This window comes from Nanorana parkeri, unplaced genomic scaffold (assembly GCF_000935625.1).
Source record: "Nanorana parkeri isolate BGI_ZX_2015 unplaced genomic scaffold, ASM93562v1 scaffold1080, whole genome shotgun sequence".
NCBI classification, from domain to species: Eukaryota; Metazoa; Chordata; class Amphibia; order Anura; family Dicroglossidae; genus Nanorana; species Nanorana parkeri.
In genome coordinates, this window is record NW_017307348.1 from 1 (window position 1) to 60,368 (window position 60,368).

At 41.7% G+C, this 60,368-nt stretch overlaps 1 protein-coding gene across 1 annotated transcript; it reads right to left on the reverse strand.

The window, feature by feature from the left end:
- Nucleotides 1-31,908: 31,908 nt before the first annotated feature.
- SCLY (selenocysteine lyase) lies at nt 31,909-56,293 on the reverse strand. Its single transcript, XM_018567657.1, has 12 exons — nt 56,231-56,293; nt 55,551-55,663; nt 50,404-50,504; nt 47,507-47,669; nt 46,462-46,589; nt 45,022-45,186; nt 42,373-42,479; nt 40,821-40,857; nt 40,478-40,561; nt 38,936-39,035; nt 37,156-37,231; nt 31,909-32,148 (listed from the first exon to the last, which is right to left on the reverse strand). The coding sequence occupies exons 1-12, from the start codon at nt 56,284-56,286 to the stop codon at nt 31,968-31,970; spliced, it is 1,311 nt and encodes a 436-aa protein (XP_018423159.1). The 5' UTR covers nt 56,287-56,293; the 3' UTR covers nt 31,909-31,967.
- Nucleotides 56,294-60,368: the final 4,075 nt, after the last annotated feature.

The following is a 60,368-nucleotide window of genomic DNA, read 5'->3' on the forward strand; positions in this document are numbered from 1 at the left end:
CCCCTTTAAAATTCCTACCAGACCTTAAGGGTCTGGTATGGATTTTGGGGGGAACCCCACGCACTTTTTTTGTGTTATAAGGGGGGGGGGGTCCCTCCTAACATTCCTACCAGACCTAAAGGGTCTGGTATGAATTGGGGGGAAACCTCACGCTTTTTTTTTTCATTTTCTGCAGTCTGTAAAAAAAAAAAAATTAATTTTGCTGCAACGGAATTCGTCCAATAGCAAAATGAGAAATTACATTTAGGTCAATAGGAGAATGCCAATTCAAAAGCAAAGAAAAAAAAATCTTTATCCCCTACCTTACCCGGGACTAGAACCTGCAACCTTAACAATGGCAAACCTGTCCCCTACCCTCTACGCTATTGCTTCTGTACTTTAACCAAGGAACTGTTGGAGAAGGTGCCTGTTGTATTTTTTTTCCCCTAATGTTGTTTTGCTGCAACGAAATTCGTTTAATAACGAATTTCGGGAAATCGGGAATTTCGGATTCGTTTGCATTCATCTTAGCTTTAATTCGGAATTCGGATGCATCCGAATCTCCGAATTTCTGAAAATTTATCCAAAACGAATTTTGCAACGAACCGAATCGCACATGTCTAATTACATGTGTGTAATTGAATTCAAGATACATAGTATAATAGAGAATATGGTCTCCTAAAACAGTAACATGGATAAGCTAGCATTGAAGTGTATCTGAAAATCATATGAATATGGTTACAACTATACAACACACACAATCAGAATAACAGAAGTTTACATGAATATGCACACATATTTATTACAATATGTGTGATAAATACAGTTATTAGAGTTTGAAGAATAGTACCATGACCCCACTCACATTAAATGGAAATGACAGAACGTCATTGGGCTCCCATGTGCGAAATTAAGCCAACCACCTCCAGGCTGTGGTTGACTTGGAATTAACCGGTTGCAAACCAAGCTTCCTTGCCAATTCACAACAAGAGGCAAATGATGAGGTTGTCCACTTTCTCTGGCAAAGTACTGTATAAAATCTCGTTCATGAGAGAAATATTCCATTGTTTTCTTCCTTCTGAAAATGTTAGTTTGCTGGCTCAAAGGGCAAGTCAGGATTCCTTATTTGCATACCTGTTCTGGGTCGGTGTCTGAAGGTACTGAAGCAAAAGGGTCAGCATGATAGCCAGTCAATCAGCATGTTCAGAATGGTATGTCAGTAATGGCAACTTCCATATATCAAATGAAAGCTCTTAGCATGCATTTCCATCAACTTTCTATGTGTATAATAAATTGCATATAGCTGTACAGTTCATTCACATTGCTGAGAATACTGTGCTTAACCAAACAATAACCAGGGCTGTCTTTAACGCAGGGCAAAAGGGGCTGTTACCCCGTGCCAATTCAATGTTGCTGGGCCCAAAGCAGCTGCCCCTTGAGCCCCAAAAGATACACCTGTGGCACCAGGACCGGCTCTAATGTAAGGCTGCATAGACAGCCTGTTCCTGCATCGAGCCACGCTCAGCCGCCGCCTCTCTTGCTCTGATCCGGGAGAAGTTCGGGGAGAGTCCCTGCCATATTTGCTCGCATCATACCTGGATTGACAGCTGTGGCGCCTGGCTGATCCCCCTCCCCTTTCCCGGTTTCCCTCTGTGTCCAGTTCGTCCCTGGCTGGGAGTGTTTTTGTGAGTGGGGAAGTAACAAGATGATGGTGCCTGTGTACTGAATCTGTCGCCCGCCCTACGACATGACCCACTTCATGATCGAGTGTGACGCCTGCAAGGACTGGTTCCATGGCAGGTAAATAGGGAATGGCAGGTGTGTGATTGGGCCTCTCTGTACAGGCTTAACCCGGGAGTGGGGAGCTCCTTGTTACCCCCGTGACAGTCATCTGCTGTCTATTGTGTGAGTGGGGTGCCTGGTCTGTCTGCAGAGAAGTTGATGGGTCCCTCAAATTGCCCTTAGGGAGCTACCCCACTTATTGACCTAAATACCTCGATCTGCCTTCCCGTGCTCTGATCAGATTGAGAATCCCATTTATTGGGTGGCGGCATAGTGTTAACCCTGTGTGTCCTGGGGCCAGTCCAGTGTTACTAGGTAATTCCAAGTCGGTTCGTGTCACTGGTCGCTCCCCCATTGCCATCCAACTGCCCCTTGTGCTCATCTAGTGCATTCACTAATGTTATATGTTGTCTGGGAGCACTTAGTGTCACTGGATGGCTCCACTACACCCAATGTGACATTTTCTGCGACTTCTGCACCATGTTACTTGTTTTTATTATTATTGCCTATAGTTCAACCACCCCACCACCGCCTCCGTGACCTCTTCTGGTCCTTCTCCCCGAAGTTTCTCTGCTTGCTGTGACTCTCTAGGGGGAATCAGGCAGAAACTTGAATGGTGTGCACACACAACTGTGTGGACAGCAAGTGTTGAAAAAGTAGACAAAGCTGTTTATAGTCTTGCTGTCTTCAGGGCCAGTGCTAGCGTAAAGCTGCATAGACAGCCGCCTGAGTGCGCAGGCGATGGTGGAAAAATGCACCTTCGCCTGTGTAGGCAAAAATCCTTGCATTGGCCCTGCACAGCACTGTCCTGCTTACTACGTGATCGGCATTGCATAGTGTTGCTCCGCCCCTGCCATAAACCACGCAGCGTGACCGTGACCACGTTACATCTCACGTAGGGTCACATCTCCTTCTATCAGCTCTGTAGGAGGAGGCGGCTTCTGTCATGTCATACACGTCAATCAGAGAGAGAAGTGACATCTAGATTGAACGACTGATACATCACCAGTGCAGAGGCAGATGAGCTGGGGTGGGCTGCTGGGGCATTTTGTTTGTTTTTATTTTTGGGTGGAGAGTGAAATTGCCGGGCGGGGCGGACAGTGGTTGGGTGGAGAGGGGGTTGGGTGTGGTGGGGGGTGATTGGACCAAGAAAATGTTTGCCCAGGGTCCAATAAATATTAAAGACGGGCCTGGCAATAACTGAAGTGCTTTGACATTGCAATTCATGCTCCAGTAAACAACTACCCTGGGTGAGCTCCCATCCTTGCCTTGCCACCCCTCCAACCTCCTTCAATATAAAAAATATAATCATAAGCAAGTCGAGTACTCTTTATACTTGCCATGGAACATCTCTGTGACCTCAAATATCCTTTATAGTGTTAAGTGGAATATTTCTCTTAATGCGTCTCATTTTCTAACATACGTGGCTTGTGATATGTTATCCAGTAACAGTTATGTATATGATCATAAGTGGGTATAAGTATGGGAATGGGACTTATGTAAAGTCATTGCACTAGTTCCCAGATATATTTTAACAGGTGTGATATCATTGCCTTCCAGATATGGTATATTTTTATAGTTGTCTCCATATATAAACAATTACATAATCACTCACCAAAGGATAGTGCATAGATATATACATACTTATATTCATACTGATATATTTATTGTATACACTGCATATGATTTTAAACTTAGTTCACAACACATGAATTGTTGGCTAGATTATGATGAAAAATAAATCTATTTACAAAAAAGTGTACTTAGTGGTATGACCACTTACATAAGGTGTACCAGTGGCCACAAAGAAGTAAATTACTTAGCTAATGTCTGATTTTAAATAGCTTTAGTCCTGTGAAAGACGGATTTTGAATTACAATATGCTATATTACCCTTTAATTATGATTCATCGTCAAAGATTTCAGCCTCCTTATCTTTCCAGAATGAAAAGCTTCTCTCAATACACTGACATATGTCATTGCCATCAGATGGCTTGGCAGTTTTGTCTACTTTAGATGCTTGATTTTCTGTCGTGTCCGTGCCTTTCCCAAAAAATCTGACTTTAATGTCCTCAAAGCCATCAGACCAAGTCCGTTTCCCTGTGGCTATCTCCTGTAAAACAGTACAATGAAATTCTCTAGCAGTTGGCCAACCATGGCGTCCTAGTTGGTCAAATACTTCAAAGCATAGCAGGTGCCTCATTCGTCTTTCTTCTTCTGGCAAGTCCTGCTCAAGTAGTCTGAAGTAGCCCAGCATGAACAAGTCCAAGGTAAGACTGTCATGGTTAGCAGGAGTTTGCTTTTGAGTCGACAGAAAGTGCTCAGGAGACTGAACTGTGGGGGGATTTTCAGTAGAATGAGTATCATTTGAATGAATAGATTTCCAGCTTCCAATAAGACGCTGAACAGTGGATCTTTGCTTTAGCAGTTGTTCCAGAAAAATGCCTACATGTGGGGAAACTTCCTGTTGTAAATCATGCCCGTTGCTTATTTCTTCATTGTCCTTAACAATGTCTTGAGTCATCAAGCCATTTCCTTCAATGCTTAACATTATTTGCTGACAACCTCCTCTTGGTTCAGTTTTAGTAGGTTCCCTGTTTGAAATTTCAGCATCACATTTGTACTCCGTTTTTGCCTTGACATCATCTGTCCTTTGGCTTATATTATGAGCACTATTGGAATTATCTGAATGGTATTGAGATTTGTCTGACACAGTTTCCTGTGAGTCTATGCTCTCTCTAGCTCCTAATGTAGTATGGAGGGAGTAGGTGGACCTCTTCCAGTGGCTTAGAAATAGAAGGACAATGCGTTCTTTCCTTAGTGTCCGAGGGGGAATAGGGGATACCCTAAGAGATGTGGAGCCGTCTGAACTTACTCCAGAATCACTGGCATCTTCTGCCTGTCTCTTTAGTTTTGATGACCTGACAGGAGACCTCCCTTGTGGCTGCTGCTTCTCAAACTGAACTCTAAGTCTTTTCACTGATACCCCACACTGTACAAGCTCTCTCATTTGAGAAGATGTTGAAGAACAATTGCTTCTTGCTTTGATTACCTTAGTTGCAGAGTCTGAAGTTCCATTAGTGGTGGAAAGAAGGTTAGACATACTGTCAATCACATTTGACATGCATGTACACCATTCAGGGTCCTCTTTCTGATCAAGAAGCTCCCTATTGATGCTGACATTAACCATAGGTGAAGGAAGAAGAGCTTGCAGTTGTTTCACTTGCCTTCTTAGTTGCCTCTCATACTGCTGACACTCTCTGCGTCGTCGAAGTTCTTCCATTTGTCCATCAAAAACACAAAGTTCCTGCTCAGTAATTAGTTCCCCATAGGGACCCAGCAGGGCACTCCTGGCACGAGAATACCTCCATTCACTCTGTGAGAACAATAAACCAAACAGAGTCATATTTACTTAGGAATCTGCAACTTATGATAATTAAGATGCTAAGTAATGATCAGAGTGATACAAATTAGGAATGCCTACTTGTTATTCCTAGTCATACCAGTTACAATCCCTCAGAAAAGCAAGGTTTACTTACTGCAGTATCAAAAATGGTATTACAATGGTGTTTCAGTTAATGAGTAAAGTAAAGAATCGGTCCACTTACAATTTCTTTTTTCACAAAACCAACCCACTTCCATGTTTAACTTTTCTACCATGACCTGTCTTGGGTTTTTAATGACACATAGATCTGACAATTGAGTAAGGTAAATCAAAAATGTTATTGAATGGGCTAGTGGTTCATCAGAGTTCTCTCTATACTGATCCATTGAATTGTGAGAATCCAATCTGAGGACAGCAATCCACATTGTGATGGAGACTAATAAAGGGTTTGTGCATAAAGACACTATGGTGCCGATTTACTAAAGTCAAACAGGCTGTTCACTTGGCAAGGAAATTTGCACTGTGCAAAGGGAATTTTCCCTTAGCCCAGTGAATGTGGTGCAAATTCACTTTGCAACGAATAAACAGTATTTTTGCTTGCAAATGATTGAATAATGGAAGTCAGCAGAGCTTCACCTCATTCACCAAGCTAAGGGAACATTTCCTTGCAAAGTGCAATTTCCCTTGCAAAGTGAACATCTTATTTCCTTTTAGTAAATCAACCCTATGAGTCATTTCAATTGACAGACTGGCACTTGGCTGCCATGTAGAATTATTGTAATCCTATGTGGACTGTGTTATGTAATATGTTCAATGAATTTGACATAAATTAGCAAATGAGACCCAATCAAGCATTGGTGAATATAATATGGGCATGTGTGTAGATAAACTCAGAGGCAGACATCTCAAAGACCTTAAAAGGATGACCATCACTGACCATAAAAAAATGACCTACTAATATAATACAAAAGCCATCTTCAAAAACATATATATGTATCCAGAAACATGAGCTAGCATGAGGATTACAGAATTATATTTATATGCTGTGCATATTCTAAGTATATGAAGTATTACTTGTGTACTTTCATGTATGCATGGTAATAATGAGGTGTGACAAATGTTGTTCCTAGATGGCTGAAAGGTTAATAACATTAAACTACCTGGTCCTTATACAGTATCAGAGCCTGCTTATTTAGTTAGCTAGTATTTACTCTAAGGAAAGACTTGTAGTGCAATTTAATCTAGTCAGGAACAGAATCTGCAAAATAAAGAGTTCAAATTTTGAAAATCAGTAAAGAACTCCATCCACTATAAATCTTGTTTTCCATGGAGGCTACTGGGATAGCCTGTGTGCAATCTTACACTTACCTTTTTAGCTCCATTATTCAAATTCTGCTCCATGAAGACTCGCTTTCTTTCTCATCCTGTTATGATGCTCCTGTCTACCTCATATTGGAGGAATCCCTACTAATGTCAACAGAGCAACAGCAACACTAAAATGTGCCACAAATTCTCAATAAACACTAGAAAGGCAGATCGGATTGGGGGATTCATAGGGTTGGATCAAAATCCTGGGTCTCTGCAACCTATAGACCTAGTTGTACAATTAAGGGAGTATGAGAAACTTAGTATCCCCTACTGTATTATTATGGGGGTATGTGGCTTTCAGTAGCCTTTATTGTACCATATACAGAGAATGTCGCCCTCGGTAGCCCTTAATGTTGCATGTATGGAGTATGTGTACTTCAGTAACTCTCAATGTACCAAGTATATGGACTTTAGTAGCACTTACTATATAATGTAGGGAGTATGTGGCTCTCACCTTCTTGGTCTATGTAGTGAGTATGCAGTGGTTTAGAAAATAGAGTACATTAGGTTAAGTTTTCTAAGCTATCACAATTATTTACCAGAAAAAAACATTATTTTCAGCAATGACAGTCCATGATAGTTCCACATAACAGTTACATGGCTGAAAATGATAATTGTAATGGCAAATGGCCCATGTGTTATAGCTTAATAAATTGAGCCTACTGCCTGTTCTTCTGTTTCTTCACTTTAAATGAATTTATAGGATACACACATGCTTCCTTCAACATCCTACACCCACAGAAAAAAATAATAGTTTTGTTTGAAGTTGTATTTCAAAATTAGTCTTAACATGCACTTTAAGATACAGTATTCTGTGGCTACAATAAGAATAAACATATGCGTAACAATGCCTTGTACTTTTTTTACCTGTTTTGTCTCATCTTCCAGGTGAGCTTGCAGTCTTCTAACCATCACTTGCCTCTTCCATTCAGGTATTGTTCGGTCTTGTTCATCGTGAGTGGGCACTAAAGCATCCAAGTCTGTCGAGAAGCCTGAGTCAGACAGATCTTCTTCAACATTTTCTGCCTATAAAAGACAAAGAAATTGTGACCAAAATGTTGTTATACATATATTATTTGAAGCATGAATAGAGGCACTCATGGGTGTTGAGAAGTACATTAAAGGCAGGAGGTACTTACAGCTTGAAGGAAAATCCCTGTGATTCTAGCCTTTTGAACACATTGATTGAACCGTGATCGGTCTGAAAGTTGTATGACATCTTGTAGCTTTCCAGATGTTTCTCCACATGTATTTTTCTAAAATAAAAACACCAAATAGTAACACTTCAGGAATCTGTACAGGCTGCACAAGCAGAAAAACAGAAGGAGCTGTTTTACAATATATTGAACTTGATTAATCATAGAGCATACACATGAACTTTAGGTTAGTGAAAAAAATAAAGTGCCTCATCCATTTAATACAAACTCTTATGTCTTCCAGCCTTGATAAAAGTAGCATATTAAGTTGTGGAGACTAAAAAAATGGCAATTTATGTAAAATAAGCCAGAAAAAAAATAAGGTAAGGTAATAAAATAATTTTAATCTATACACAAGAATAGGATTTTCTAATTGCCTATTATTCCAAAATACATTTAAAAAAATGTTAGAGATGCGAAGATTTCATAGAAATGTCTTATATTGTAGCTTTGAAAAAGGTAAATTACTTATAGAAGGTGTGAATGACAGGGTTTCTAATTGGAGAAAATGGAAACAGGTGTGTATATAATATATATCAGTTTAGAAGGAAAAAGAGAACAGGTAAAATCTTGCATACGGTGTTAGTGAAGAGTGCTGTAATCTTGGCTTTGGAAAAATAGCGATGTCTTGTCCCCTGGTCAGTAATCACGGTCTTGTTAGAAATCTCCATGGTGACGCTGGAAGAGTACATCTAAGGACCCAAAGATCTCCTTAAAATCTCAAGCATCAATGTTAGTCCCATTCTTCCATAGTCAGTTTACGAACAGTGACATTATCATGTGCTTTTCTTCGCTCCTGTATAGGAATTGGTCTCTTCTCCTTTACGTAATCCCGTTCCTTACATACCTACCTGTAATGTAAATTATATCAGTCGTCTAGGCCCCACTCACTTTCACACATCATTAACCTAGTTGTATACCCTTCTTGCTTTGTCTCCCCCCTGTAACACCTGTCCCCACCAAGGCCTAGACAATGTGTCTGACTGACACCTATCCCTTCCCAAAAACCTGTCGAGTTCTGTCTCTCACAGCTGACCTGGCTGCTGTAGTAGACAGAGGAGGGGATCATATGGCAATAAAAACTAAGGTGTAGTGTGAGAGGAAGGCAGAGATCTTGGTGTAATGTATCCAGGAGGAGGGGGGCTCTATAGGCATGTGGGATATATTACCTGCACTTATTGTGCTACTGATTCGCTTAACTGCCTCCTCCATCCACTGCCACTTAGAAAAAGCCCCCTGGACCGGTGGATGAGGAGATCATGTAACTACAAGAAAAGATCCGTAGCACATCCGATTCATTAATGAAATGAGACACACGCTGAGCACCTTGGCCAAAGGTCAGTGAAAATAAAGGCTTTTAAAAGCTCCTGCTGAACTGACAGATGGATGGAACGACAGCCAGAGACAGGAGAAAAAAAGTCATAAAAAATGTGGCCTCTGTTTACAAATACCTACACACTTGGCACTTTTATACTATGTTGTATATTGACTTTTAAGATCCAGTACACCTATAATAGAAATGTATTAATAGTACTAGCAAAAGTGTGCTCATTTATTAAATGGCGGAAAAGTAGGAGGGACTAGGAAACAACTACCTATTAGTGAATAAGTTCATTAAATTGGACCTTTACCCCCTTTGGCTAAAAATCACATCAGCACACAGCTCTGCATGTTGATATAAAATCATCTTACATCCATTAGCTAAACAAACATATATTTATTTTACTTACAATTACTTTTTTCTACTTCCTGGTCCACTTTAGCACAAACTATGTAATACGCACGAGCGTTGCCTCCTGGGAAGGTTACATCAGCAGAGCATTGCTGGGAAATCTCATCTGTAATCTCAAGGGATCTCAGGAAAATGCATTTTCCTCCCCTGAGAGGATGTGCATGGTCACATGTCCTAGCCACATGTGACAGAGTCCCAGGAAGTAAAGGGAGATATATTAATCTGCCCTTAGTTAAAATGGCCACTGTCAGAGGAATGGGGAAGAAAGGAAAAATAAGGTATGTAAAAAATAAAGCCCGAATTCTAAACCACTGCCACAGGATACACTTTTTGAAGTGAAGCATTATTCAACCATCTAGCGCTGAGGGATTCGAGCAGGACTGTCTCTCCCAAAACCGCATGAGTTGTGAGTAACTTTGGATACTTTGTATCCGTATATGAAATACAGTGCATGTATCTATATTAATCAGGTCTTTGCTACACCAGCAGGCTTACAGATCCTCCGTGTTACTATTTACCACTGTTTGTTCAAGGGAAATTTTTTAATTGATTTTAGTGTTTTGTTATGGATGTATTATTTATTGTTTATTCCTGTTTCTTTACAATTAAATTAATTTTTTGATTAAATTTACATGTTATACCTGTTTACTAAACCAGCTCCGAGAAAGGGATTTCTTAAATTAGGGGATACTCCGATTTTTTGTTTTAAATTGGACTTTTCTCCACGTCTCACTGGGGACACTCCTATGTCTTAGTTTTAGACATGATATTGATTTATATATTTATTGTGAATATCAACTTTCTTGCATTTGTTCCTTTTTTCTATCTTGATTTTCTCCATATGCCGCAGTGCAAACAGGTACAGTATTTCCGTATACTAGTTTGAGTGTAGGAATTTGGACCTATGTTTGCATTTCTGATTAGGTTTATGGCTTTACTGTATTTTGTTTTTACTGTTGTTGTTCATTTAATGGCTTCCTTTTATATGGAGATTTGACTCATTTTGTATGAGCTTTTTTTTTAATAAGAATAGGGATGGATCCATAAAAGAAAGTCAGTCCATGGACATCTTGCTAAAGATTAAAGCGGAATTTACACTCAAAAATCTAATTCTACCAATGCATCCCTCTATGTATGATGATTAATAATAACATAGACATGTCAGGTGTAAAATGCTGTGATTATGAAATACTTATACTTGCAGAGCATTCACTTCCTGCTATGAAAGGGCAAAATGACTTCCGTTTGCTAAAGCAATGCACACTGGGATTGCCTTGTCATCAGCAGAGCATTTCTGGGAAATCTCATCCGTAATCTCAGGAGATCTCAGGGAGGGGTATTTTCCTCCCCTGAGATGATATGCATGGTCACATGCCCTAGTCTAGGGGTAGGCAACCTTGGCTCTCCAGCTGTGCTGAAACTACAAATCCCATAATGCATTGCAGGCCACTGGCATGACTCCCAGAGGCAGATGCATGATGGAATTTGTAGTTTCAGCACAGCTGGAGAGCCAAGGTTGCCTACCCCTGCCCTAGTCACATGTGCCAGAAATCCAGAAAGTAATAGGAGAGTTAGTAATCTGCCCTTAGTAAACATGGCCACTGTCAGAAGACTGGGGAATAAAATAGAAATAAGATATGCAAAGAATACAAAGCCGGCAATTATCTAGAAGTATGTGTTTGTAGATTGCCATTACTAAACATTTCTAAAGGTGCCTTTGTTGTTATTTTAAAGATATGGGTAAAGGTCAGCTTGAGGACCAGGATTAACCAAAATATGTTGTTTTTTATTATCTGACATGCTGCGATTAAAGCTTAAAGATTGGATTAAGTTTGGATACTGGCTTTTTTTTGGACCTGTAGTAAATGCACTTGGAGAAAGGGGAGAGCTGCCATAGAATGTATATTGTGGAGAGTAGGAACTTCCAGTAAGCAACAGGATAAGAAAGAGTATTTGCAGTTAGTGGTTAAGTCACTCTTCAAGTCCCAGATTCTAAGTAAATAATCTATAAAACAAAGACACAAACGCATCTATGGGACTGATTTCAAGAGCACAGGAAATTCCTATGCTCCCTAGCACCATCTAGCGGTAGTGGTGCCATGCAACCAAGTTATAAATCAGCCCAGTGAAGAGTTATAGATCAGACCTATAAGTATACCAGTTGCCTTCATCCAGAATTTGATAGTGAGAAAATGTTTATCTGGCATGTGGCTGAGTAGCACCATATTATATACAACACTTAGTAAAATTTTGTGCTAGCCATAGTTCATTTGGGTGATCTACTGCAGCTGGAGAAAGTTGTGCAAACACTGATAGAGTAGGGGAAAGGGGCTGTCAGAGAACATAGGGTTGAGAGGAATGCCAGACAATGTTGGGAGAGCTGTCACAGAAGCTAGTGCAGACACAGGAAAAAGTGGTACTAAGCAGCTTTACAGGAAATTATTTATTGTCGTGGACAGTGCTGAACAATGCATGATGGGAACGTAGATAATGATGAGAAAAAAAAACATTCTCTATCTGGGTGAGGCAATGTGTGTGTTGGGAACCTGAAAGTAATGCAATGGAAAACTTGGAGGCATCACTTCAGAGAAGGCAAATTGGCTTTCCTGCTGCATTCATACCTAGTGGCATAATCTTCCAGCAATAAAAGGGAAATGTAAAATATGTATTATTTTTCCATTTTGTCTTCTTCTGTTTCCATTAAGCAGCTGGTGAGAGCTGAAAACCATCATGTGCTGTGTGCAGCTGGACAGGACAGAGAACCAACATGTGCTCTGTGCAGCTGGACAGGACAGAGAACCATCATGTGCTGTGTGCAGCTGGACAGGACAGAGAATCATCATGTGCTGTGTGCAGCTGGACAGGACAGAGAATCATCATGTGTTGTGTGCAGCTGGACAGGACAGAGAATCATCATGTGCTGTGTGCAGCTGGACAGGACAGAGAATCATCATGCCAAACAGTGACTGCCTATATTATTGTAATACAGGATTTATATAATCCAAAAAATATATCAAAGCACTAGAGGTGTGGGTGGTATAAAGCTTGGTGCAACCAAGTAATACAGTGACAATAAGGGTTAAGCGATTTGGCCTATACCCAATAATAAACAATTCAAAAGAAATCCTGCATGTGATCTTGGAAAAAAGGAAGAACTAAATAACTCAATTGTATCAAAGGAACTGTGAAAAACAAGACAGCATTGAAACAACAAAGAAAATTAGCCACTATGTGAAAATCTATTATCTAGTGATAGTATCGAATGTTAATCAAATGTAATAAAATATTGCATTAAATGATCAAAAATTTTGTTTTAGAAAAACATGATGACCTATCAAAAAGGTCTATAGACAATATATAACAATATGTGAGCGATCCACACAAAAAAATATTAAAATAAAACATCGGAGTGCTGTGTTCAGTGGGAGATAAAAAAAAGCCATAGAAAACGTGTACTGTATAGGGAAAAAATTGTTGATGGTATATTTCAGCAGTAGTCCAACAGCCCCTCTTGGGTGGGTACTCACCAAATGGAGTTAGTAGGAGGCTTTTGGTTAGTGGCACTTGGGCTTACAATCACGCTTTCATTTTGGACCCGGTTGTTTCCACTCTGAGACCCAGCAGGGTGAGTGTTTGACCTTCTCCCTTGCAGCGCTAACGGTATCCCAGAAGCGCAAAGATGGATCTTCTCAGATGTGGTGTTAGCGAAACTCCTCGACGTGGTCCCATGATATTTTAGGAATGAAAAAAGGAGAGAGCCCTCATAGTGTAGCAATTAAAAATATATACATTTATTAAAAGTAGTAACTTACACAGGCAGTATAAAAAGTCCGGCCGGCACAGGCAGCTCAGGAACAGTTTTAAAAAACTCGTGTGCAAATCAAGCATCTACCCTCTTTGACGCGTTTCGTCATGTGACTTTTTCAAAAAGAAGGTACCTTTTCAAAAAGAAGATCACATGCAGGATTTCTTTTGAATTGTTTATTATTGGGTATAGGCCAAATTGCTTAACCCTTATTGTCACTGTATTACTTGGTTGCACCAAGCTTTATACCACCCACACCTCTAGCGCTTTGATATATTTTTTGGATCACTTAAAGGATTTTTAGCATTTCATAGCTGCTTTAGGCTTCAATTAATATTATATATTTATCCTAGCCTTTTTTCCAGAAGCGCAGATTATTTATTTTACATTAGGATTGATATAGCGCTGACAGTTTACTCAGCACTTTACAAAACTGAGGGAGACATTACAGTTAACAATACAATTTCAGTACAGGCGGTAGGAGGACCCTGCTCATGAGAGCTTACAATCTAGTAGGAGGGGCAAGTAATACATAAGTGAATAACTATTTGACTGGTGTCAGGCATAACAGGAAATGAGGACAAAATCTCTTTAAAAGGTACACAAACTGCAATTTACATATTCTTTCTAGTAAAGTGGAGAAGAATTTTTCCCAGGTTCATTTTGCTACATACTATATGTACCATATGGTGATATTTTCCCCCTTCCTGTCTAGTCTACAGTTGTCAATTATTTCTGCCTGTGTCCCTAATGGGGGGATTTTCTCATCACTTCTGCTCATAACAGGAAAGGACAGGAAATCTTAACAATGGAAACATAGAAACAAAAACTAATTTGTGTTTAGAACCTCTGACAATGTTTTTATTGCTATTGCTGTCTTTGCCTTTCTGTCTCTATGATGACCATACCCTCCATTTCTTGTATATTGTCCCAGGGACACAAACACAGACTGAATTACATACCAGAGAAAAATGTTAACTCTAACTTTACAAACTAAATTTTAAAAGTTAGACTTCATATCACATGAAATGCACAGAAGTGTGAACTCAGCCCCAGAAAGCATGAATCATTTTTTTTAAATTAATTGAGATGAGAAGATACAATGACCTGTTAAGGTGATTTACGGTTACCTTTTAATAGGATAATGGATTGCCAATATGACTTTTAAGCATATTAATCTGGGTCAGCCTTTCTCAAGCAGGGTTCCTCCAGAGGTTTATAGGGGTTCCTTGAGCAGTGGTGATTGACTGAGGTGACTAATTTCCTGCCTGATGGTGCCTGCCTAGTTTTGGCACTAATGCCATTGTTATAGCCAGCGACATGGGACCACTGGAGCTTCTTGTTTCTCAGGCAAATAACCACTAATACTAATGATCATGTTAGCTGTCTGTAAGGAGGGTAATATTGCCACAGACAATCACTGCAAGAGCAATCTTCTCACTGTTGCCCATTATAATGAGGCACTACACTGACCACCAATGTAAGGGGCATTATTCCCACTGACCATCAACATATCAGGACATTCTTTTGACTGACCAACAATGTAAAGGAGTCCTTCTCTCACTGAAGACCAATGTGTTGTGGTTAGTGCACATGAACTATAGATATAATAGTTTTTAGCAGGAGTCCCCTAAGACATTATTTCAAAGGTTCCTCTACAGCAGGGGTCTCAAAGTACCGAGCAGCAGGCCAACTCCGGCCCGCGAGCCGGTACTAAGTGGCCCGCAGCCAGCTGACAAGTCGGGCACACGGGAGCAGCTACACCATCTGCATCTCTGACGGATGCAGACAGTAGAGCTCTGTCAGATCTGAGCACCGGCCGAATGATGGATCATTAGTAAGATCTAGTGCAGACCTTACTAATGATCACCACTAGATAACCAGGGAATGATGACGTGCCTCCTCCCTGCATGGATTAAAACTGGGGGGCTTTGGAGGTAGGGGGAATTTTATTATGTGTGCTGGGGGGCATGCGGTGTGCAGGCCTTTACATGCAGCAGCTGACACCCGATCATTAATTTGAATGGGTGACAGTTGCCGCTTGTATACGCATGCAGACATTAAAACTGGTACCGTATATAGTAGCGGCCCCCACCGGACTAAAAAATGTGTCCAGTGGCCCCCGACTAAATTGAGTTTGAGACCCCTGCTCTACAGTATAAAGGTTGAGAAATGCTGGTCTAAACCAGCCTGGAGTGTCTTGTGCCTTCCCCAGGGGTGCCTCAAAATGTTTGCGTCATCTCTTTCTATGGTCCAGGCAAGCCAGGTCCCAGCACCATGGAACCAAATGAGGCTAATCTAGGGAGAGTGGGATCCATTTAGAGAAGGACAGAAGTTTGCCTCTGTCCAGGCATGCTCCACTAACCAGTCTCTGCGGCTCCTTTCTAGGTGTGATTGTAGGGCTCTGATGTGAAGGGGGCGTCCTAATGTGATAGGAAGGGGATTCTGATGTAAAGGGGCTCCTGATATAAAATAGGCTCTGATGTAAAAGAGGTTTCCTGATTTGAATGTCATAACCCAACTTTTTTATGCTTTTTTAATTTTAGAGGGTCCACACATTGTTTTTACATATACACTTTTTTCCATTTTAGACTGGGGCACCTTGAGATTTGCATACTTTTAAAGGCTGAGAAAAGCTGGTCTATGCATTGTATGCCCACTGACAGTTTCATGTCTAAAGAGGGGTAGAGAAGGCAAAAAATGTTGTCAAAGTGATACCATTTAGTGGCTAACTAACAATATTTTTTTTTAAATACAGCTCTAAAGCTCCTTGTTCAAGTATGATGACAGGTAGAATGCTGAATGTGTTGTAATGGGATGAAGTATGGGAAATATGAAATATAAATATTAGTCTAGGCATTGGGTGCCCATTTATAGCTCCATATGTAATGCAATATGAAATATAAGAATATTAGCCTGGGCACTGTGTACCCAAATCACAGATTCCTGTGAGTATTATGAAGTGATCACACAAGTAACAAATCACACTCTCCAGTAAATGGACAACACTCGATGAAGCTCACTGAATGACAGGCACAAGCCAACCAAGAGCAGTGATTTTGTTCTCATGAATATTTAACCTGGAAATTTGGCAGGTTCCCAGAAATCGGACCTCTTTATACCTGTGTGTGTCCTGCCATCTTAAACGCTGCAAAGAAGGAATAAGAAGTTAAAGGGTTCCAAAATGTTCTAGTTTTTTTTCTTGAGTTCCCTGAACCTTCTACATGTTTAGCACATACATGCCAGCAGCTTTTACAGTTATGTACATATTGACACATATTTACATGCATGGTACTGTAAGTAATGAGATTGAATAGACAGAGGTGAGGTCCTTAGCTTGAAGAGCATATGTTAATAGCTGATCAGTTAAAATAAACAATGTTGTATAAGGAGGAACATATGGATATGTATTGTGAAGTGGAACCATTTGACCATAAATCTCTCTGCCCTTTCTAATGAACAGTATATTGCATAACCATATCCATGTCATGGAACCTCTAACTGTATTATTAGATAGACACTTTTAGCTGGGTACCGAGAGTACACTTTGTTATGGCATGTCCTCATCTCTGTACACAGGGTGTGAAGACAAAAGTCTGAGAGAGAAGCTATGAAAATATGGGTCATATAAGCAACAGTAAGCGGAAGAGACCAACAAAAGAGATACAAAGATACTATTTATAAAATAAAACTATTCCGCAAGAACTCTGTATACATTTTTTTATTGAACTCCCAGTGCTATGCAGGAAATATATCACCATAAAAACCAGAAAATTCAAGTAGAACTGAAGCCAATCTTTTTTATATTCGGATAGAGTAGGGGAGGGTTACAACGGTCAGTGATAACGGTCACCAGGACAAGTAGAGAGGGTGAATCTCCCTAACTGGGACACACAGCAATACAAAACTGACAGGTGTTCTAAACCCTTTACACACTATCCAAAACTAAAAAAACCACTTTGGCTTCAATTGCACTTTAGTTTGGTTTATTGTAATTTGAGTTAGATTTAAATTTCTCATAAACCCGTGCAGTGAGATGAACAGGATAATGTTGGCGGTTATTTTGTGCTATGCAGTCTCCGTGCCTGAGAATGAAAGCTCTGTCTATAAAGTATAGTGGAAGAACATATAGTGAGTACATAACTATATCTGTGTCATATTATGCATAATTAGTAGGGTGGCCATATTAGGATTAATGCTGGTCCCATATTTTCAGGGAGATGAAGTTAAGATTTTGTAACTGCCTGGCCTAAGTGATTAGAGGCTTGGGAACAGCAAGTTCCAGAAAACTAACAGGGCTATTCACAAAAGGGTGAAGAGTTTGGAGAAGGCAGGAAAAGTGAACAATCTAGACAACATAGCTGACCTGGAAAGTGCGCTGCGAATAGCCCTTTTCTGAATTGCCCTATAGATTTCCATCAAACATAATGGTGTTACATTTTACTTTACATGCTGATCACTCCTTCCAAAGATGCTAGATGCCTGTCTATTATGGCGATCCAATGGCTTCTGTACTTTCTATCAATGAGTATGCAGTTTAGGAGTTCAGATATCAGGTTGCATGCTTGTTCTGAAAAAGACCGAAAATGATGTCTATGCCTACAGTTATGGCATCTGAATGCACAGAAGCTTAGAGTCATACTATTATATCATTTGTAGAATCTGGGGAAAGTGTTAGTTAATAAAGAGGAAATGTATTAATTTACAGTTTACTCATCTTATCTTGGTCAGGAGGAGACATCATTGCCTGTTTGTCCTGAGGTGTTGAAGGGAAGGTAGGAAGTGTCATCAGTGGTGTACATGGGGAGCCACATAACTGAGCTGGTGGCAAGAACAGCAAACCTCCTGCTAATCTAAGCCCCAATTTAAAGGGGTCAGAACTCAATAGTCATATTTAAATATTGGAGGGCATTAAATTAAATCAATTGCTACTTGAAAAGTCATACAACCTACTGTCAGTGATTATGCAGGTACAGAGTATGGGATAGCTAATGTCAAAATGTGCCAAGGAAAACCAGGCAGCTATGGATGCAGGCTCCATATATGAATAGACAGTGTTTTGTGAATACTTACTTTAGCCAGTTGTCACATATGTGGATCAACAAGAATGATCATCAAAGGAGGTGTGTTTCTTTGCTAGGGGCCCATTACAGTCTATTCCATGGGTTTTGACATTGCACATAACCACCTTGTTTTTGCAAATGAATAGCTTTTCTTTGTCCATAACAATGTAATCAGCTCTCTATATTAGTGCATCCCACAAACCATGAACTGGTGGCATGGCCAGGATTCAATACAGCAGCCTATCTATGCACAGATTATTGTAGAAAAGTGCTGCAACCACTGCACCGTGGATTGTCATTTAATAGGCAAGGTATCTGAGTGGATTCTCACAATCTCAGGGTGTTTATAAGCTGCCTTGCCAACGGATTGAAAACATTAGATAATGAATAGATGAGCCAATTGGCACCAAGGCTTCTGCCTTCACATTGCCTACTGCAGAACCTTCTGGTTTTCAGCATGTGCGGCTGTTCAGTGGTTTTTAGCTTACAATTTAAGATTATTGCGATGTACACAATGATATCTGGATAGGATTACATTATAAGAGGACAATCTGGGATATTTCACAAGAGGGTACAATGATTCTGCAAGAGGTTTACAACTGTAAGCACATTCCTGCATACCGCTGCTCCTGTATTTCATCAAACCACCACTTTCTTCTTCTCTTCACGCTATCTTATCAAGGAGTCATTTTTCACCTAAATATAAACCACTTGCCAAACATCAGTTTGCAATGGCACCTGACACTTGTAGGAAATGTTACACTTTGTGAGGCAGCACACACTAACAAAAAGCTTTTCCATGTGCTGCATAAAGCTAGGTCATTTTGGGCTTCTGTAATTTTGTGTGCAATTTTATGTAACCATGTGCAAGGGCTTCAGATCAGCCATAAGAAACAACGGTCAGGCCCTCTAATTAAACAAAACTGTCATATAACCTATAGGACTTGACCCATAATGACCTAATGACTGCCAATTACCTTTTTCTGAAAAATGACCCAGAGACTTCACGCAACATTTAAACCCTTTTGTTTGATGCTGCACTTTTAGCACAATTAGTTGTTATTAGTATTATACAGTATTAATATAGAGTCAACAGTTTGCGCAGCGCTTTACAAAATTGAAGGAGACAATACAATTAACAATACAATTACAGTACAGGAGGGTTAGGAGGGCCCTGCTCGTGAGAGCTTACAATATAGTAGGAGGGGCAAGTGATAGAAAAGGTAATAGTTGTGTAGGATGATTTAATGGAAGAATTGAAAGTACTGTCATATCGAGATGGAACAGGACTCACTAAAGAGATGAGTTTTCAAGGATCGCCTAAAGGTCGACAGAGTAGGTGATAAGCGGTAAGATCGGGGTAGGGAGTTCCAGAGAATGGGAGACACTTTGGAAAAGTCCTGGAGGCGAGCATGCGAGGAGGTGACAAAAGAGCAGGAGGTTTTGGGAAGAGCGAAGGGGTCGGTTTGCGTGATATTTTTAGATGAGGTGGATGATGTAGGGTGGGGCGGATTTGTAGATGGCTTTGTAGGTTACGGTTAGTATGTTGAATTTTATACATTGGGGAAGTGGGAGCCAGTGGAGCTATAGTTGAAATAAACATTCACTATAGGTTTTGCTGCAGCTCACAACACAACAAGCAGAAGCATGCACATAAAAGCATAAATATACCATGAAAGATGCATTGAACAGATATTGGGTAGCGCCTTACAAATGTAATAACACTCCATAAAAAAACATGCTAGCACTTGCCACTGGGACCTAGATGATTCTCAGGCCTTCTTTTTGTAGTTGCTATGTATGTCATAGTCAAGTATCTCAAATCCCCATAGGAAACTGTTTCCACAATAGATGCTGCTTCCACTGAGTTTCACTTGCGCCCAGGGCCGGATTTACTCTCCCTGCCGCCCCAAGGCCAGGTTCCACAATACGCCCCCCGCCGCCCCCTTCCGAGCAACCCTACTCCCGAGGCCGGGCCTCGGTGGCCTTGTGGGATATCAGGCCTGCTTGCGCCGACCACTCACATGCATGATTGTCCTTGGAAAATTTAATTGTCCTCATGTCCTTAGATGCTAACTATGGGGAAGGTATAAATTCAGACCCAGCTAAAAAGTGAAAAGTATAATAATCTGTTCAGCAAATACATATAACCTGATGCTTTTAGGGCTTATATTGACTGTAGTTCTCCTTTAAACACACTGGAAATGACTGTCACATGTTAAGATTTGTTTGTTTTGGAAAGTTTGTGTTTTATGTAGCATATAAAAGAGAGTGTTTTTCCTCATAGTTCTCTTTAGAGTCACGGGAGGACATAAACGAACCTCCTCTTGTGACCCAAAGCTCAGTATATAGCGGGCTATAGCCCTTAATATACTGAGAGCGCCGCAGCAGGGAAGGATCCCGACAATACTGCCAAGATCCAACCAGCTGCGTGAGTGACAGCTGGCTCTGCCTATTTAGAGGCAGCTTTGCCCGTTCCTCCACTCAGCGCTGGAGGATCGGAGAGGGGAGGGGAGAATCCCTGTGGGGAGTGGTGACTGACAGTCACCGCTCACTGCAGGGAGACTATCGGGAAGTGAGCCGATCGGCTGCATGTTTCTGCTCACTTCCTGATCTATAGAGCCCATCTGTGACAGCTTCTTTGTCACAGGTCGGCTCTAATTATGAGGATGAGTGTAAATCACTCACCTCATAATTCTCCTTTAACGAAACACATGGTATTCCAGTCTTTATGTAACAATCCTCTCCAAAGGGTACACTGAACGGATAAGTATCAAATAGTTATCAACAAAGACCAGCCATTACAAGCCATAACTGCCCACGTTTAAAAAAAAAAGTAAAGATAATTGAAAGTTTATGTAAACTCAAACGATGTCTCTCATTTGTGCTCTTTTGGTCCGTTAAATATAATCATAAAAAGTATTTTGTTACATCTGTATGATAAGACCACTAACCTAGCACTAGCACTAGACCTATTCATAATAATAGGATTTTTTTTACTCTGTGTAAAATCCTTTTCTTGGAGTATATTGAGGGACACGGGAAATGTATCTCATTAACTGCTGGGTTATACTGCCACCTTCAGGAGGATTGGACACTGGCAAACAAAAAACTGTAGGCCAGCCTAAGATACCCCTACTATTACCAGCATGCCTCAGTTTTGTAGCAAAGCAGTACCAAGAGCATGATTATAAACATACGCATGGGACCCTAATGAACTCCACTGAAAGGTTTATATAGTACAATAATCCTGTTTTACTTCTCATCCATAGACAATGGGAAGTCATTAACTGTTGGACATCCAACTGAGGGGTGAGCAACACAACAAAACAAAATGCTAATAGCTCCACTAGAAAACAACAGAACTGGAGACTGCGGTTCAAAGAGCGGTCTAAACAACCAGTGCCAGAAGCTGGCATCAGGTGAGGCCTGAACATTCACCTGGAAGCACTTGAAAAAGGTGTAAAAAGATGACGAGGTGGCAGCCTTGCAAATCTGAGAAACAGAAGCCTAATGCCATAATCCCAAGAGGCACTTGCAGATCTAATAGAGTGTACCTTCAGACAAAATTAGTTAGCGGTAGTCCGGCCGAAATTCTTTTATGGACGAAATTCGTTTTGGGGTGGAACCATCACGCTTTTTTTTTTTCAACGAACCGAATCGCACATGTCTATACGTTGCAACCACAAGGAGATAAGGCAGCAAAGCTCCTGGTACAAGGTACTTATAAACTCCACCACTGGTAGAAAGTGGTAGGTCAGACGGTTGTAGATGACCAAGTCACTGTAGGCAGGCTGCAAGAAAAGACTGAGGATAAGAGTTCCATGTGGCTCTTGAAAGCAGGTGCAGCAGTGGGCAGCTGCCTCCCCAAAGAAAACTGGCAGGAAAGAGTGCGTACGTACAATACTCCACCCAGTGAATGACATTAGTGCTCTATCCCTCAGTGTTAACCACTCCCCCTGTAAAAATTTTAAGGCAATCAGCGGTTCAAATAAGGAGGTAGCTTCTGGTGGCGAGTGTGATCGGCCTACTCACAAAAAAAGGCTTCAGAAACAGGGCAGGTGGTGAGGCAATGCAGATGTGCTCTGGAAAGTGCTCTGGAGCTAACTTGTTACCAGAATGGGGTCCAGAAAGTGCCTTATGTGGAACCCTGTGTCTGGAGGTCACTTCCACGCTAGCCCTGCAACATCCATTCAGGGTACAGCCCTCCACAGCCAATCTGAGTACAAAGAATCTTGGTTGCAGAGATAAAATTCTAGAAAAAAAATGTGAGACTTTTTTCAGCTGAGAAGGAAAGAAGTCAATCCTCCTAGGACATGCGCAAAAACTGAGGCATGCTGCAATTAGAAGGGGTTATCCTTGCTAGCCTATAGTTTTTTTGTTTGCTGCTGTCCAATCATCCTGTAGGTGGCAGTATAACCCAACAGTAAATGACTTCCCATGTCCCACAATAAACAAGAAAGAAATTCTGTTCTCATCAGCTTTCACTTCTCTCTAATCAATATGCAGAATAAAGTATGCGAGTGAGTCAAAAATGATCCGCACTCCGGTTATAATAAGACTTCTGTTGGCCGCACTGTCTCATCATTGCGGTCACCCCAGTCACTGCTGTGCAGGTGTAAACGTGTTTCATCAATTCACTTGTTACTGCGGTGCGAGAAAAAATGGATGCCCCACTTTTCATTTGCATGAAAGAATAGTAGGGCGCAGAAATTCGTATTTTGTGGTCTGAGAGTGTGCTCGGTGCCATTATTTTTCAAAGACTTTGTGTGCTTTATGGAGAAAGTGGTTTAGTCGCAAAGTGTGTATGGATAGAGAAGTTCAGGGAAGGTCGCACAAGTGCGAAAGTTTCCTAAAAGAGAATTATTACTGGTGACGAGACATGGATTCATCATTACGAGCAGGGCAGCCTTAAGAAATTTCGGGGCCCCTTACATGGCTTTAGGCCAGGACCCCCCCCCTCCCCGTCGCCACGCTGAGCCAGTCACGTTGTTATTATTATACATTTATATAGCTCTGACATATACCGCAGTGCTGTACAGAGAACAACACTGAGCCAGTCACATCAGTCTCTGTACAGAGGAGCTTACACTCTAATGTCCCCTCCCCCACAGTCACATCAGACTCTGTACAGAGGAGCTTACACTCTAATGTCCCCTCCCCCCACAGTCACATCAGTCTCTGTACATATTTCATGTTCCTATCGTTAAAACCTACTGCCAGTTAACTGTACGGCTGACGGCCGATATTCATGTAAGGTTCAAGGGCCCCTCACGCGGCCCGGGCCCCTTACTTGAATATCGGCCGTACCCCCCTGACGGCGGCCCTGATTACGAGTCTGAGAGTAAATGGCAGAGTAGAGGATGGAAACACCCTCAAGTTCCGACCAAGAAAAAGTTAAAAAAGTCAATCATAAGCTGGAAAATTGATGCTTACAGTTTTCTGGGATTTTCAAGGGCCAGTATTGAAACATTTTCAGGAAAAAGGTTCAACAATCAACAGTGCTTGTTAGTGAGATGCTCATTGAAGAGTTGAAGCCTAAACGCAAAGGACTGCTTTCCAAGGGCGTTGTGATCTTGCATGACAATACATGTCCGCACTAGTGATGAGCCGAACACCCCCGTGTTCGGTTCTAACTCGTACTTTCGAACATGGAAAAAGTTCTAACTCGAACTTAAGCACACCTCTGCCCACACTGTCGACACTCTGCAAAAACGTTGTTTTGAGGTGTTAAAGCATCCTCCCTATAGTCCTGATCTTGCTCCATCGGACTTTCACCTGTTTGGTCCCCTGAAAGCAGCCCTACGAGGACAAAGATTCACCTCCAATGAAGAAGTGAAGACAGCACTGCATTCGTGGCTCGCAGCTCAGCCTAAAACATTTTGTAATGAGGGAATACGAAAGCTTGTTGGCAAATGGACAAAGTGCAATAAAAAGCAAGATTATGTCGAAAAACTATGTATGCGCTTTTTCTAAAAGTTGGCTAAAATAAATTTTACAGCCTGAGTGTGGATCATTTTTGACTCACCGTCGTAGCATGCCCAATATTTACCACCATATTTACCATAACTACTATGTATGTAACCCACGGCAACATTGCAGAATGAATTATGTGTGGGTGGCATAGCTACTCCACTTTGCAATTTTATTTCTCTGAAAAAGCCTGCAAGTGTATAGTGCATGTATTTTCACATACATGACAGAACTAGCGTAACCATAATAATTAACATTATAGCCTAAAATACATTTTTATTCTACACTTACAAAACGGAATTAATATAATGAACAGAACAGGTAGGCTATAGTTTCCACAACCATAACTAGCCCCGGTGTTCAAGAAACAACAGAGAAATTGTAGCAACTCAGCAAGTGACAAAGTAGTTTATGTTCAGAGTCATTTTCTCAGGAAAGCGTATCTGTACAATACATACAAATGGAAGTGCTTAGCTTGCTGCATCACGGACATGTCTCAGTTACATGCATTACAGAAACATCTCATTGTTAACCAGCATAGCTGATTGGTGGATAGCTCTACTGTCCAGCCAGCACAGAGCTCTATCAAAAGACTCCCTAGTAATATTACCTTGTGTGATGTCCCCAGTTACCAGGGAATCAATATTGGTCAAGTAACCATTAATAATTAACCACACTTGCAGTGTCTGTTTCCTTTTATTGTCTGATGGCAGGCAGATAATATATACTCATTTAACTGGTTGAAGATCTGTAATGTACATTATTATACCTAAAGGTTTGGGTAAAAAAAGGCAATGTTTAAGGGTAGATTCAGAGACATGCACAATAAATAGGTTATGTTAAAACCTGTTTGCAACCTTCTTGTAGCTTTTTTTTGTGTTGCTTGAATGGTTCTGCTAAACAGATTTTCCCAGAGCAAAGCCCATCCCCAGAAATCCATTTCCTTCCACTGGGTTTCCAAGCTTGAGCTGCATCACCATAGACAAGTAACATGTAAGTTATTAGTAGCCTCAAAGCTGCTTAGCAGCGACATTCAAATGCCTAATCAGTAGGATTAGGAGTGGAGCATCTCCTGGTAGCCAGTACCAAGGGGAAGCAAATTCCACTATTGTTGTTATACTGACACTAAACTCAGGAATTCAATCTAAAAAATACATTCAAGTACCCTAACTATTAACACAAATGTAACTTATTTGTGTATCACTGGGCTGTAGATCCTCAAATTATGTTTGAATTGGTTCTGACACTGTCCTTCCTTCTGGAGGTCGGTTACTTTTGTTCCACATGATCCTTGTACAGTATATGTTGTTAAGTAGCCACTGCTCCAAGCTTGCTCCCCTGATGGACTATAATTTCAGTACAAATTAGTAAACAAAACGTGAGATTGTAGTCCATCACAGGAGTGAGCTTGGAGCAATGGCTTTACAACACACACAGGGACCATGGGGAACAAAAGTAGCCCCCCTCCAGAAGGAAGGACAGTGTCAGCACCAATTCAGAGATGATTTGAGGATCTACAGCCGAGTTATACACAAATAAGATACATTTTTGTTAATAGTTAAAGTTACTTGAATGTATTTTTAGGATTTATCCCGAGGTTAGCTTCACTTTAAAGGCTCATTCACATCAGACTCGTATGATTTTTCGATCTCCCTTTTATTATTTCTCTTGTCCTTACCCTCTTTTTATTTAGTTACATTGGCCTGCCATGTCTGCAGATGTTTTGGATCAAAAAGATATAGTGAAGTGTAAACAAGTAAAGATCACGATTCTAATATACGCTATACACCAGCAATCCGTTAAGATTTACTGTAAGCTGCATTCAGATATGCAAAGATGATGCGAGACACAACACTCCTGAACTCCTCAGCTAAATACATACTTGGAACAGTTATAGGAGAACAACTTTACCTACAAATGAATTCATAATCCTCTGCACCCAGCTTTGTGATTCAGACAATTCTGCCGACAGCACGACAAAGTCCATGACATCCAACTTCACCACAATTTGGTTAAGAACTCATCCCCAGCCTGTCGAATAATGTAGTATCTGAACAATGAGGTCAACTATCTGCTCTCTCTTCCTATCACCATGTTCCATTTTAGCCCATGTGCATGCAGCAGAGCATTACCAGCTACCAGTCCGCATTCTATAACTCAATTGCTATTTTTATATAAGTTTGGAATTTACCTTTGATAACAAGTTTAAATATTTGCATTTACTGGTATAAGACGGGCAAAATTGGCTTATGCGGCATTAATATGTAATAATAATATGCATCACATAAGAATATGGCCAATCAGAGCCTGTCTGATTTATACTTAGGCTTTTATACCTTGCGATCATCGGACGACACTTTTTGTCCGATGGTCGAACGATTTTCGTACGGCGGCCCAATCCTGCCCCGATTATCGCAAGGTTGGATCAGCGGTAATTAAAAGACAGCACGTGGATGAATTGCGGTAATCGACGTATTTTTGACTGCGCATGTGCAGTGTAAATCGTACGAATGTTGGCGTACGGAAACGCCACCAACCTTGTGAAAATTGTACGATCGACCAAAGTTTTCTAACCTGCTGGTTAGTCAAAAGTCGATCGATTGTACAGTATTACAATCTGCCCCCCGCGCCCGGTCGGCGCTTCCGTTTTTTTTTTTTCCCTGACCCCTCACCTTGATATGAACACTGGAGTAAATAAAACTGATGTATTCTGCATATAAAACTATGAGATTCAGGCTGTTATAGTGGAAGTCTAGGAATCTAAGAAAATACCCGATTGTATTGGACAAGGCAATTACTGTATATTTTTCTTATAAAGATTATTACTGTGCATTCCAAATTACTAGGGATGCACCGATACTGGAAAAACCGGAGTATGAGAGCTTCCTGATTAGCCGGGAAGCGTGTAATGACTCGCTGCCTGGCTTCCAGATCACCAGGTGACGAGGAAGCATGGATTCCGCTTTCTGGTCAATCAGCAAGCCGGGGGGCATGTAATGACTCGCCGCCTGCCTTCCCGATTGGCCAGCTTCCTGACCAATCAGGAAGGCGGGCGGCAAGTCATTACAGGGCGCCCAGCTTCCTTATTAGCCGGGAAGGCAGCTTCATGCTCTTTGGCGAGGATGGAGCATGGAGTCGGCTTCCTGATACCAGAAGTTCCGGTATCGGGATAGGCATTGGTATGGGTGAATCCCTGAAAATTACATAAAAAGAAACTCCAAACATAACCCATTAAACTGCCATTTCACATTCATTATCCTGAAATAAAGCAACAACAAAACCACAAATATGACAAAGTTTATTTAATAATTTACAGTAAATTTCAGAAGCTTAGCATCAGAAATATTTTCTTCAGCTGTCTGCTATGATGTCTTTAACATACAAACTGTCTGTGTACTACAAGGCAGCCATATGTCTTTACCTGAGAGAAAAGGGTCCAACAGGAATATGTCGGTGAAATCTGGACAAATACGTTCCAGCTGCTGTTACAGTATATGACATGTTGCTCATATCAACACAGGCTTTTATACAAAAGGTATGAGGATGTGAGCCTCTTAGCATTCTTGGATGAATCCAAGTATGTCCAACTTTTAAAATATACCTGTGCCTACAGAGATATAGGGCCTGCCATTGCTGCCCTTCTGAGAATACTAGGTGCCTGACTGTGTCTAGCTTCAATACTTTCTGAGTCCGTGACCTAGAACAGGCAGTTTTCAAAGTATGAAATCAGAACTTACTTGTTCTGGAAATACTGAAGACCCTGGATATGCATGACAGCTAGACAACTAAGATTCCAAGAATGAGAGGTCAGGGATGGCAGACTCCATATTCTTTCAATACAAGTTCCTCTTAGAAACTACAAGACTCAATATTACTGACAGACACAACATGATTTAGCATAGACTGCAACTCATCCGTGTCCTATGTACGAGTAGGATCTCACAAACTTTAACCCACTTTACTTCCTGAACATGCATAATGCTTAAAGACCAAAGCAATGTTTTTATTTTATCTATAAGCCTACTGATTCAACAATAACTGTCATTACAATCAAGTCAATAAAACATATGGAAATTAAAAAGCATATGCAAATATCCAACGAGTAAAAATAGCTCCTTTACTGAATACATACTGTATTAAAACCTTATGAGGAGCCCTAGCAGAGCCCCACACAATGTCCTATACATGTTTCAATGTATATCCTATTATACCAAAAATCCTTAATGATGCATGGTTTCAAATATGCTCCCTGGCATCTGCCTCTAATTTTTTTAGAACCCCCCCCCCCAAAAAAAAGGGGAATATTGCAGCTTATCAGTCCTTAGATCAGGATGCTGCATTAAATTGTTTTGTCTTTTTTTTTTACCTGGTGATGTTAAACACTTTAGTCACTTCTCTACTGTATTTATCAACTACTGTATCTATGCAAACATATCTGCCTTTGTTTAACTCCATTACATTGTGAATTCATTGGACTAGTAGTTTACACAATAAAGATTATGTTCTTAGTGCTTTTTTTTCACAGAAAGTCATAAGGGGTCTTTACTTGCTGAAAATGTTCTTGAAAAGTGAAAACTAAGGCGGCTACAATGTCTAAGTACCGATCAGCTGCTATATATTACATTTGTTTTAGGTACACCTCAATGTAGGACTGTCTTGCATTCAATCTTCCTGATTCACTAAACCTGTTTGCATGTGGAAAAAAAAATCCCTCAACTTTGAACACGCATTTGTTTCTTATTCAAGAGATCAATCAATATATTCCCAGATATTCACATCACACACCATCCTGGAGTTAACCTTGTTCACTGATATTGTAACCCCAAAAACGTGATTCAGTTGATGCTACATAAATCAAACTGTTTTTAGGGAATAAGGTGTGCTGGTGAAATATGTTGTTTTTAATTTAAGAGATCATTTGTGTGCACCAATATGAGCCAAAATTGTTTGAGTGAAAATGTTTTCCTATGTAAACTAGACTATGTGCACAGACTTTTTCATGGGTTGAAATGCCAGAAAGTGCACAAATTTAAGCAAACACAATGAAAGGGGGTATCTGACACTCCCAAAAGTAAGAGGAATTAATGTTATAATACAGGATTTATAAGCGGCAACAGTTTGTGAAGCGCTTTACAAAATAAAGGGCGATAGTACAGTTGCAATACAAGACAAGATGGTTAGGAGGCTCATGAGAGCTTACAATCTTAAAGGAAGGGGCAAGTAAAAACAAAGGACAAAAGTTGTGAGGGATGAGTTGATGGAGAATGTAATTTTAGTTGTTAGGTAGAGATGGAATAGGCTTGCCAGGAGAGATGATTTTTCAGGGATTGTCCAAATGCAGACAGGATGGGGTAAGCATATCCTGAGGATGGGAGAGGTTCTGGATAAATCCTGGAGGCAACCACAATGATCACAGTGATCACAATGTGATTACTAGTGATCACAATGTGATTACTTTTAATATTGAACACAGAAAAGGGAAGTGTACTGGAAGGACTAGAACCCTAAACTTCAGAAGGGCCAACTTTGATAAGCTGCGCAACTTAGTGGGGGAAATAAAAAGCAGTTAACGAGTAAGCGAGAAAGCAAGAAGTCACGAGGACGATTTGGGTGATATTATGAGACAAGGTTGGTGATGTAGCTCAGGAAAGAGTTGTGGATGGCTTTGTATGTTGCCGTTAGTATTCTGAATTTTTTTTGCTGGGCGAACAGAAGCTGCTGAAGGGATTGGCAGAGACGGGCAGTGGACAGAAAGCAGTTGATAAGGTGGCTGAGTCTGGCAGTAAAATTCATGATAGTGTGAAGGGGATACCCTTTTAGAGGTAGGCCAACCAAGGAGGAGTTGCAAAAGTTGAGGAAAGGAATAACAAGGAAGTAAAAAGCAGCCTGGTGGTGTCATTGGTTAAGAAGTGGTGAGTTTTGGAAATGTTAGGGAAGTGAAGGTGGCAAGATTATGGCAGTGACTGGATGTGGGGCCTGAAGGAGAGATCAGTGTTCAGGATTACATCTAGCACCCCGGCATTAGGGGAGGCAAGGATAGTTGTCCTATTTATCTCAATGGAACAGTTGGGGAAGGGGAAACATTACGATCTCAGTTCTGGAAAGGTTGAGTTTTAAGAAGTTGTGTGACATCCACACTGATATGTCAGTTAGTGGATCAGTAATGCATGAGGTATTTGCTGACCAATCATTAATGCAGCTTGACAAGTTGCCATGGTAAGCAGGGGTATCCTACATTACCTAATCAATTTAGGCACAATATTATAAAATCAAAGAACATTCAAATAACAATGACAGAAATAATCCAAAAGAAGTTTAAAACCTTTTCTAAAATGTTAAATTGAAATGCTTACCAAGTAAAGTCATAACATGTCCACGCTGCATGGCCAATATAGTTCCACTTGGAACATTTACACATATATTTAGAATAATACAGATACATTTTTATATAATAGTACCCATGTGTTGGAAACACAGACGAATGACCCAGACTCCTGACCGCTGAATCTCTTCCTAGAATTCCTAGGTTCTTCAGGCATAGCAGTGACGCCTTTCAAATAGTTTGATACAAATTTGCAAAAGTGAGTTGTAAGAATGAGTCTGTTATTTATTTGCTATACCCAGTTATAGTTTTGTCTTTTTATTGATAAAACCTTGACAGAGGAGAGGATAGATAAGATTAGAGCACTTTGCTAATCCATAGCAAAATACGAGCGCAGTATGCAGAAACAATGGTTCAACTTAGCTTGTAGCTACTCTTTAGCAACCTGTTAGAGGAACCTATATGGAGGCTGTCATCGCTGACCCTTCATAAAATGCCAATTGCCTGGGTACCATGCTGATCCAATGGCTTTTGGTACATTCTGAGGTACTGACCATAAACATTTTTTGAAGATTAGGCATTCTGACTATACCCTATCTAATCTTAATGCTTGTTTTGGGGAATCGGAAAGCATGAAAACCAGAGGCAGCTAATATTCTTCGAAGCAGGTTAGAAATTGTAGCTTCCACATTTCTCTCAGCACAGGTTTCCTTTATTTTATTGCTTTGTGAGTTCCTACTCACCAAGGCTCCATCTTCTCTATACTGTATTGCTTTACTATTTACTGTACTATCCACCAAGCAGCACAAATGCCATTTACTTGATCAAAAATCATAACAAGCAGTGTTCAATATTAGGAATGTTCTATTTGTGGAAACTACATAAATTTTATTAAGATATGGTGCAGAATTTTCAAAGAAATGTGTTGCTAGTCTTCATGTAAAGATGACTTATCAGCTAATGCATTTAATTTGGACCTGCAGAGACACTTGGGTGATTACGCTACTGTAAGAATCCTAACATCAGTATGGGATTTCCTACTCCATTGGTTATATGGGGCAGTTTACCCACAACCTCTCAAGGAAATTGGGGTTATTCCTGATAAGAGGTAGTTTATGAGATGACCAAGTAATATTTATATGCAGATTAGATAAAAATACTTTGGAAAGGTCAGTTTTCCTTTAAGTGCTTGGCTTAGGCCAACATAAAAAAATTAAAATAAATTCTGTTTGACACAAATAATAAATCAGCATGATTTGCTTAGATTTCTCCACAATTCGATAAAGGGTTGTCAAATGTTTTTTATCTTCTAATTTTAGTCAATTTATTTTTGCTGTGATCACACTCATTCCTCATCCCGTTCCTATGATGTTTTCACATCTTTCTTACTAGACTCTTTAGACTCCAGTTTTTGCGCTGCTTGCTCAAGATCTGTAACAATCACATCTACATCTTCTCTGGATGTCTCCCGACCTACACTCAAACGAACGGCACCACGGGCGGCTTCCTGAGGTACTCCACTGCTCAGCAGTACATGGGAAGGACTGCAGGAAAAATTTCAAGGTGTAACATGTAAGTATATTTTCGACATGTAATGCCCACTACAAAATGATGCTGAAATAGAAATATGATAGAGGTGGAGAGTTACCCAGTGATCAAGGCTTTTAATTATTAACTGCCCGTTCTTAAAAGACCGACACAAAAGGTAAGCTCCATGAACAAAAACAGGAAGCTCATGGCAACCAAACTCCAACTGTTTTTATATACAGAATAACAACGATTAACCCTCTCCCTGCCACCAACGTAAGGCTTACGGCAGAACACAACCGTTTCCAGCTGGCCATGTCAGTATGCCATACGTTGGTGGCTTTTACAGTTCTGCTATAAGCTCAACTCATGCCAGAACTGTTCCCACGATGGTCCCCTTTAAAATAATAGCTGTTTAGAACCCTGATATTTCCCCAAAGCCCCCTCAACAGTAAAAAAAAAAAATAATAATAATAAAACAAAAAAAAACACAACCCCCCCCCCCCCCCATCCCACACACACATATTATACACATGCGACAATGTACACCATATTGTGGTGTACGCCATGCACATGAGCTGCGGTGCATTGTTAGAACACATTGCAGTGCTTGATTTGTTTTCTTTTCAAAATAACATTAATTTAACTGTGGCAGCGCATGGCAAAGTGTTGTGACGCATTGCTGTGCGTTGTGATATGTTGTGTTGTGATTAAAGGTACGCCTGTATCATTTCATCACAACACACACACCAGCACAGCGCACAAACGAATTTTAACATAAGTCATTTTACAGTTTCGCTTTACTTAATGTTTTTACCATTTCACAAAAAGGTGCAATTTAAAATTTACAACTATTTGTTATTTATTAACTCAGTACAGTTTATCTTTTAGATTTAGTCGGAAAAGTTTTTTTGTGTGCACCATTACTGATTTTAATGTGCTTTTATCCATTTAATTGTGTATTTTATTGGTTTCATATTGATTTGACAAACATTTGCGCAATTATCGCAGGACCTACAAAATTAGTAGCACCATCTTTTTATTCTACCGGGCCTGCGCTTTGAGAAAATATATGGTTTAGGGGTCTTTTACAAACACTAGCAACGCAGCAATAGAGAATCAAAATAATGGGAAAAATTGCAAAAATGGTGTGGCCAGCTGAGGTTTAAAGCGCAGAGCTTAGCGGCGAAAGGGTTAAAAGAAAAACTCTGATCGAAATAACATCAGAATATTGGTTTAAAGCTGAACTACTGGATACAATTGTATTTTTCAAACAGCACAAGTTAAGTAAGTTGTGTCTAATAATGAGTATACGAGGTGTGGATGACCATAAAAATCATACCTTGATTGAAGCCACATACTACAGAGAGTGCTGTATTTCCAGTGCTGCAGGGATAAAAGCAGCGTCTGTGACAGTGAAGGGCTCCAATTCTGTACCTTTAAGGAGGTGGGGCGTCCTCCTGACAGGCCTGCACCCAATTTGATATCTTCTGCCCCCATGTGCTCCAAGATGGAGACTCTCATAGTTTAGAGTTAGGACCGCACTATAAGAGGTGCCTTGGCGCGGCAGTGCGGCTTACACATCCTTTGCAGAAGACGTGTATCCAAACCTCTGTCATTGTCCTTAGTGGTGAGACAAGTTGTTTTACATGCTGGTTTGTGAGTGTGCCATGATGCCTTTCTACTGTTCTACCAATCATATACCCGCCTCCTCCTCTCTCCTGTTCCATTCACAAAAAGAATTCTATGTTTCCACAGAATACAAGGAGGGGAATTTATCAAAACTGGAGCAGACAAAATCTGGAGCTGAAGAGAGAAGCTGATTCGTTGCCATGGATTTTGATAAATTCCCCCCAAGTTGTTCTGTAAATGGATGTGACATGATCTCTCATCCTTTCACAGAACCCCCTTGCATTCTGTAAAAAGAAGACAAGACTTTTTGTGAATAGGCAATAAAGAGGAGAATGGGACAGGTGTACGACTGGAACTCTTTACTGTCATAGCCGCTGCTCTCATCTAGTCCAGCATCTGACAAAGTGAAAAATGTTCAGCACCCCCTCATCATGCAGCATGGATGGCAGCACAGCCTACATGGGTGAAAGCAGCGGTAGTGCATGTTGTATTATGGATAAAAACACACTTGTTTTCCTTTCTTCCTGGTTTAGACTGTAGTTATAACATGCCACACACAGGTTCCAGTTCAATGTTTTTCACCTTATGAGAGAAATTATGGAAGCTCATAAACAATGAGCAATTTTTCCCAAAAGTATATTTCACATTTCTAACAGTAGACTGGGGTAATGGCACAGTTTAGGAATAAAATGGTGCTTAAAGTGGATCTCTAGGCAAAAACCTGTTTTCAAGCAAGGAAGGTTTAGACCCTCTGTCAAGGTTTAATGCTTTCTGGGTCTCCATTGGAGAGATTCAATTCTCTGTCTGTACCAGTGAACATTGACAACAAGCAAGAAAATAAAGGAAATCTAAAATTTTATAGTAGTTCCCAGAACAAGGGTAAACCTTACAAGAGGTAAGAGTCAATCGTCCATCATTCAATGGGGACACCTGTGCTGGGGACAATTAAGAGGGAAATTTGCCTCACTGACATTGATTTACTCTAATTTTCTGTTTTGTCTCAGGGACAGAAAGTGAAGGAAAATTTCCCCATGACACACAGAAAATAAAAAAAACATCCGGAAGGGGTTTTAACTAGCGATGCACTGATACTAGTATTGGTACCAAAGCCGAGTATTTGGGCGCCCAAATGCTCCCATGCCTAGCCCGATACTTCCGGTATCAATTGTGACAAGAGAGCATGGAGCCGGCTTCCCAGCCAATCAGAAAGCCGGGCAGCGTGTAATTAAGCGCTGCCTGGCTTCCTGATTGGGCGGAAGCTGGCCAACGCGGTGCCCGGCTTTCTGATTGGTTGGGAAGCCGGTTTCATGCTCCCTCGTCACCTCATGAGGAGGGAGCATGGAGCTGGCTTCCCGGGTCAATCAGGAAGCTAGGCACCGCGTCATCACACAGCGCCCAGCTTCCTGATTGGTCAGAAAGCCGGGTCCATGCTTTCTCGTCACCTAGTGACGAGAAGCATGGGGGTGGCTTTCCTGCTAATCGGGAAGCCAGGTGGTAAGTCTTTACACACTGCCCGGCTTCCCAGCTAATCAGGAAGCCAGGTAGCGAGTCATTACACAGCGCCTGGTTTCCTGAATGGGACTTCCGGGTACTCGGTATCGGCGAGAACCGGAAAAAATTATATCAGTACTCATACTCGATACCGAAATACCGGTATTGGTGCATCCCTAGTTTTAACCCTTCCATACTTCAAAACAAAACGTTTTGGCAATGCATACACATTTTCAATCTTTCACTCTCTACTGGAATCTTTCCTACCCCTCTGAAACATGCCCTAGTCACCCCAATACCCAAAAAACCCTCACTGGACCCTACCAACCTCAATCATTTCAGACCTATCTCCTTACTCCCATTCACCTCTAAACTACTAGAGCGCCTTATCTACAACCGCCACCTTGTTAATAACAACCTTTTGGACCCCTTTCAGTCCGGCTTTTGCCTCATACACTCCACTGAAACCGCCCTCATAAAACTCAGCAATGACCTAATAACTGCTAAAAACAACGGCCACTATTCCTTACTCTTGCTATTAGACCTCTCTGCTGCATTTGACACTGTTGACCACCTGCTCCTCCTCAAAAAACTCCACTCGCTTGGCCTACAAGACACTGCTCTCTCATGGTTCTCCTCCTACCTAGCTATGCGCTCCTTTAGTGTCACCTACAATTCTAACTCCTCCCCTCCTCTTCCTCTTTCTGTAGGGGTCCCCCAAGGCTCTGTCCTTGGACCCCTTCTCTTCTCCATCTACACCACCTCCCTTGGTCAGTTAATAAGCTCACATGGCTTCCAATACCTTCTCTATGCCGATGACACTCAAATATATATTTCTACTGCACAACCCACCCTCTCAGTGTCCTTGCGTGTCACTAATCTACTAACTGACATATCAGACTGGATGTCGCAACATTTCTTAAAACTCAACCTTTCAAAAACTGAGCTCATGATATTTCCTCCCGCCCGTGCACCTTCCCCCAACATATCGGTTGAGATTGATAACACAACTATCCAGCTCTCCCCTCATGCCAAGGTGCTAGGTGTCACCCTTGACTCAGACCTCACCTTTCTTCCCCACATCCAATCACTATCCAAATCCTGCCGCCTTCACCTTCATAACATCTCCAAAATACGCCCCTTCCTCACCAATGAAACCACAAAACTACTCATACACTCGCTTGTTATCTCTCGTCATGACTATTGCAACTCCCTCCTCATTGGCCTTCCACTACACAGACTATCCCCCCTTCAGTCTATCATGAATGCAGCTGCTAGACTCATCCACCTGACCAACCGCTCAGTGTCTGCATCCCCCCTCTGTCAATCCCTGCACTGGCTTCCACTCACCAAGAGGATAAAATTCAAAATATTAACATTCACTTATAAAGCCATCCACAACTCTGCCCCCGGATACATCTCAAACCTTGTCTCAAAGTATCACCCTAACCGTACCCTCCGCTCTTCAAAAGATCTCCTGCTTTCCAGCTCCCTCGTCAACTCCTCCCATACTCTCCTCCAGGACTTCTCTAGAGTCTCTCCCAACCTCTGGAACTCTCTACCCCAACCTGTCCGTCTGTCTCCCACCTTGACTGCCTTTAGGCGATCCCTAAAGACTCATCTCTACAGGGAAGCCTATCCCACCGCAACCTAACCACTGAACAGTCACGTTCTCAAACAATTCATCCCCACACAGCTACCTCCTCATGTATCACTTTCCACTCCCCTTTCAGATTGTAAGCCCCCAGGGGCAGGGCCCTCCTTACCATCCTGTCTTGAATTGTATTGTGATTGTAATGTCTTCCTTCTATTGTAAAGTGCTGCGCAAACTGTTGGCGCTATATAAAGACTATGTAATAATAATAATGGAGTTCCTCATCAATGATTTCATTTTCACATACCTGTCTCCGCGGTCTGAGTGACAAGCTGCTCCAACACTTGCCTGAAGGGAATGACAATGGGCCAGCCATTCACGTCCTGCAAGCAAAATATGACAAAGAGCTGAGTAATGCAGACCGTACACAGACAGGTCTTGCTTTGTAGTACAGTACTCTCCAAACTAAATGTTTGTGCTTCATTAGAATTCTACACTTAATGTGACATTAAAGTCAGAAATGTTTTTCCCTCCCCCCAATGTTAATGTCAGCACTTACCTTTAATGATGTTTCCTAATCCGATCTTCTTCTTTCCTGTCCTTTTCATCTGTCCCTCCAGCGCCGGGGCGGGTCTCCGATCCAGCGCTGACTCCTCTGGGCTTGCTGGCACTTCCTGTCCCACGGTGTCTGCATGCGGGTGCACGCGTCCATGGACTTACCTTGTGTCTCTCCTCGCGTCCGGCCGAAAGTGTGATCTGTGCATGCACCCGCCCCAAGATGCTTTGAGGCCGCCCAAGATTTTTCACATTTTCGGACGGGAGCGCGCGGGGGAAGACACAGGTAAGAATTAACCCTTTTTAAATGTTTTTTTCTAACACTTTTTGCTTGCTAGCAGTAGATATATGCAAAAAAAACGGAGGCTTTAATTATTCTTTAAGTTAGTTTCCTGGCTGCTTATTAGTCCAGCAAGGGACAAGATTACTGCTTCACATCTGTCTGTGTAACACCATACAACTGTTCCACCACTCTACATTTACACTTCTTCTCTTTCTTACACAACTACCCTAAGACCTAATATGAATGCCCCCTGATGTAACCAACCTCAGCAAAATCATGTGTGAGGTATAAATCCCATGGCTACTGTCCATGCCCTGATCTGATAAAGGAAACTTGTGCTGAACATAATATACAGACTCCTATTGCTGACCACCTTCTGTAAATGCTATTTTCTAAATCGCAGACCCACAAAATGAATGGCAACACTGAAATCAGAACCACCAAAGAAACCAGAACCAGTAATATGTATATTTATTTCAGGTCAATGACCTAGGAAGTATACCGACCAAAGGAAGGAAAGGTCAGAAATGGCAGCCCAAAGATTTCTTTTTGTACAGGTTTCCTTAAAGAGAACCATGTCTAGTAGTGGGATCATGTATGTCATCTAATGTGTTAGGATAGCTGAAAGCTGAAACTACAAAAGAAGACTGATCAGTGGTGCCATCTGCAACAGATTTGGTCATTCACAGTAAAAGCCAAATCTGACAGCATGGCCAAAACCCATATTGTGTGGAGGAAAAAGTATGAGAACTACTTATATGTAATAATAATAATACAATCACATTTTCCATCTTGGGTGCTAGATATTCAAATGCATATTTCATGGTCTTCAAAAGCTGTCTTTGACTTACAAACAGGCAGAAATTATTGAAATCAACATCTTTCTGCATTTTGGCATGAGTTTGAGTGACTTTAGGCCATGCAAGAGCCATACTGGGACTAACCATTTGTGATGCCAGATTGTAATACCAGTATTTGTGCCTGTGTCATGTGACATTGTGATCATAATCAGTGGCAAAGAGAAAGTGTGGCTACAACCCACCTAAGGGACTGTCATAAAAATGATGCTTCTCTGAATGGGTTAATAAATAAGTAATAAGCTTCAAATGACTAATGAATATGCAAAGATAAATACCAATAAAACTGCTGCAAGAAAGTCAATAACTGTAATATTTTCTAAGCTAGGCAGCACGCAACTGTACAAAATAATGAAGATATTAACAAAAATTAAAAAAACTAAGATAATCACCTAGGACAGAGGGCTTCAGCAGTGACACATTACATGTGTTAGGAAGGCGTTCCGTGCCAGGGAAGTGAGAGTTAAACCGGATCCTGTCACCAAATACAGCCTAGAAATATATTTACATAAATAAGAAAAAGTCTAATGCCAAGGAATTCATAAGCTGTGACAAACACAACAATAAAAGAGAAGTCACCAGCACTCCATAAATGAGAATATTCAACTTGGATTTATTTACATAGCATCACATGCACATATAATCAACGTTTCGGGGTCAAGCAAGGTCCCTTCCTCAGGACCTGCATGGTCCTAAAATGTTAATTATTCACACATCTATGGAATGCTGGTAACTTCTCTTTGCATGTGATTTTACATGGCGCCATGCGTGGCCGACGCTACAAGCACCATCCTGTTGATTTTGTAGCAAAAGCTGTAAGGAATGCAGTTTGAAATTAGTTTTTTTTTTAATAGATACATGTATTTGCAGTGTGTCTGGGTCAGGGGTGGGCAACTCTGACCCTTCAGCTGTTAAGAAACTACAAGTGCCATGAGGCATTGCAAAACTGACAGTTACAGGCATGACTCCCAGAAGCAGAGGCATGTTGGGATTTGTAGTTAAAGCACAGCTGGAGGGCAGGAGTTGCACACCCCTGCTCTAGGTGGTTACCACTCCTGACTTACTGTGCTGAGGTCCTGGGTTCAGTTCCAACCAGGGAACACTCTTTGCATGAATTTCCTCTAGCTGTTCTGATTTCTGTCATCAATGCTGTAACATGCTGGTTGGTTTATTGGCACTATACAGTGTATGACTGCAGACTTCAGACAGTAAAATTCCTCAAAGCAGGGGCTGATATATTTAATTCTTTATACTCTCTAAAGCTGCTCATAATGTGTCAGTGCTTTATAAAAGGACAAAATAAATAAACATTAGTGGCTGCAGTCCTAACATGTAGATGGTGTGAGGGAATGAAAACTACCAGACCAATGCTGTAAAAGTATTCCTTCATGGCAGACTTTGTCAACCAAGGCTCTGTAGAATTCTAGAGTTTCTCCAGAGGTCGCCAGGGATTCCATAAGCAGTGGTGGACTGATCTCCTGGCTGCACCACCACCAATGTAGGGGGTCAATTCTTTCCTGCCCATCTGCCTAAGGAGGCAATTCTTCATTGATTATCAAGGTGCAGGTGACCTACTCTGACCACCAAGGGAAAGGGGCCTTTCTCTCTCCACTAACCACTAGTGTAAGAGGTCACTTTTTCCTCTCTGTGTTTCTTTTCTGGCCTTTATTAATATTGTTTTTCTTTTCATGATTGTTACGGAAAATCATTTTGTTGTATAGAGCAAGGGATTGTTGTAAAAGGACCTGCCTGGGGTGTCAAACACTCTAAGTATGACACATTCTTTATTGTTTGCTGCTACTTCATGGTCAGGGAAATGTACCCTAGGCTGTAAAATATTGTAAGCAGGGGTTCCCCGAGACCTGACAGTTATTTCAAAGGTTTCTCCAAGGAGAAAAGGGTGAGAATGGCTGCTTTAGAATCATGTGGCTCACCTTTAATCTCTGCTCCAGATAGTCCCGTACTTCTTGCATGTGGCTCTGATATACAGTGCAGTGTAAACTGACTAACTCTGCAGCCTGGAGGGACAGCAAAAGAAATACATGAATACACATTTTACAATGAGCTCTAGTATATGGTAGACCAGCTGGGATTGCACTAAACTCAGAACTCAGAAAACATATACAAACTAAAAAAGGAGACAAGAAAATGCTCAAGAGCATCAAATCTTTAAGGCAGAGGTCTCATGGACTAATACATTATAACTAATGGATTCCTCTGGGTTATAGATCACATCTGATATTTGTTCTGCCTTCGCTACACAATATTCAAGCTCACCTTGCCTAGCCCTGTGATCATTGGTGTATTTTCTGTTCTGTAGAAGAGAATAGATGTCAAGCAAACACAACAAACATATAAAAAGGTCAACAAATGATAACGATCCAGAATATTTTTACCATAATATTTTTTGAGGGGAAAATTCTTTATTTATAATTAAGGTAACTCTCGGTACAGAGCAATAAAGAAGTAAGCAGAAAATAATAAAACAAGAATACACGTTATGAAATAAACTAACCACTCCGTAAAGACAAAGGAAGTCCGTAGTGTTAGACATGTGCGATTCATTTCGTTCCGAAACGAAATTCGGACGAATTTTCGGAAAGTTGGACATTCGGATGTATCTGAATTACGAATTAGAGATATAACGAATGCAAACGAATCCGAATTTCCCTTTCTGAAATTCGTTAGCAGTAGTTCGTTCGAACGTTCGTTTTAAATGCTTATTCGTTTTGTTCGTTCGTTGCAGCAAAGTGACATTAGAGAGGGAGCAAAAAAATTTTCCCCCCTCAAATGTCACTTTGCTGCAACGAACGAAATGAAAACGAAACGAACGTTCGAACGAACTACCGCTAACGAATTTCAGAAAGGGAAATTCGGATTCGTTTGCATTCGAATTGACTTTCACACTCGAACCCCGAAAAACTAATTAACACAAAATCCGAATCATAATGAAACAAATTTTTTGCCAGTGCACATGTCTACGTAGTACACAACTATTGACCGTGTACAGGTCACAGAAATGCATAAATCAGTGTGAAAAATGGAGGCAAATACTTCCAGTACTTAGGTACCATTAGTTTTATGACATATCATGTAATTGAGTATAACCAACCATCCGAGATATCCCCTTTTTAAGTTTTAAACATAGATTGAAACTGGCCACATTTTTTTAAATTTTTTACTAATGGCATACACCAGGGCTCAAAATTTCCACTCGCCCCCTCGCAATTGGCGAGTGCAAAATTGCGTGGGGGCGAGTGGAAATCCAGGGGGGGGACTTCCGCCGCTTCGGCAGCGCCGATCGCTGTCTGTTTCCTCCACCCGCTTCTTGGAGCGGCACCGCAGCCTCCGACGGCCGGGCCGCTTCTCCCTCGGCCCTGGCCACGCCTCCTCGTACACCCGGCAGCTCGCTTTCAGGCCCCATTAGCGGCGCGCTGCCGGGTGTGCAAGGAGGCGTGGCCAGGGAGGTCAGGTGGGGCGACTGGTGGCGAGTAACTCTTAAGGCCTGGCTAGTAGCTCAGGACTTGAAATTTTGAGCCCTGGCATACACTATACCCTGGGATATGACTAACCAATTCAGGATGGCACCATCAAGTTGACAGGAAAGGGTGCTCTAGAAAGAAAACAAGCTTAGATGTAAATGTTGATTCAGGGGATAAAGAAGACTCAGGGGCTCAGCAACAGATGCAAATTGGTTTAAAATAAACCAGTAAGAAACGTGCCTCTTTGGTAACTATAAAAGGTACAGTGACGTCAAAAGTGGAAAAAAACCTTTGCATACAGGGGGTATGTACAGTCTGCATGTACTTTGCAACTGAGCAATGCTTACCCTGGCCTGTAATTGCGCTCCTGTCCTCCTCCATATAACATTGGCAGCAGAGGTGTCTGGTGCCCTATTCCACGAACATAAAGAGCTCCAATACGAGGCCCGTAGAACTACACAAAGCAAAATAATCACATTTAGTAAAGTAGTGTGCAGTCATTTACAGTAACTTCCGCTTATCAAAAGCTTCTAAAATCTGAATAATCAGTGGCTGCCAAGGTTTCCTGCAAGTGATTCATTGTACAAAAGGTCCCAGATCAAACAGTGATAGAAATGCATACACAGCCCACAAAGTTAAAAAAGACTGCAGGACCTGTGTGATGGGGCGTTTGTTCACTTCAGTTTATCCAAAATTGACTGCGCTAGGAAGGTGAATAAAATTAAATTAAATTAAAGTACCAGCTGCAACAATGTGTATCAGTGTGATCAGATGTGAACTAGTATGTATTCACTTCAGATGGGTTTTGCATTCTGATACAAGTCTAAAAATGCAAAACCTGCTTGAAACGGGTCAAATGCAAGTCAAAAGGTAGTCAACTACAGCTCTGATGCACCTATCAATAAATTCTATACAATCTCACAAGCATCATAAACTGATGCCAAATTGATGCCAATGGCACAAGCCAAATACCCATTGACATGGGCCCTTAATTAACGGATATAAAAAAAAATCAATAAGGAGCATTAATTACAATTATAAACATAGGAGATGAAAATGGACGTACACAATAAACAATAGTTGTGTGGTGTTGCTCAATCAAACAATTATTTTGATGTGTGACCATGGGCGTGTCTAGAGTAGTGGCTGCTGTCAAAGTTTTCTCCCATTGGTTTTGTGGTAATCTAGGGCTGCAACCAACTAGTCAATTAATCAATAATGAGAATAGTTGTCAACTATTCTCATTATCGATTAGTTGGTTGTATTCCCTAGCTCTCTCCTCCACGCTGGGAGGAGAGCACAGGAGGCAGTTGGGGGGGTGCAATAGCCAGCCTGCTATTGGCTATTGCAATTTGAAATGGCCAATAGCAGCCCACTACCTTCTGTACTGACACTCAGCTACCGTCTGTGGAATCTTGCCACTGGCAGCTGTCATTCCCTGGCTGAAGCTATTCAAGCACCATGTGCTTACAATACAATTATTAAAAACAAAATTATAAAAAAAAGGTTGGAAAAAGTCATTTTCGGTTTCGCCCTGACAAATTCTGCTGCAGGAGGTGCGTACAGTGCCATTCATTTCAATGGCACCCCAAACGCGCCTCCCACCCACAGTGTGATTGCATACCGTGCGTTCCAGTGCCATGCGATTGCAAAAAGTTTTATTCTGAAGTACATTTTATATGTCTGTAACACTGCATTTGTGTATTTTACTTTAAATTATGGATGGTATTTTTTTGTTTTTTATCCGATTAATAGAAAAAATAATAGGCCAACTCATTGATTATGAAAATAATCATTAGTTGCAGCCCTAGCAGAATCTAACTGCAAATAACTAAGGCATGCTAGAAGTGGAAGGGGTTATGCAGGGCTGTTCCTACATCGTTGATTGATTTGCCAATGCCCAATCCCCTGAAGGTGCTGCATAACCCAGTGATTGAGGACTTAATTCTGTGTCCTGTGACATATACTAAAGAAGGAAAGATGCGACTAGTGCACCAACTAAAAAAAAAAAATCTCAAGTGCAACTTTTTGCTCAAAAAAATCTCACAATCTACAGCAAAGAAATAATGGTTCAGAAACGGTTAATAATTGGCACGATAGAGGTGGGCAACAGTGCTCCAAGTGGATGATGGCGCAAGACAGTTACACATTCTACTGTGCATCATATAAACTATGTGCTGCAACATTATAGTTTATTTGCCATGTATAGCGCCAAATTAACATGTCACATGCGACAAGTCGCATTCCTCAACAACCACCAATCTTAGTTCATCTGCCCACTCACGCTTTTTAGGGATGAGCAGAGCTGAGTGGTTACTCAGGAAGTGATGAGGTTGGGAGAGAAAACTTCATTCCAAACAGAGCCTGTTGGGACATCATTTTGTAGTTCATTCACAGACAAAATGACAACATAGAATAAACACCATGGGTGACAAAATCACCCTTTGTCACTCATGTGCCAGATGTTAGGTCCCATGGTTTTCTGAGCAGACTAAGGTGGGTAATTACAGGACCAACTTTGCAAGGTAGATATTTATAGGGCAATAAAAATTGACGTATTTTGTTCAACCTACTTTGAAGAAGGACAGGCACACGCATGGTTTCTTATCATGAAAGGGTTGAATGATCATCTTTCATTGCAGTGGCGTCACAAGGGAAGTGCAGGGGGTGCGGCCCGTACCCGGGTGACACCATTGGAGGGGTGACACCAAAATGACTCACAGTCATTTTGGTGTCACCCCCCTCTGAAAAGTCGGGCGCCAGACAGTATCAGGAGAGAGGAGGGGACCGGCGGCATACCTTATCCCGCCGGGTGACTGTCCCCTTCTCTCTCTGCCGGCGTCCATCACCAAGATGGCCGCCGGCCATGCGCAGTGACGTCTCGGCGGGGTGACACTCGGTTACCGCTCTGGGTGTCACCCAGCCTCGGGACGCCCGTTTCATTGCATTGTATGTATTTACACATTTCACACATAAATGTAAATGGTTATCAGTACCTTGTGTCCAACAACAGTTAAATAATTGACTTGCAGCTCTTGAACATCCACGCTGATCTTTCCCAGCGCCTGTGCTGCATCTGTGTGTAACAAGATTGGGGGAAGCCCCTGGCTTGCACGCTGTTTAGAAATAGGTGCAAGGCGTTGTGACAGTTCATTCACAGGCTGTAAAAGAAGGAATCAGATTATAGTTATTATATATCAGTCTTCTATGAAGCCTACATACACTGCAGTCGTGGCTGAACAAATATCACACAAACAGGTAGTCAACATCCCCACACAATGACAAAACATTTTTTGCAGCCGTGTCTATCTAAATTGCCCAAGTCCTTTGAAATTGAATCTCCAACTTTAACAATTCTTTTAAAGAAAGGAGCCAACATGATACATTCTTAAAATACATGTCAAGCCATAACTTCCTATTTTATCTCTGGGACAAAAAGCAATCTCCCCAATGGGATCATGGCAAATGATGCTTGCAGCAAATATACTATCATGTTAAAAATTCATCTGCGCCCTCTTGCTGCCTCACACACTGATCTCAGCAGGTTAAGCTGGCCATACACCTACAGATTTTCTGCAGATTTTCCATGGTCAGATGGAAAAATTGCAACAGATTCCTCCATCTACACTAAACTCCGTGGATGGAGGAATCTCCCGCTGGGCCAAGCTTCAGTATCTTGCTAGTCGGCCTCGCTGGCTGACAAAAGACCTGAACAATGCCTGCATCCAATCAGATTGTTCAGGTATTTTGAGAGCCAGCGGGGCCAACTAGCAAGATACTGAAGCTTGGCCCAACGGGAGATTCCTCCATCCACGGAGTTTAGCGTAGATGGAGGAATCTGTTGCAATTTTCCATCTGACCATAGAAAATCTGCAGATAATCTATAGGTGTATGGCCAGCTTTAGAGATAGGCTACTTGGTTGTGATTGCCAAGACAGGCAATCATGAAGATGACATGCAGGATGAAAGTTCCTTAACAAAACAAACCACTTTAGCCTGCAGATTCTACTGCAGTCTAAAGATAGCCATGTGCCTCTGTTTAGTATTCTAATTCTCAGATGCATTTACAGTATTAAAAACAAAATGAAATAAAATGTAAAAATTACATTTGTCAAAAAGTAGGCCTATAATACAAAAAAAAACCCAGAGCAGAGTATGTATTAAAACACTGTACCAAACAAAAGCCTTATAAGTCCTTACAAAACAAAAAGCTTATTTAGGTAGGCAAAAGTTATTGTCAATTGTGGGCACATATTTCCGCTCATAAATTTGATCTGAGCTTCTAGACATCAATGATTGCAGGTTATGTAAGGGTCACAGGCATAACAACTAAAAAGAATTCTATAATAAATAATCACGCCAAAAAGTAGAATTACAAAGCAAAACATGAAAATGTATCCAAACCAGTACTAGGTGACCACCAACCCATTACTCACCATGATAACACCAGTTTCATTATTTGCCAACATAAAAGACACTAGACATGTGTTAGGACGAAGAGCTGCAATAACATCATCAACCTCCACTCGTCCTGTTGTAGTGGATACCGGCACAAAGGTCACCTCTGGATTACAAATAAGAAAAGAAGATATAACATTAGTTAGAAGACACAAACCCCAAAGGTAAAGCTGTGCCCTTCTTGGGTGATAAGATTCAGGGTAAAGTCAATTCATTTTGGGGGCTAAGGGACTTCAAAGGCTGCATAAATGCACCAATATGGCTCTTACAAAATCACATCCACCATCCTGGCTGTTTGACATCGGTGAGGTGGTGGAGCCCACACAAAAGCTGAGGGTATAAAGAAACCTTTCTTTGCAGACAACTTCCAAATGAATGGGCAGCAAAAACAAAACCTCATCGTTGCATGAGGGAATAATTGTCAGTCAAAGTACTGCAGCGCTGAACACTGAAAAATGGCCTGGACAGGGAGTTTAACACCCCAGTCAGCAAGTGGTTAAAAATACAACAAGGGCCATAGCCTAAGAAATGCCTGCCCCCTCCTAGCATGCTGCAGAGAAGGATCCTTGCTTTCTATGTCTAAGCAGTGGTCTCTCTGCATAGGTCCAACATCCACCCAGCTAAGTCAGAGCTAAAGCGCTCCACTCAGCATGGAGGATAAGCTTTGCTGATTGCAGAGCTATATGTCTGTAATGGTGAATTGTTTTTTTTTTTTTTTTTTCTTTCCCCTTGTATTACTTCCTCTTCAGTTATTAAAAAAAAAGAATTCAATAAGCACTGAAGATCATAATGCAATGCTGACATATATCAAACCTAAATGTTTTCTATTACATAGAGGACATCATGCGGTAGTATTTTATATGAGTGCATATCTTTGTACACTTGTATGTTTTGCAGCTAGTTATATAAGCACTGCGAAGCTTAGCAGCGGTCATTACTGTGACATGGCAGAAATGACAGGATTTATCAATGTGCATTTTCTCAATAGGGTAACATTGGCAGTAGAAGCAATTAAACAAGTACCGGCTCTGTGTGCCCTCTGGAGGTGTTGAAGAGGAAGTACAATGGAATCATGCTCCACATTCGAGGTAATGATGTGCGGCAACATCTTATCCACACTGTTACTGGAACTTTCCTTGGCTTTACTGAATTGTTCCACAGCCGAAAATAATACCATATTGTTGGCCTGCAATAGAAATTTGATGAGAGATGACCAACAGTGACATATATTTACAGGTGTTAATCTATTTAGGTTATTAATATTAAAACAGAAAATTCAACATCCAAATCAACAAAATTCTTTTTGGTTGACAAAAAACCCCATAACCCAGGTTTTCGAATACAAAGGCCTACCCTGATTAGTCTCCGATAAGAAAATTAACAGGTTTTTGACTTTGAACACCATGATAGACTTAAAGAGCGTTTATACTTTCCTCAAGTGGATGGAAAGTCTGTGAATCCCCCTATCCATACCCCATGTCCCACCTTCACAGACACACACATGCACACTCTTCCAATCTTAGCACGTTTAAGTGACAGTCTTATGTTGATAGCCAGCTTTATCATCTTGACCAACAAGATCCTTGTTGTTAAGATCATGGGGATCATTTGACCCCAGAACATCAGGGGCCAGCTCTAAGAATACAAAGATGACCTGCAGGCAGACTTAAATAGGTTGAGCACTGACCACCAATGTAAGGAGGCACTACACTGACCACCAATATATGGGGCATTTCACCACTGACTCCCAGGGTAAGTGAATGCTTTACCACTAACCAGCAATGTAAGGGCACAGTGCACACTCCAAACATACCATTGACTGCTGCACTCAGAGGACTATACTGTACATAACATACTCCTGACCACAGCGCCATATAAGTTGTGCTTTGCTCTTTCTTTCTATGTTAATGATCCTTTGTGTTGAGGTTTGTGTGCGTCTGTGAGACTCTTGCTTGTTGTACACTGGTGAAGGTATATTTTGTGAGTACAAGGACTGCGAAATACAGCTTTTATTTAATATCCTGTTAAGCCATGCCCAGTGTTCAATGAAATGTAGCCACATTTGCTTGTCCAAAGGTGCACCCCACAATTCTAACAACTTGCCTGGTAAGTATTATTGGGAGCAGTCAAAATCTGCCGCAGGGAGATCTTGAGATAGATAAAAAGCCCCCCATGCTCAACCTGGAAGGAAAATATCCCTTTTGGGTGTACTAAATAACCAGTAATTATTATTAAAATATATGTGAATCCTGCCTATCTTAAATCTCTTGAACAGCTAAGAATACTAACCTAAGGAAACCCCTTTAAAAAAAAAAACTATATATATTTTTAAATACCTTGTTGTTTCCTATTGCTTACAAGCACTCACGACCGCTATGCAGGCGCTATCTCTCGGGCTCCGAGGGGTGGGAGTGGAGACTCCTTGTAAAGACCGGAAGCTTCTTCCGAAGTCACACATGCCAGGCACTCAGGGCCGGCCTTAGGGGTGTGCGAGCCGTGCGGCCGCACAGGGCGCCATGGCAACCAGGGCGCCGTGCGGCCGTCACAGCTCGTCCTGTGGGCGGCTTCTCTCCCCCTCACCGCTGGCCATCCGATATGACAGCGCTCCCTCGACTAAGGCCGGCCCTGCAGGCACTGTTACTCAAACAGTGCAGTGCTGGGTAGGGGAGTAGGATTGGCAGACCTCAGCAGCTTTCTGACCCCTGGAATACAGACATGCAGTACCTAGGTCCAGGCCCGTAGGTCCAAAACAAAAAGGCACAGATGCCAACTGACCATGGTAGGACAGATCTGCTTTTAGCGTGGTCAGAAGGAATCTGGGTTAAAGGGACCCACAAGGATCACCAGATGTGTAATGTAAGTTGATGCTTTTTAGAAATATAAAGGACTTTCTACATACATTGTTGGGGATGACAGAAACCAATCCTTAAAGTGGCATTAAAGGTAACATTTGTTTCCCCTCCCCCCAATGTTAATGTTAGCACTTACTTTAAATGATGTCTCTTAGTCCAATCTTCTTCTTCTTTCCTGATGTTTTCATCTGTCCCTCCAGCGGTGCGGCGGCTCTCCGATCCAGCTCTGACTGCTCTGTCCTTGCAGGCATTTCCGATCCAGCTGTGTCTGCAGGCGGGTGCACGCGTCCATAGACTTACCTTGCATCTCTGTTCGTCTCCCAGCCGAAAATCCGAACTGCGCATGCGCCCGCCCAAAGATGCTGTGCGGCCGCCCGAGCAGTTTCACTTTCTCGGGCGGGAGCGCGCAGCGAAGACGGGGTAAGTGTAAAGTGCTGTTAAAGCGTTTTTGTTTTGTTTTTTTTTACTTTTTGCATATACCTACTGCCTGCTAGCCTTATATATATGCAAAAACGGAGGGTTTAGAAACCCTTTCATTTTGTAAATTAGAATTCACATACACTTTAAATTATTTTCTTTTTGCATACATAAGATAACACTGGGAAAAAATATGCTACTTGGAAGATTTTCCACTTTTACAGCTCACTGCATGTCTGAAGGACTTTTGTTGATGCTGGATTTCAGAAAAGACAAGAGAGAGAGGCTGTTTTACTTCATGATTCAACAAGAACACCGGCTCAATACTCCACGCTTGTCTATGTTCTAACTGTCCAGGACATAGGGACCCATGCTAACTTTTTAATAGGAATACATTTTAAAATGGCTTTGCCTATATTATGCGGTCTTAGAAATTAACAATGGTTAACAGAGATATTTTCCATTTATGCAATAAAGAATTCTAAAAGATATCACACCATAAAACAATAACCACTGACCTCAAATATATTTCCTGTGTCCTGAATCTTCTACATTGTCCTGGCATTAGAAAATGTGTTTCAAGACTGCTAATGTAGTAATCCCCAGATTTAAAAATACATCTATTGTACAAATAAACATTGCCAGACTCACTTCTGTTCCTCCAGAAGTGAAGATGATATCTTCTGGTTTTCCTCTGATCATGCTGGCAATGTGTGCCCGGGCTTTGTCTATTAGCTGCTTGGCAATACATCCTGAAATGCAATAGATACATAAAAAGAATACCTTAGCTTCAAAGTATTACTAAATATAAAGCTGAAATGCCCACACTGTCTGCGTCCAGCTGTGGCACCCGGACCTACATGGCTGTCCAGGTCATATTCATGTTACCACAAATAAAGAGTTTACCAAAGACACAGAATACCTCTATGTCCATGAATGCAAAAATGTGTGGAAATGTGACGGTCTTCATGTACAGAATAACAATATTTTTGTCTTACCTGTAAAATCCTTTTGTGGAGTACATCAAGGACACAGGGAGTTAAATCCTTTAACCACTGGGTTATGTAGCTACTTTTAGGTGAATGAACACTGGAAAATCAATCAAAGCTGCAGGTCAGCCTTGCATAACCCCTTCCACTCCTGCCGCAATTTTGTAGCATGCAGTACAGAGTGGAACACAGAATGCCCCAAAATATGGATTGTACAGGAAATAATAACATCCGAATCTTATTCATGCATCACGGGACACAGGGAGTTAAATTCTCTAACCATTGGGACATTCAAAAGCAGTTCAACAGAAACACAGCCGACAAGGCTAACAAGCCTCAAAAAAGTAACAGTCAAAGAACTGCCTGAAGGATCTTAAGACCAAAACTGCCATCGACAGAGGCCTAAACATTCACCTAGCAGAACTTGATAAAAGAATGAACTGGACAAAGTGGCAGCATTACAAATTTGGAATACTGACGTCCGATGCTCAATGGCTCAAGAGGCTATAATTCTTCCAGTAGAATGTACTTTCACAGGCTTGGAGGTGTAAAGTACCCTGCCACTACTCTCCATGCACCACAAGTGCCAAGGTGGGTGCAAACTAAGGGTCCAGTGACTAAGCATATTACAGGTTAGTCCCGCCTCTTCTGTCTGGCAGGGTCTAGGCACCATCCGCCAAGGCTTTGCAGAGAAGAAAACTGCATAGCTGCTCAAGGTGCCATAGCGGCTTTAGCTAAACACACAAGCAGTCTGGGAATGGGTGGGGTTATACAGGGCTGTCGTGTAGCTTTTTTGATTTGTCATTGCCCTGTCTGCAGAACATAGGTCCAAAACTCAATGGCTAAAGAATTTGACTCCCTGTGTTCTGTAATGTACAATCAAAAAAGGGCATATATACGTAAATGTTGTTATGGGTTGGTGAACAGGGAACATTGGAAGTGAACTGCTAGTAAGTACCTGCTGCCAAGGTCACTATTTCTATTAGTTATCTGCAGTTTAATTGGTTAAACATGATGAGGACAACGGGGCCACCAAGCAGACAAAGTGATAAATACAGGACAAACGGTAGCCTGGATATCAAACAGAAAATAATAGCATATGCTGTAGGAAAATGTATCTCACCATAAATTAGGTTTAAGTATTTTTTATATTATATATTTTTGTGTTTTCATACCATTTAATGTACTGCTTTTCTGAAGAGCATTGAATGGCTGTGGTAGAGGCAGGTTTTCACCGTACAGCAGCCATTTTGCTTGAAGCAGTCAGCTAATTCCAAGTACTTAGTCAGCATACATTTGTAAGGTAGCTGTACACAAGCATTAACTACTTTAGCAAGATTACTTTTTAAACTTTAAAGACTTCCACTTGGTGAACTACACATGTAGCAAATGTAATTGAAGATGACAAAACATGTTAATGTGATAGGCCTAAAACACCAGGCCTGTGACCTACATTAACAATGTATCAGTCTGAAAAGAAGCTCAAAGCTGAAGACTGAAACACAAGAAGGTTTGCCTCATCTTTATTAATGACTTTCCTGCTATCTTTATAAGCTTGGTTATGATTTTTGGTGTTAGACCATACTGTTAAACAGAATATTAAATTGGATTTATTAATGTTGTATAAGAGCATACTAAACCTTAAAAAGGCACCATATATTATGAGATCTGAAGACACAGGTACAAAGTATTTAAATAAAATATCACTTTTAATTAGCAATATTAAAAGCAATTTGCTACAAAGATGCACCTAAAAAATATATATGGGGGGCCCAGCAGTATGTTATAAAAGAACTTCACCCTCCTTTATTAATTTTTTCCTCTAGTCCCCTCTTACCTTGTCCACTGGGTTGTACTAAAAATAAAATGCATCTGTTTTTACCACCCTTTTGCTGCCCGTGTAAATGAGGCCTTAAAGTGACATTAAACCCTAAGATTTTTTAACACAAAACAATACTGTAATGTGTGCCTTACTGTAATCCATGGTTGTTTCCCTTCACTTTGCTGCTCTTCCTTTTAAATCTGTATCTGGTCTCATGCTCTGCAGAACTTCTGTTTTGCAGCAGACTGTCTTGTCTCTGGAATGGATACATGGTGTCTGTGTGCAGGCTCACAACCAGCACTACAGGAAGAGGCACTCAGCTGCAAAGGGAAGTTCTCCCTCAGCATGAGAAGTGATACAGATTTAAAAGGAAGAGCAACAAAGAGAAGGGAAACTACCATGGATTACAGTAAGGCAAACATTACAGTATTGGTTTATGTTACAAAATCTGAGGGTTTAATGTCACTTTAAGGCGCTCATGCACTGGACGAATTTCAGCCGGTTTTAAATGTACTGGCCGAAATTCAAACAGCGTGTGGGGCTGTCGACCTTTCAGCTGGTATTCCTCGATCAGCTGATCAAAGGAGCCGGCTGGAAAATGAGTTTGCCCATTCTGATTGGGTATTCTGACAAGTTCCGACGGCACCTATAAGAATACAATGTAAACAATAGGATTCCTCGATCCACACGCTGTTTGTGTCGATGGAGGAATTGCGTCAATGTTTTTCTTTAAGCCCGCGGGTTGGACGATAAAAATTGATAGGTGTATGGCCAGTTTTAGGGATAATAGCAGAATTCCAGCAGTAGGGGGTAACATGCAATATGTGGTTTGGATGGATGTCGTGTTAGCAAATGCACAATCTCAAACAGCAGCAAAGTTCACACAGTAATCATAATGTGTAACAGTCAGTCAGTTCACTAACTTGCAAAGTTGTGAAGACGGCTAACATGCATAAGTTATATCTAGGTAAAGTGCACATGCTTTCCGCAGGTGATGTCTCTCTGTATATGATGAACAATGTAATGTCCATTGAGTGGCAAATACACAATATCAAGGCCAACAGCAAAGTTCAAACTGTGATTAGAATGTGCTGCTTGAGGCTTGCACCCTACTTTTGTGACGTGTAACAGGTCAGTTTCCCCTTCCAGCATGCCATCTGTATATAACCATTCTCCTAGCAAGTGCCCTGTACTGGGAGTACTTTTAGGCCCCATTCACACCTAGGCGTATTGTAAAATGCACATCTGTCGCGCGACCGTCACGCAGTTTTTTTACCGCGATGCTGCATTTTTGCAGATTGCACTGGACCGGAACGCAGGCATTAATCACACTGAGGGCGAGGTACATGGCTCCGGTGCCATTGACTTCAATGCACCGCCACGTCCCCTCCCGCCCCTGATGCGTTCTAGAAGCCGAACACTCTGGAACGCAGACTTTGTGGTGTGCACCGGCCCTCTTCTCTCTCTCTTCACGCTCTCTCCTATCTCTCTCCCCTGTTTCTATCTATTGTCTCTTCTCTCTCTGCTGTCTCTTCTCTCACTTTCTCTGCTGTCTCTCTCCTCTTTGTATTTTCTTACCTCCACTGCAGCTGCTTCCCAAGTCTCCTCTCCTCCCCGTCTGCGGCGCCTTACACATTCAGCCACACGAGCACCGCGAGAGGACAGGACCCAGCTCAGTGAGCTGATCGCGATCTACCAGTGTTCGCTTTGTGATCTACTGGTAGATTGCGATCTACCTAATGGGCACCCGTGACCTACATATTTGTGTTCCCTGTATTTGGGATAAATAGGAGAAAATCATTTAATGAAAATATTTGGAATAGTAATAACTATACAAAATATGTTGAGTATCTATCAAACTAAAACTGCAATTTTTTACATTGTTGTCCATTTGTCAGCTTACACAAATCAAAGCTGGGTATTTATTAAAATGATGTTCCATTTAAAAGCCCCATCTATCCAGAAACATGTAAAAAAAAATGGTAGGCAAATAGTCACAGAGTTAATGTGAGGTTGACAAATGCATACTAAAAATGATGAATTTGGCCTGGACGTCCAGGTTTCAATGGCCCCAGGTCATAAAAGGGTTTAAATCTCATATGTAGAGAAAAAAAGACAATATTAGACTGTGTAATAATAATAGCTATTAGTAGAATAATCAATATTTAAATGGAACTGAACTAAAAGAAAAATATGAGCGCGGGTAGTTTTTAAAAGGAGGAAGATCTGTAAGTCTCTTCTGCCTACAAACTCCTCCCCCTTTCTTTTCCTTACGTTTTTTAATGAACATTGCCTGCAGCACACGTGGAGTGTAATATACATTCCTGGTATCTTCGGAAGAGGCAATGCCATCACTAGCCGCCCCAAGTGGAGAGGCGCAGACAGCGGAAGAGGCTTCGAGGAAGATGGAACAGCACTAACAGGACTATTACCCAAACTGTACTGCAACAATCTTACGTAGTCCAATTCTCCATGTGTTCTCTGAATCCACCACAAACCATCAATGTGTTCACGGGATTGGTTGTACGACTGATATGTTTTTTCATGACCAATACCGATACTGATTATGGGCCACCATTCAGGCCGATAACTGATATCAGGTACCGATATTCTGTTTAAATCCAACCGCGGAATCTTGGCCATGACAGGCTGGCTATTCCACCCACCCACTGCCTGCTGTCAATAAGCAGAGGAGCAGCCCTGAGGAAGAACAATTTGGGAGGGGTGGTCATGAAGGAATCCCCGCTAATTGGCTGCCAGCTCTGTTCAAACAAAGATTTTCAGACCGGCTCCTTCGATCAGCTGATCGATGGATGCTGGCCGAAAGGGTGCTGCGTATTTCGGCCTCAAGGGTCAGCCGAAATTCGCACAGTGTATGGCCACCTTTATTATCGGTAAATGTAACCAATACCAATAACCTACAAATTTGTGAATGTGGGCCCTGACCCCTAATTTCCACTACATGTATACAAGTCCACAGGTCTCACCCGCACTGTAGCTGCTGCTGGGATTCCCCCAGGCCTCTTGCAGAGCTCCTGTCACTGCCTTGACCACTTCTGCAGATAAAGGAGTAGTCGCATTGTAGTCCAAGTAGATCTTGCTGTAGAACACAGGGAACAAAACTTAGGTCTTTCTGAGAATAAGAGACTTAAATAAAATCAAAACTTGAAATACTATGTTATTAACACTGTATCATTGCAGCGCTTGATTTATTACCCATCAGGGACACCATCTGCATGGAGTCTGTATGTTCTTATCACGTGGGGGAGCTGAACAACACTGTGAGGTGAATTTATTAAAACTGGAGGAGACAAAATCTGGAGCAGCGGTGCATGGCAACCAATCAGCTTCTCTCTTTCATTTTAAAATCTTAACTCAACAATATGGGTTGCATGGTGTCACTGGTAAGAGCTGGACAACCAGAGCACAGACAGAAGTCAAACATGGAGCTCTGCATTTATCAGGTACATGTGTTATATGGATGTTTATTGTTCATTGAGTAATTTTAGGGGGAACTTCCACTTTACACTCCAACAACATCCAACACTGAGCTTACATAGGGTTATGCCCCAAAACAGATTGGTGCGGGAGTGTGAGGAAGGTATTAGTGTGTTGGGGGTTTAGCCAAGACATCCAAACAATAACATCTTGTCCTTCTGAGACTCACCTCTTGGAGTGATTTTCTGTGTCCTCCAGGTGCTTCTTTTCTTTTATGTCTGCCATGAGGTTGAATCTGTTATAGAAGAAATGGTAAAGATGTCTCTCACACATTAGCTTCTCCCTTAGTCATAGACAAATCCATCCAACACCTGACCCTGAACACCACTCATATTGAGTGCATAGCTACCAGTGATACCATATTATAGCCAGCACCCCATGATGAGCCTCAGGTATATATTGAGGGTTCAACAACCCAAGTGACAAAGAAAAAAACATGTTCCTTTAGTGATACTTCAGAACCTCATGGGATCCCTTTCAAAGTGATAGACAAACCTTGTCCCCTGTTAGTCACCTTGAGAAAAGGGTCCCGTGAGGCCCCGAGATGTGAATGCATCTTGCTGAGCCTTGCTGAGCCCTCAATAACTGAGGCTCATTATGTGTTGCTGGCTTCTTCTATTTTAGGAGCTATAGTACGGTATCACCGGCCACACTTTGTCACTTGATCACATGATTGGGCTCCTTGGGATGCCAGGACACTGTTTTTTTTTCAGAGCTTCTGTTGCCTTTTATGATCTAAAGTGACATCAAACCTGTTTTTTTCCAAACTTTTTTCGGTTATAGGGTCAGACTTACTTTTTTTTAAAAACCCCTCTATTTTATTCTTTCATTTTTTTCCCCTTGTTCTCTAATGGTATCGAAACTGCTAGCCCCTACCAGTGCCTCCATCAGCTCGCCTCCAACGCTCACGGCCATGCCTGCACCTAGCTGTGTGTTTCTATAGACACACACAGCGTGCCGCAAGCCATGCCCCCACCCTTGCAGTCAAACTTTAACTGACGGCAGAAGGAGCCTATGGCTCCCCGCCCTCAGTACCTTCCCCCACGACCAGGAAGTTCAGGGAACGCCGAGTAACTTCCTGGTTGTGGCGGAGAATTGTAGCGACCACCGTCCGTTCGGCCGGTCAGCGCTGGCGGATCGGGGAGGGGAGAATCCAGCCCCTCCCCCTGTCACGGCAGAGAGCCGTGACAGGATCGAGAGGTGAGGGAACGCCGGTATGTGTTCGCTCACCTCCCGATCTACTGAGCTGACCTGTGACAGTCTCATTGTCACAGGTCGGCTAGAACTATGAGGTGAGTGAAAAGCACTCACCTCATAGTTCTCCTTTAATGCAGAGAATGCATTAAAGTAAAAAATACCAGCCAGCCTTTAGTACTACTAAGGCCTCATTCACACAAGAAAAGGCCGACACGTACAGCTCTGTGCTGCGTGCACGGCCATCTCCCGGGAAGGACAGGTGCTGTGTGTGATTAGTACGCAGCCCCAGTCCTTCTCTATGGGAGTACGCGGCCATACGCCGCCCTACGCTCACCCCAAGTGCAAGTCCATACGTGTGCGGGTGTCCCGGCTCGGACACAGACAGGATCCATCCTGTCAGCGTACGCGTGCAGACACCCGGACGGACGTGCAAGGGCGGGTGAGCGTACTCCCATATAGAACGACGGGGGCTGCGTACTAATCACACGCAGCACCTGTCCTTCCCGGGGGCTCCCCGATACAGCCGTGCACGCAGCACGGAACTGTACGTGCCGGCTTTTTCTTGTGTGAATGAGGCCTTAGGGAGTGAGGTGACAGGGTAGCAGAAGGTCCATATTTGATTCTAATTATACTTTAAAAAACACCTGCATGATTAGGCACCGATGGAAGCAGCAATTACCTGGCCATACACGGTAATATCGTCTTCATTCAACGAAGAATATCTAACAGATTCCTCCATCAAAGCTTAGGAGCATTGATTGAAGTATCTCCCGCTGTCTTCATTGTATTCTGACAGCGCTCGGCGGCCTCCCGAACCCGAACAGAGCCGCTAGCTCACTGGCTGCCAGCTCTTGTTTGTTACGATTTTGCAACCGACCCCTTCGATCAGCTGATCATCAAGAACCAGCCGAAATTCGCATAGTGTATGGTCACCTTAACCCCAGGGCAGTTATTTGGCAAATAGGTTCAAGCCTCACTACCCCAGAACTACTAGAAGCCAAAGCACACTTGGCGCCCCGACAAAGATCAATGTTCTAACGTGTTTTTATTTTCACAGGAATGGAATATTTAGGAGCTACGAGGAGCTACTCGTCTTCCTTTTCAGGCCCCAGCCTGCATTATTACCTTCCTAGAGCTGTGACCTCACATATTACATCATAGTAGTAGAATAAACCTGCAATAACATCATATACTAATTCCCAGGAAAGGTATGAACACGCACTGGTCTTATAGGCTAATTCCCACCTGTTCCTATATTTCGGGTATAACATACAACAGGGTCCCCCAACCTGTGCATTGCACGCATTATCCAAATTAAAAAAAATACACATTCAGGGGAATTCATCATAACTGGAGAAGACAGAATCAGGTGCAGTTGCCCATGGCAACCAATTTATAATCTCTTTTCAGCTTTGAAGTTGAGACATTGAAGCGCACTGGTTATTGCTCCAGCTTCTGTCTACTCCAGTGTTGATAAATTCCCCTTATTGTTTTTAATCACAGTGGGTGGATTTAGGATTTTTTTTGCAAAAGGTGAAATTATTATTTGCGCTGCAACCCAATCCAACATTTTTTTTTTTAGTGGAGAGGGATAAGAACGCCTGGCAGGTTTATCGCTGTCTGTGTCATCTCTTTAGAGATTAACCCTCTCTATTTGTCCTGGTGGCTGTTATCTCTGAAAGTGAAGGACAATCCCAAATTGTGGGTTGTCACCAGAACAGAAGCAGATGGAAAATCTTCCAAAGGGGACACTAGTTCTGATGAACCTGCTGACCATTAAGGATTTTCCTCCATATGGAGGGATTTCCTCTCACTTCCTGTTGTAGTAATTTTACAGGAAGTGAAGCAAAATCTCACCAGTGGGACACGTTTGGCAAAAAAGATGACAAGGGTTATAACCCTTCCTTATCTAAAAGTAAAAGAAATTAATAAAAAAAAAGTTTTGGCTTCAGTTACACTTTAAAGTCTATGCCGAATGCCAGCCCCCTCAACATTGTTTGGAATACATTTGTCTCAGATGGTTCTAAATGAGAGAAAACAGAACCGGCAAGTCCTCCAGCTGCCAGAACCAAGCACGCAGCTCTGATTATACAATGCGATGCCCACTAGGTGGCGCCATAACAGTTTGTGTACAGCTGTTCCCAGACTTCACCATAAAACACAATAGCAGCTCCGGTTTTCTGTCTATAGTAAAAACTTCCGGCACAAGACACCGCACGTTGTCTCTGGGATGACATACAGGCAGGGGACTGGACGCCGCTACACCTGCATTAGCCCTTCGCTGAAGCCGATCCCTCTCCTGTGTGTACTCTCACTTACATGCTCACGTGTAGAACGTCAAGAGGAAAAAGACCATAGAGAAGACGTAAGGGACTGTAGGAAAGTCAGGCAAACCATCGAGAAGAGATAGAGCGCCCAGTCATGTGACACGGAAACTAGTGGAAAGCGGACTTTGGTGTTAGTCTAATGTGATACAGTGTAATATAAAAGTCTAATATCCCCGGGAAGGTCTCTGCTCTCACTTACCTGATTCCCAATACAATTCCCTGCATATGTACGATGTGTTCAATGTATCAGCAGGGGTCAGGCCTGACAGTTATCTGTGCTGGATTCTCTGCACCCCCTTCCCCCCCTTTAACCACTTGAAGTCCGGGGTGTTAAACCCCCTTCACATCCAGGCCATTTTTCAGTGTTCAGCGCTGTGGTACTTTGACTGACATTTATTCCGTCATGCAACGCTGTACTGAAATGAATTTTATACCATTTTTTGGGGACAGATAGAGCTTTCTTTTGGTGGTATTTATTCACCACTGGGGTTTTTATTTTTTAATATATTAAGGAAAAATATATTGAAATTTTTAAAACAGAAACAGTTTCCCCTATATTAAATGATAAAACATTTATTATTACCCAATTTTTTAGTAAAATATAAAAGACGGGGTCACGTCATGTAAATAGATACCAAACATGTCAAGCCTTAAAATTGCACGTGCGCGAAAACCTCAAAAAACTACAATACCCAAAATTGGCCATTGGCGACACTTTAAAAGCTTTTACCGCTCATCAGTTTAGTGTTATCAGTGATTGATGGCCCTAAAATTATTGCTCTC

What these genes read in the sequence shown, in the direction of transcription:
- SCLY (XM_018567657.1), bottom strand. Translation starts at nt 56,286, where the DNA reads ATGGCAGACATAAAAGAAAAGAAGCACCTGGAGGACACAGAAAATCAC. An exon ending in CAGCAGCAGCTACAGTGCGG is followed by an intron (nt 50,505 to 55,550) that starts GTGAGACCTGTG and finishes ATTGCATTTCAG; the next exon opens with GATGTATTGCCAAGCAGCTA. An exon ending in CACTCAGACCGCGGAGACAG is followed by an intron (nt 32,149 to 37,155) that starts GTATGTGAAAAT and finishes TTTTTCCTGCAG; the next exon opens with TCCTTCCCATGTACTGCTGA.